This window comes from Triticum dicoccoides, chromosome 4A (assembly GCF_002162155.2).
Source record: "Triticum dicoccoides isolate Atlit2015 ecotype Zavitan chromosome 4A, WEW_v2.0, whole genome shotgun sequence".
Lineage (NCBI taxonomy): Eukaryota > Viridiplantae > Streptophyta > Magnoliopsida > Poales > Poaceae > Triticum > Triticum dicoccoides.
Window position 1 is genome coordinate 135,141,326 of NC_041386.1, and position 72,089 is coordinate 135,213,414.

Below are 72,089 nucleotides of genomic sequence, written 5' to 3' on the forward strand. Positions count from 1 at the left end.
CTAATAGTATTGGAATCTCAAGGATTGGATGTGATATTAGGCATGGATTGGTTATCAAAGTATGAAGGGAATATTGAGTGTGCTAGTAAGTCAATTTTGCTTACCACACCAGAAGGGAGAAGGATCAAGTATGTATCCCGGCATGCGCCAAACAGGACACAAGTAAATTCCTTATCGGGAGTTGTGCAGGAGGAAGTACCAGTGGTAAAGGATTTTCCGGATGTATTTCCCGAAGAGTTGCCCGGCATGCCACCGGATAGAGACATTGAGTTTTTGATTGAGCTTTTGCCAGGCACTGGGCCAATATCAAAGAGACCATATAGGATGCCAGCAAAAGATTTGGTGGAAATTAAGAAACAGGTTAAGGAGTTACTGGATAAGGGATATATTCGCCCAAGTTCTTCGCCTTGGGGATCACCAGTACTTCTAGTAGAGAAGAAGGATGGATCGTTAAGGATGGTTGTTGACTATCAAGGATTGAATGAAGTAACAATCAAGAATAAGTACCCGCTACCAATGATCAATGACCTGTTTGATCGATTGCAAGGAGCAAAAGTGTTTTCCAAGATCGATTTACGGTCAGGGTACCATCAGTTGAAGATTCGAGAGCAGGATATTCCAAAGACAGCTTTCACCACAAGATATGGACTGTATGAGTATACCGTTATGTCATTTGGACTGACTAACGCGCCTGCCTATTTTATGAACATGATGAACAAGGTGTTTATGGAGTTTTTGGATAAGTTCGTCGTAGTATTCATTGATGATATCCTGGTGTATTCAAAGAATGAAGAGGAGCATAAGGAGCATTTGGGTTTGGCACCTAGAAAGCTCGGAGAACACCACTTATATGCCAAGTTCAGTAAATGTGAATTTTGGTTGAAGGAAGTGGGATTCCTCGGACACGTTATATCTGGAGAAGGTATAGCAGTAGATCCTGCTAAAGTTGAAACCATGACCAAGTGGGAAGCCCCAACTACCGTTGGAGAGATCCGGAGTTTTCTTGGACTCGCAGGATACTACCGGAGATTTATTGAGAACTTCTCAAAGATTGCAAAACCTATGACGGAGTTGTTGAATAAGGATACTAAGTTCAAATGGACTGAGGAGTGTGAGGCAAGTTTCCAGGAGTTGAAGAAACGTTTGGTTACCTCACCAGTGTTGATTTTGCCAGATCAAACCAAGGATTATGAGGTGTATTGCGATGCTTCACGTCGAGGACTTGGAGCAGTGCTTATGCAGGAAGGGAGAGTTGTTTCGTATGCTTCACGACAACTGAAGCCCCACGAATTGAATTATGCTACGCATGATTTGGAGTTAGCAGCCGTAGTGCATGCGTTGAAGACATCGAGACATTTCCTCATTGGAAATCATTGTGAGGTGTACACGGATCATAAGAGTTTGAAGTACATTTTCACGCAGAAGGAGTTGAATCTCAGACAAAGGAGATGGTTGGAGCTCATCAAGGATTATGATATGAAATTGCATTACCATCCCGGAAAAGCTAATGTAGTAGCAGATGCATTGAGCCGTAAGAGTCATGTCAATACACTAATGACGGGAGAAATACCCAAGGAGTTAGCAGGAAATCTTCATGAACTATGTTTAGAAATAGTTCCGAGAGGCTATGTAGCAGCATTGGAAATTCAGTCAACTTTGATGGATAGAATCAGAGAAGCTCAGAAAACTGACAAAGAGATTGCCGCTATAAAGGAGAAATTGAGCAAAGGAAAAGCTAAAGGATTTCGCGAGGATGAGCATGACACCCTATGGTTTGAAGACCGTGTTTACGTGCCCAATAACCCAGAGATCAGGAAGTTGATTCTGCAAGAGGCCCATGATTCACCGTATTCGATTCACCCAGGAAATACCAAGATGTATTTGGATTTGAAGGATATTTTCTGGTGGACCGGAATGAAAAAGGATATTGCGGAGTATGTAGCAGTTTGTGATGTATGTCGGAGAGTAAAGGCAGAGCATCAGAAGCCAGCAGGATTGTTGCAACCATTGCCAATACCCGAATGGAAGTGGGATAAGTTAGGCATGGATTTTATCACGGGATTACCAAGGACTCGTTCAGGCTATGACTCGATTTGGGTTGTAGTTGATCGATTGACGAAGGCAGCTCATTTCATCCCAGTAAAGACCACTTACACCAGTGCTAAGTTGGCAAAGATATACATGACCAGAATCGTATGTTTGCATGGAGTTCCGAGGAGCATTGTATGAGATAGAGGAACCCAGTTTACCTCAAAGTTCTGGAAGCAGTTGCATGAGACTTTGGGTACCAGGTTAGAATTTAGTACAGCTTTTCACCCACAGACAGATGGACAGACTGAGAGAGTCAATCAGATTTTGGAAGATATGCTGAGAGCTTGTGCGCTAGATTATGGATCTAGTTGGGACGATAATTTGCCATATGCGGAGTTTTCTTACAATAACAGCTATCAGACCAGTTTGAAGATGGCACCTTTCGAAGTTTTGTACGGAAGGAGGTGCAGGACACCGTTGTCATGGGACGAAGTTGGAGACCGTCAGTTGTTTGGACCAGATTTGATTAAAGAGTCTGAACAGAAGGTGAAGTTGATTCGCGATAGGCTCAAGGTAGCCCAGTCCAGACAGAAGAGTTATACATATTCTAAACGCAAGGAGACAACTTACGAAGTCGGAGATAGAGCTTATCTTCGAGTATCCGCACTTCGAGGGATTAAGCGTTTTGGAGTTAAGGGGAAGTTAGTGCCACGATTTGTAGGACCATATCGAGTTTTGGAGCGTATGGGAGAAGTGGCCTACAAGTTGGAATTGCCAGAAGGATTGACAGGAGTTCATGATGTGTTTCACGTTTCTCAGTTGAAGAAGTGTCACGCGGAGATGGCTGACATACCTTTGAGAGACACAGTACCATTGGAAGCAATTCAGTTGGATAACAATTTGACCTATGAGGAGAAACCAGTCAAGATTCTCGAGTTTGCCAACCGAGTTACTCGCAGCAAGGTTATCAAGTTTTGTAAAGTTCAGTGGAGCCACCACACAGAGGATGAAGCCACCTGGGAGCGAGAGGAAGATTTGCTCAAAGACCACCCTCACCTATTTTCTAGCCAACCCGAATCTCGAGGGCGAAATTCATCTTAAGGGGGGTAGGTTTGTAACATCCCAAATTTTCAATTTGGAATGTTATACATTAGGTCATCATGCATATCATATTTTATTTTGCTTTTGGTTTTGATCCTAGAAAATCCTAAGCAACTCAAGGACCCACGGAGAGAGTTGGGGATTTCGTTATTTACATATTTGAGTTTTCTCAAATTATGTAAACAGGATCATTCGATTTTATTTATTTTATCATCAATTATCTCTATTACAAAAATATGAGAGAGGGAATAAAATGACTTTCCCAAAATATATAAATATTGAGGATTTAATAAAAAAATCAAATAAGATTTATTTCGGAGTTTTTCGGTATTTTTATTTGAATTTAGGAAAAAATGCGCGTTTCTTAAAGTTGTAGTTTGGGCTCAGATAAATGTTCACTTTATCGGGCTTGATTTAGGAACCCGGGAAAATTTATTTTGTGATTTTTGGAGTCCGTTTAGTATTTCTTTTTATTTTTCTTCTGAGCGGAATTATTTTAAAAAAACGCGAACCGACTACGGGCCGTATTTGGCCTGGACTCCGCCGGCCTAGGCTATATAAGCCGTCACCCCGGGGCCCGAAGAGCCCAACAGCCGCCGCCAGCAAACCCTAACCCTAGCCCCGCCGCCTCTGCCGCCGCCGCCGCCGCCGCCGTCGCCGGAGCGCGCGCCTTTCGAGGTTCGCCGCCGCCTCGTATTCCGTGCAGTTTTTTTTAGAATAAAAAATTCTGTTCGTCGTTTTTCTTTTTCGTTGGATTTTCCGCGATTATTTTCTGATCACAATTTCTGATCCGATTTTCGTTTTAGTATAACTTTTCGCTCGTTTATCGGAATCAGGCGATTCAAGCGCCTGGAGTTTCTCTCGAAACCCTCTTTCCGAATAATCAACTTAAACAAGTTTTTGCTACTGTAAAATTTGCCCTAGATCCAGATTACTAGAACGAAGTTGTTTTTTTCGCCGTTTGATTTCTTTTGATTCGTTCGATTTGATCTTTTTGCCAACCGGAGTTCTTAAGTTGAACCTTCTGGTTAGATCTTCTATTTGAGTTTTACCTGTGCATTAGATGAGTACTTATTGTATGTTTGTTGTTTGTCTGCGATAGAATACCCGGAGTGCGCCGCCTGTTACTTCGAATCTCTAGGTTACGCGGATCATCAAGTAACATTTTGATCATACCTTTTCTACAACCCAGTTTTATTGCATTAGATCAATCCTCACACATTGCATGATTAGGATCTAATTAAATTGTGGGATGGGAAGTAGATGAGGTTGTACCTATTACCTGTTTATTACCAAACCTTTGGGAGTTACTTCTACATTTGCTTATTATGCCATGCTATGCTAGTAGACGTGGATTGGGTGAGTGATATCCATGACAGATGTGAGATTTTATAATTAAAGGTTTATCTAAGGTGGCAACCTAACACACATCTGGCTGGATTGAGGCACCTGGGGTTACCAGGACTTGCCTGTTTTCTTGGACCGCCACCCAGGCCCAAAGGGATCATGAGATTATTCATACTAGAAACTTCCGTGTGCAGCCACAAGCCATTATGGGCTCTGGCATAGTTGATTAAGTTGTGCAAACTCTTACAGTGGTAGACTAGCAGATGTAGGGGATGTAGGTGGTACGGTCTACCCGATCGTAAGGTGCTAGCGCTTCTGAAAGACTATGTCTCGGTCATCCGTTTCTCAAACACCCTGTAGTGCGAGAAACCAAACGGAGGCGATCGAGTCTTGTGGGGAAAAGTGCGCAAACCTCTGTAGAGTGTAACAAACTAATCATGGTTAGCCGTGTCCCCGGTTATGGACATCTTGAGTATCTAGTACCTGGATTATCATGTGAATCTCAACATGTTACCCTAAATAAATTTTGTGGGATTTTAATGATGTTACTTAATTGGGATTGAGGATGCTGTCAACCATTCTCAATGTTTAACAACCACCATGATAGTAATTAAATTTATTCCTTTGAAGTAGGGAAAATTTGGCTTTACGCAAAAACTGTAACCATAGAGCTTTCCACCAGCCAAATATGCATATAGTATAGCTGTTGCATTCCATTACTCTCTATGTGTTATCTTGCCAGCATATTCCATGTGCTGACCCGTTTCGGGCTGCAACGTTAATGTTGCAGACTTTTCAAATGACGATTGAGGAGTTTTAGGTCGTGGTTCTATACTCAGTGATGCCGTTGGAGTTGATGGACTCACTTATTCTTCCAAGCCTTCCGCTGTTATTGTTATTAGATGGCCTTAAGCCATATTTATTGTATTAAGTTCTCTTTTGAGACACTCGATGTAATAAGTGTGTGATTGCTACTCTGCTATAAATCCTCCGAGTACTGTGTGGTGTCAGCATTACTGATCCAGGGATGACACTGGAGCATAGAGATCAGACTGTTTGAGGTCTGGTCGCTACAAATATATCAATATTTACGTCTCGAACATTTCGAGACTCCTCATCATGTCCATGATCACATCCGGGACTCCGAACTACCTTTGGTACATCAAAAACCATAAACTCATAATATAACCGTCATCGAACTTTAAGCGTGCGGACCCTACGGGTTCGGGAACTATGTAGACATGACCGAGACACGTCTCCGATCAATAACCAATAGCGGAACCTGGATGCTCATATTGGCTCCTACATATTCTACGAAGATCTTCATCGGTCAAAACGCATAACAACATACGTTGTTCCTTTTGTCATCGGTATGTTACTTGCCCGAGATTCGGTTGTCGGTATCTCAATACCTAGTTCAATCTCGTTATCGGCAAGTCCCTTTACTCGTTCCATAACACATCATCCTACAACTAACTCATTAGTTGCAATGCTTGCAAGGCTTAAGTGATGTGTATTACCGAGTGGGCCTAGAGATACCTCTCTGACAATCGGAGTGACAAATCCTAATCTCGAAATACGCCAACCCAACAAATACCTTTGGAGACACCTGTAGAGCACCTTTATAATCACCCAGTTACATTGTGACATTTGGTAGCACACAAAGTGTTCCTCCGGTAAATGGGAGTTGCATAATCTCATAGTCATAGGAAGATGTATAAGTCATGAAGAAAGCAATAGCAACAAACTAAAGATCAAGTGCTAAGCTAACGGAATGGGTCAAGTCAATCACATCATTCTCCTAATGATGTGATCCCGTTAATCAAATGACAACTCTTTGTCTATGGCTAGGAAACATAACCATCTTTGATCAACGAGCTAGTCAAGTAGAGGCATACTAGTGACACTCTGTTTGTCTATGTATTCACACATGTATCATGTTTCCGGTTGATACAATTCTAGCATGAATAATAAACATTTATCATGATATAAGGAAATAAATAATAACTTTATTATTGCCTCTAGGGCATATTTCCTTCAGTCTCCCACTTGCACTAGAGTCAATAATCTAGATTACACAGTAATGATTCTAACACCCATGGAGCATTGGTGTTGATCATGTTTTGCTCGTGGAAGAGGCTTAGTCAATGGGTCTGCAACATTCAGATCCGTATGTATCTTGCAAATCTCTATGTCTCCCACCTGGACTTGATCCTGGATGGAGTTGAAGCGTCTCTTGATGTGCTTGGTTCTCTTGTGAAATCTAGATTCCTTTGCCAAAGCAAATGCACCAGTATTGTCACAAAAGATTTTCATTGGACCCGATGCACTAGGTATGACATCTAGATCGGATATGAACTCCTTCATTTGTTGCTTCCGAAGCAGCTATGTACTCCGCTTCACATGTAGATCCCGCTACAACGCTTTGTTTAGAAATGCACCAACTGACAGCTCCACCGTTTAATAAAAACACGTATCCGGTTTGCGATTTAGAATCGTCCGGATCAGTGTCAAAGCTTGCATCGACGTAACCATTTACGACGAGCTCTTTGTCACCTCCATAAGCGAGAAACATATCCTTCGTCCTTTTCAGGTATTTCAAGATGTTCTTGGCCGTTGTCCAGTGATCCACTCCTGGATTACTTTGGTACCTCCCTGCTAAACTAATAGCAAGGCACACATCAGGTCTGGTACACAGAATTGCATACATGATAGAGCCTATGGCTGAAGCATAGGGAACATCTTTCATTTTCTCTCTATCTTCTGCAGTGGTCGGGCATTGAGTCTTACTCAACTTCACACCTTGTAACACAGACAAGAACCCTTTCTTTGCTTGATCCATTTTGAACTTCTTCAAAACTTTGTCAAGGTATGTGCTTTCTGAAAGTCCAATTAAGCATCTCGATCTATCTCTATAGATCTTGATGCCCAATATATAAGCAGCTTCACCGAGGTCTTTCATTGAAAAACTCTTATTCAAATATCCTTTTATGCTATCCAGAAATTCTATATCATTTCCAATCAACAATATGTCATCCACATATAATATCAGAAATGCTACAGAGCTCCCACTCACTTTCTTGTAAATACAGGCTTCTCCAAAAGTCTGTATAATACCATATGCTTTGATCACACTATCAAAACGTTTATTCCAACTCCGAGAGGCTTGCACCAGTCCATAAATGGATCGCTGGAGCTTGCACACTTTGTTAGCTCCCTTTGGATCGACAAAACCTTCCGGTTGCATCATATACAACTCTTCTTCCAGAAATCCATTCAGGAATGCAGTTTTGAAATCCATTTGGCAAATTTCATAATCATAAAATGTGGCAATTGCTAACATGATTCGGACAGACTTAAGCATCGCTACGGGTGAGAAGGTCTCATCGTAGTCAATCCCTTGAACTTGTCGAAAACCTTTTGCAACAAGTCGAGCTTTATAGACAGTAATATTACCATCAGCGACAGTCTTCTTCTTGAAGATCCACTTATTCTCGATGGCTTGCCGATCAACGGGCAAGTCAACCAAAGTCCACACTTTGTTCTCATACATGGATCCCATCTCAGATTTCATGACTTCAAGCCATTTTGCGAAATTTGGGCTCACCATTGCTTCTTCATAGTTCGTAGGTTTGTCATGGTCTAGCAACATAACCTCCAGAACAGGATTACCGTACCACTCTGGTGCGGATCTTACTCTGGTTGATCTACGAGGTTCGGTAGTAACTTGATCTGAAGTTTCATGATCATTATCATTAGCTTCCTCACTAATTGGTATAGGTGTCACAGAAACCGGTTTCTGTGATGTACTACTTTCCAATAAGGGAGCAAGCACAGTTACCTCATAAAGTTCTACTTTCCTCCCACTCACTTCTTTCGAGAGAAACTCCTTCTCTAGAAAGGATCCATTCTTAGCAACGAAGGTCCTGCCCTCAGATCTGTGATAGAAGGTGTACCCAACAGTTTCCTTTGGGTATCCTATGAAGACACATTTCTCCGATTTGGGTTCGAGCTTATCAGGTTGAAGCTTTTTCACATAACCATCGCAGCCCAAACTTTAAGAAATGGCAACTTTGGTTTCTTGCCAAACCATAGTTCATAAGGTGTCGTCTCAACGGATTTTGATGGTGCCCTATTTAACATGAATGCGGCCGTCTCTAAAGCATAACCCCCAAATGATAGCGGTAAATTAGTAAGAGACATCATAGATCGCACCATATCTAGTAAAGTACGATTACGACGTTCGGACACACCATTACGATGTGGTGTTCTAGGTGGCGTGAGTTGCGAAACTTTTCCGCATTGTTTCAAATGTAGACCAAACTCGTAACTCAAATATTCTCCTCCACGATCAGACCGTAGAAACTTTATTTTCTTGTTACGATGATTTTCAAATTCACTCTAAAATTCTTTGAACTTTTCAAATGTATTAGACTTATGTTTCATTAAGTAGATATACCCATATCTGCTTAAATCATCTGTGAAGGTGAGAAAATAACGATACCCGCCGCGAGCCTCAACATTCACTGGACCACATACATCAGTATGTATGATCTCCAACAAATCAGTTGCTCACTCTATAGTTCCAGAGAACGGCGTTTTAGTCATCTTGCCCATGAGGCATGGTTAGCAAGTACCAAGTGATTCATAATCAAGTGATTCCAAAAGTCCATCAGTATGGAGTTTCTTCATGCGCTTTATACCAATATGACCCAAACGGCAGTGCCACAAATAAGTTGCACTATCATTATCAGCTCTGCATCTTTTGGCTTCAACATTATGAATATGTGTATCACTACTATCGAGATTCATTAAAAATAGACCACTCTTCAAGGGTGCATGACCATAAAAGATATTACTCATATAAATATAACAACCATTATTCTCAAATTTAAATGAATAACCATCTCGCATTAAACAAGATCCAGATATGATGTTCATGCTCAACGCTGGCACCAAATAACAATTATTTAGGTCTAAAACTAATCTTGAAGGTAGATGTAGAGGTAGCGTGCCGAAGGCGATCACATCAACTTTGGAACCATTTCCCACGCGCATCGTCACCTCGTCCTTAGCCAGTGTTCGCTTAATCCGTAGTCCCTATTTCGAGTTACAAATATTAGCAACAGAAGCAGTATCAAATACCCAAGTGCTACTGCGAGCTCTGGTAAGGTACACATCAATAACATGTATATCACATATACCTTTGTTCGCCTTGCCATCCTTCTTATCCGCCAAATACTTGGGGCAGTTCCGCTTCCAGTGACCAGTCTGTTTGCAGTAGAAGCACTCTGTCTCAGGCTTAGGTCCAGACTTAGGTTTATTCTCCTGAGCAGCAACTTGTTTGCTATTCTTCTTGAAGTTCCCCTTCTTCTTCCCTTTGCCCTTTTTCTTGAAACTGGCGGTGAAAGGATCGATATGGTTGACTAGAGGGGGGTGAATAGGCAACTAACAATTTTTAGCTTTTCTTTAGCAATTTAAACTTTGCATCAAAGTAGGTTGTCTAGATATGCAACTAGGTGAGCAACCTATATGATGCAACAAGGATAGGAACACAAGCAAGCAAGATATATGAAACAAATAAGCTTCCACAAGTAAAGGCACGAGATAACCAAGAGTGGAGATGGTGGAGACGAGGATGTGTTGCCGAAGTTCCTTCCCTTTGAGAGGAAGTACGTATCTGTTGGAGCGGTGTGGAGGCACGATGCTCCCCAAGAAGCCACTAAGGCCATCGTAATCTCCTCACGCTCTCACACAATGCGAGATGCCATGATTTCACTATTGGTGCCCTTGGAGGCGGCGACCGAACCTTTACAAACTAGGTTGGGGCAATCTCCACAACTCAATTGGAGGCTCCCAACGACACCACGAAGCTTCACCACAATGGACTATGGCTTCGCGATGACCTCAACCGTCTAGGATGCTCAAACACCCAAGAGTAACAAGATCCGCAAGGGATTAGTGGGGGGAATCAAATATCTCTTGGTGGAAGTGTAGATCGGGGCCTTCTCAACCACTCCCGAGCAAATCAACAAGTTTGGTCGGCCAGGGAGTGAGATCGGGTGAAAATGGAGCTTGGAGCAATAATGGAGCTTAGGGGTGGAAGAGGTAAGTCAATGGGGAAGAAGGAGACCCCTTATATAGTGTGGGAAAAGGATCCAACCGTTACCCACCAACCAGCCCGCGGCCAGCGGTACTACCGTGCCTGGCCAGCGGTACTACCGCAAGGCCGCGCGGTACTACTGCTTGCAACCAAGCGGTACTACCGCACGGCTGTGCGGTACTACCATACCGACCCACGGTACTGCTGCAACCCCAGCAACAGAAAAGATAAATAGACGCGCAGGAGCTGGGGGCGGTACTTCCGCACACGCGGTACTACCGCGAGGCAAAAATCCTACCAGGGGGGAAGGGAAACTTCCGTGCCTACTTCCGCAAGGAAACGGAAGTAGCAAAAACCCGACACAGTAGTACTGCCGAGGGGCGGTACTACTGCCTAACTGCACAGCGCGGTACTACCGCTCGGCGAAAGCGGTACTACCGTGGGAACCCGCGGTACTACCGCGCCGCCATGCGGTACTACCGTAGTCCTGGGAGCAGTACTACCGCAACCAACAACAGCAGCCAGGTAGGGGAGGCAAGAAGACGGAGGAAGCTCCAAGGAAAAAGGAGGGGACAAGAAGGAGACGAGTACGTGATGATTCCACCCAAACCTTTCCAACGCGGACCCCCTCTTAATAGTACGGCTTTCCTACGACTCAAATCCACCAAAAAGAAACGTAGAAAAGACGCCGTCTTCATCAGTCTTCGAGGGGCACCAAATCGTCTTGTGCCTAGCAATGAAGTGTCTGGAATACTCATGGCACACGATTAGTCCGCAAATACCTTATCATCAATCACCAAAACACTTAGGGATAAATATGCCCTTACAATCTCCCCCTTTTTGGTGGATTGATGATAATACGGGATTTGCACAAAGAAAATAATATTAAGTAAATGCAAACCCCTCCTCTCTATAATATAGACGAGCTCCCCCTAGATGTGTGCCACCTAGATGAGTGCTTTGGACTGCACGGCACACGAATACTAGGATCAAAGCTCCCCCTATATTATAGAGACAAGGCATATCTATCACTAGACAAGATATATCATACATAAGTTAACTACAATAGATAAAGTGCATATGTCTTACACCATATGAAGGAAAGGTCTCGAAAGCACAAACCAAACAAGAGCAACCAAGCACAAACGAGGTCCAAAAGACAAAGCAAATAAACGCACCAAGCACGACACAACGCAAATCCCTACACTCTCTCCCCCTTTGGCATCGAGACGCCAAAAAGGCAGAGAGGACACCTACACACACGGGGTGGCTCAGGCAGAGAAGTCGCCCCACTGCTCCTCGTGCTCCTCGTCAGACTCAACGGCGGGGATAGTCTCCTCGAGGTCATCCTCTGAACTGGTCCACTTGTATCCCTGCTTTGACACCAGGCAACCTCAAGTGTGATGACGTCCTCAGACCCGCCAGACACATCCTCTCCAAAGAGCCTCATAACCTTCTTGTCACGGCGGCGACTCTCCTTGTCTGCCATGTGAGCCCTGTACTGTCCCTTCGCCTGCATGCAGAAGAGAGTCTTCATCTTGTCCTTTAGCTTCTTGGCCCATGATAGCTCAGAGGAAGGAGTGGTGGACCTAGCAGCACGGGCCTCAGCAACATTCTCAGCAGCAGCAGCTGCCGCCTCCTCACCAGCAGCCCTCCTAGCAGAAGAGGCCTCAGCACTGGTAGTGGTGTTGGCCCGGTTGGGCTTGACGCGGAGGCTAATGGACTCATGGAGAATCCAGTCTAGAGCAAGGAACTCATCACCCGGGTACATCTTCTCCCAAGTGGTGGAGAGCAGCAGAAACAGGTACGGTCCATAGATAGGTACCTTGTGAGTGAACACCGCAAACCGAAGCTCACACCACATGATGTGTGAGACATCAAGTGGCTGAGTCTGAGAAGAACATGCCTCTGCACACAGGACCAACATGTCCACTAGATATGCATGGACCTTGTCCTTGTCGCCAATGCGTGGGAACAGAGTGTTGCGGAAGATGCGATGCATGATGTCCAGAAAGGAGTTTAACACCCAAGTTGACTTGCCATTGGGGAGCACCTTCTCAACAAGGAAAGGCTGAAGCGGGTTCTTGTTGGCAGACTCAGAGTTGGCATGGGGGCGAACACCAACGGGGGTGTGAAGCCCATCATCAGGAATGTGCAGCAGATCCATGAACTATTTCCATGTAGCAGACAGCTGACGGCCATTGGTCATCCAAGTCATCCTCCGCTCCACTCCGGGATGAAAGTACACTGAGGCAAAGAACTGACAGATGAGCTCAGGGTCATAGTCATGGTGAAAGGAGATCACCGGCTCAATAGCAAACTGTTCCACCAAGTCCAGAGCCTCTCCAAAATAGTCACGAAACTTGTCCTTCCGCATGTGATGCATGTCTATCCACTTGACCTCCACGAAGGTATTCTGCTTGCTCTTGATCACATCCAAATAGATGAAAACCTGTTACTTGTTCCAGAACATCTCAGTGCCTATGAGCACAGCCCGAGGAGTCACATAGGGATTGACCCTCTGGCGTTCGACATACTCAGAGACAGAAATCTCGTCCATGCCCTTAGCAGGTTCCTTTTTCTTGCTGGCAGTGGTCTTGACATTGCGCTTGGGGGCATTGGAGCCCTCTGGGGCTTCATCTTGGGGGTTGCACAGACGCTTGAAGCCAGTGTCACGACTGGGATTGGAACGGCGAGAGCCACCACCTGAGACACAAAACGCAAAACACCCACAACAGCCAAGAGGGATTAATGCAAAGACCACAACAAAGCAAATGAAACAAGCAGAAAGCACACATGATAAATGCCTAGAGAGAGATTTGATCCCTACGGTAGTACTGCCAAGTGCTGCGAAGCTAAGATAGTAGTATGGCTCTTAGGCGCGGTAGTACCGTGCAAGGTCGCGGTAGTACCGGGTCTAGGAGCGGTAGTACGATCTTAGCGCCTCGGCTGGCGCGGTAGTACCGCGTCTGTAGAGCGGTAGTACCGCACAAGCTAGCACGGTAGTACCGCACCTGACGGGCGGTAGTACCGCAAGAGCGGTAGTACCGCACATCAGACACGATAGTACCGCACCGCGTCAGATCTGAACAGGTTGAAATCTGAAAAAGCCCGTGAAACCACGGCGGTACTACGGTTGGACAAAGCTACCACAAGACAGCATATCAAGTATGATTCCTACGCATCACGACTCTCCTACATCCTACTCTTGCATAGATTTGGCCTAAAATCTCAAGAACAACAAGTTTCTCCCCAAAAACCTAGAAGCAAGAGAACAGCCAAGAAAAAGAGGGATTTGGGGAAAAACCTTGGTCCGTGGCAAGAGGAAGTGGTGGGGAACGATCCCACCAGCCGGAATCCGAGGAGAGTGGCCGGAGATGGAGATCCGACGAGGGCCTCCGGCGCCGTTCTTGAGCAAGAGAGACGTGGGGAGAGAGACAAATGAATGGGTATGGGGAGTTGGAACTCCCCTGCTCGAGTCATAACCCCCACGCTCCCTCGACGGCGCGGTAGTACCGTGCCCCGACGCGGTAGTACCGCCCGGCGCGGTACTTCCGAAGTACCGTTCCTGAGCGATAGTACCGTGCTGTGGCGCATTAGTACCGGGCCTCCCAAAGCGGTAGTACCGCGGCCAGATGCGGTAGTACCGTGAGCTCAAGAAGATGCACGTTTCGAGCACACGAAAAACTGGATCTTTGCACAAACACTCCGAGCCAACACGACACCACAAGACCACGCAACACACAAAGCCAGAAAGGCACAGGACAAACGAAACAACCACGAGACACCACCTCTCCAAAGAGAGGGCGGTGATCATAGCCACCTATGTTTGAGTCAATTGGTATGGCACCGCGAAGAATTATCCTTGGGTCCATGACCAAAACTCATCTTTGAAGCACAAGTACCATCAAACATGGCTAATGTGAAAGACTTGATCGATTTATGCATAATGGGGGGAGGGAGAGTTCATTGAGAGAACATCACTCCCTCTATGTCCATGCCTACATCTAAATAGGACAACACGTTGAGTATGGTGGGGTGTGCAAGGGTTCAAGCAACATTGCTCGAATCAATGATATTTAGCTCATGCCTTAACTCGCGAAATCTTGCTTCATCCAAGGGCTTCGTGAAGATATCTGCAAGGTTATCATGAGTGTTGACATAGATGAGCTCGATCTCTCCTCGCCTAATGTGATCCCGGATGAAGTGATACCGAATCTCAATATGCTTCGTCTTGAAGTGTTGCACCGGGTTGAGAGAAATCTTGATGGCACTTTCATTGTCACACCAAAGAGGCACTTTGTCACAAATGACACCGTAATCCTTTAAAGTTTGCCTCATCCATAAGAGTTGTGCACAATAACTACCGGCCGCCACATACTCCGCTTCGGTGGACGAGAGAGACACACAACTTTGCTTTTTGGAAGACCAACTTACCAAAGAGAAACCAAGAAATTGGCACCCTCCAGAAGTGGACTTCCTATCCACTTTGTCTCCCGCCCAATCGGAATCCGAATACCCTACAAGCTTGAAGTTTGCTCCTCTTGGGTACCATAGGCCAAAGTTTGGGGTATGAGCCAAATATCGAAAGATTCGTTTGACCACCACATAGTGACTTTCCTTAGGTGCGGCTTGAAAACGTGCACAAATTCCCACACTCAACATGATATCCGGTCTAGATGCACAAAGGTAAAGCAAGGAACCTATCATGGAGCGATATACCTTTTGATCCACCGCTTTACCATTGGGATCTATGTCAAGTTGGCACTTGGTGGGCATGGGAGTGGAAGTCGGCTTGACATCACTTAGCTTGAATCTTTTGAGCATGTCTTGAGTATATTTGGCTTGATTGATGAAGGTTCCTTCTCTTCTTTGCTTCACTTCGAACCCTAGAAAGAACTTGAACTCTCCCAGGGAAGACATCTCGAACTTTGAGGTCATGAGAGCGGCAAATTCCTCATTGAAAGCTTTGTTAGGGGAACCAAAGATAATATCATCAACATATAATTGGCACACAAACAACTCCCCTTTGACCTTCTTAGTAAAAAGAGTGGGGTCGATTAGCCCAACTTCGAAACCACGGTCTTGTAGCAACTCGGCAAGGTGGTCATACCACGCACGTGGGGCTTGTTTAAGGCCTATAGAGTGCCTTATCGAGTTGATACACATGATCAGGAAAGTAGGGATCCTCGAACCCGGGGGGGGGGTTGCTTGACATACACCAATTCATTAATGGGACCATTAAGAAAAGCACTCTTCACATCCATTTGTTGTAACTTAAAGTTATGATGAGAAGCATAGGCAATCAACATGCGAATAGATTCAAGACGAGCAACGGGAGCAAAGGTTTCACCGTAGTCGATACCCTCGACTTGGGAGTAGCCTTGTGCTACCAAACGAGCCTTGTTGCGAATGATAATCCCATGGGCATCTTGCTTGTTTTTAAATATCCACTTGGTTCCGATGACATTGTGGTTCCCCGTCGGTCTTGGCACCAATCTCCACACTTTGTTGCGCTCGAAGTTGTTGAGTTCTTCATGCATGGCATTGAGCCAATCCGGATCTTCTAGCGCCTCATAGACCTTGTGGGGTTCCACACAAGAGATAAACGTGTGATGCTCACAATAATTTGCTAATTGTCTACGAGTGCTTACCCCCTTTCGTAAGCTTCCAAGCACATTTGTCATGAGATGATCCTTGGTGGAGAGCTTGGAAGCCACCTTGGTGGCACGACGCTCTAATTCCTCCTCGGGGGTGAGACGAGGAGTGGTCACTTGATCATCTTGAGCGTCGTCTTGAGCTTGTTCTTGTTCTTGAACTTGCTCGGAGGAGAGAACTTGACCTTGGGCATCACTAGATGTGTCAACACCGTCTTGAGCGTGATCTTTCCCTTGGTCATGTTCTTGAGGATGAGGGCCTTCATGTTGTTCTTCAGAAGCGTGTGGGCCTTGGGTTGGTGATGGCTCCGCTTGAGTGGAGCTTTGTCCTTCTCCTTCGGCCACAAGGGGTTCCTCAATGGGTAGGATAAAGCCAACACCCATTCTTCTTATGGCTTGGGGAGGAATTTCATCACCTACATCACAAGTGCCACTTTGATCCACTTGGGAGCCGTTATTCTCATCAAACTCCACGTTACACATCTCCTCAATAAGTCCCGTGGATTTATTGACGACACGGTAAGCATGAGAGTTTGTAGCATAACCAACAAATATGCCCTCATATGCTCTAGCCTCAAATTTAGACAACTAAACACCCTTCTTGAGAATGAAACACTTACACCCGAACACCCGGAAGTACTTGAGGTTGGGCTTGTTACCGGTGAGTATCTCATATGGAGTCTTGTTCAAGCCATTGCGGAGGTAGAGCCGATTGGATGCATGACACGCGGTGTTGATGGCTTCGGCCCAAAAGTTGTACGGAGACTTGAACTCCGCCATCATGGTCCTTGTCGCATCCATCAACGTCCGGTTCTTCCTCTCTGCAACACCGTTTTGTTGAGGGGTGTAAGGTGCAGAATATTGATGCTTGATCCCCTCATCACTAAGAAACTCATCCAAGGTATAGTTCTTGAACTCGGTGCCGTTGTCACTTCTTATTGTCAAGATCTTTGCATTGTATTGACGTTGTGCTTCATTTGCAAAGTCAATGACGGTTTGTTGGGTCTCGCTCTTCCTCTTGAAGAAATACACCCACGTGTACCTTGAGTAATCATCCACAATCACCAAGCAATACTTCCTACCTCCAAGACTATTGAAGGATGGAGGCCCAAAGAGATCCATGTGAAGGAGCTCCAAAGGCCTCTTTGAATAAATGATAGTCGTGGGAGGGTGAGCCTTCTCATGTAGCTTTCCTTCGATACAAGCACTGCAAGCACGATGTTTAGCAAAACTAACATTCGGTAGTCCACCGACATGGTCCCCCTTGAGGAGACTTTGCAAAGATCTCATATTGACGTGGGCTAAATGGCGATGCCAAAGCCATCCCACATCAACTTTAGCCATTAGGCACGTCGCGGTCTTAGTGGGTCACTCCGAAAAGTTAATCACATATAGACCGTTCTCGACATGCCCAACAAAGGCTACTTTAAGAGTCTTGCTCCACAAGAGGGCCACGGTATCGATATCAAAGAAAGTGGCAAAGCCCATGATTGCAAGTTGATGAACGGAAAGTAAATTGTATGCAAGGGACTCAACAAGCATGACCTTCTCGATCGTGAGATCATGAGAGATGACCACCTTGCCAAGTCCCAATACCTTAGAAGATGAGGCGTCACCCCACTCGACATTGGTGGGCATAGATGGGACCTTGTGCACGTCCACCACCAAGTCCTTGCTTCCGGTCATATGATTTGTAGCTCCGCTATCGAGCAACCATGATCCCCCACCGGAAGCAAACACCTACAAGAGATCAATGCTTGGTTTTAGGTACCCATTTTGTAATGGGTCCTTTGATGTTAGTAACAAGGGTCTTTGGAACCCAAATAGATCATTCAATGTACTCATGAAGAGAACCAACAAATGTGGCATAAACATGCCCATCACTAGCACGGCATAACACATAAGAAGGATTAAAATCGCCGGCTTTGTTGGGAGGGGTGGCATTGCCCTTCTTGACATTGCCGCCCTTCGCAATGTTCTTCTTCTTCTCCTCGGAGGCACTCTCTCCCTCCTTCACAAATGTTTGCATGAGAGGAGGAGGTCTTTTGGTCTTGTCATTCTTCTTCTTGTTCTTGGAGTCGGGCACGTACCCAACCCCTTCCTTGGCCACAACTCCCTTTTGGTTGATCAAGAGATCGTTGAGGTTCTTCTTGCCTTGTATGCAAGTCGCAAGACCTCTCTCAAGTTGCCCCTTTAGCTTAGCGTTCTCCTCAACGAGATGCACATGCTCACAACACGGGTTAGTAGCATTTGCATTATCAATTAACATCATACGAGGAAAAGTGGCATTTTCCTTGGTTAGCTTTACTTGAAGTTGATCATGCGAATCTTTGAGGCTAGCATGAGCACCCTTCAAGACCTTGTGAGCCTTGTCAAGTAGATCAAACTCCTCTTTGAGTCTAGCAAAATCAACCTCAAGTTCGGCCTTCTCGGAGTTTAGCACATGAGAAGCAATGAGGACATGATCATAATCTTTCTTTAACTTAGCATGATCAACGTTGTGTGACTCCTCAAGAGCCAAACGAAGACCACGCTCTTCCTCAAGAGCATTGAAAAGATCCGAAATCTCATCGGCATAGTCACGACTATGCCCTTCCATCTTAGTGATGGTGTTTTCGTGAGCCTCGATCATGTCATTGGCTTCACCAAGTTGTTCCAAGAGAGCAACAAAGTGCTTCTTGGATTTTCCCTTGAGTTTGCCCATAAAGGCCTCAAACTCATTAGCCTCCACATTATCTTCCTCCATTAATGCTATCCATCGGAGAAGGATGATTAATGATGGTAGTTTTGATGTTGGGGGTTACCTTGTTGGTGGCTTTAGCCATGAGGCACTTGGCGGTGATGCTCTCATTGGGTGAGTCAAAGAGAGACACCCGTGGAGTCGTCGCAATGGCAACGGAGGCCATGACAACTGACTCATCACTTTCATCATCGTCATCATCCTCATTGTACTCTTCTTGTACCACCAATGCCTTGGGAGGAGTCTTCTTGGTGAAGTTGCTCTTGTTGGGGAACGACTTGGCCTTGTCCTTTCGGATGAGCTTGCCACCATTGTCTTCCCTCTTCTCATACGGGCATTCCGCAACAAAATGACTCACGTTGCCACAATTATAGCAAGTCCTAACACGTTGCTTGCTCTTCGTGCCACTTGAGTTGTTTTTGCTAAAGTTTGGCCTCGAGTTTTTCTTGCTCCAAAATTGCCTTGAAGCAAGTGCCATGTGTTCATGATACGCATACTTCGTATCTTCGGGGTTGCTCTCCTCTTCTTCCTCTTCTTCTTCTTCAATGGTGAGCTTGGCCTTCAATGCAAGGTTAGGCTTCTTTTCCCTTTGAGAACGAAGCACCGCTTTGTCGGCGGTCTTGTCCAAAATGTTCATGGCCACAAACTCATCCAACACATCGCTTGAGGACAAAGTGTGGAAGTCCGGTCTTTGACGAATGACGGAGGACATGGCCTTGTGATAGGGCATCATTGCCTTGAGGAATTTGCGCTTGATCCAATTGTCATCCGTGTCCTTGCTCCCGTGATCTCGTAGTGAGACTGCGAGTTTGGTTACTCTCCGATAAAGCTCATGAGGTTCTTCATCTTCTTTCATTGCAAACTCATCGGCCTCATCTTGCACCACTTCATAGTTGGAGCGTTGAATGCTTGCACTTCCCCGGTAGAGAGAGACAACACAATGCCATGCATCTTTGGCCAAGGCGAAGGGACGAAGATGAGGTAGGTCTTCGGGTGGAATTGCATCTTGAATGATGAAGAGAGCATTCTCATTGAATTGATTGTCCGCGGCTTCTCGAGGAGTGAAGTTGCTTGGATCATGTGGATAGAAACCTTCTTCAATGATTCAAAGGTTAGTGTTCACATGATTTAAATGACATTTAAAGTGGTAAACCCAACAATAAAAGTCCTCATTTTTCACAATCTTAGGGGGAGGACCGGCATGATTCAAATGAGTGGAAGGAACCGGTCCACCATAAACAAGCGGTGGTTCCACATGGGCAAAGATGTCGGTGCCATTCTTACCACTAGAAGAAGGAGCCTTTTCACTACTAGCTTCCCCCTTGTCGGGGATAGCATCCGTCACCTTGTTGGCGGGGTCACCCACTTTCAACGGTGCGGTGGATAGTTTAAGCCCCTCAAGAAATTTAGTAAACATGCTTTCAACTTCGGTCATCATGGAGGTTTTCAATGTCTCCAAGGCCACATTGAACTCCTCACGAGAGACCGAGGTTCGCCGATCGCCCGTAGACAAGATCGGATTCACACCAGAGTGTTCCTCCACACCGTCTATGGTATCAACCATACTCTTTGGACGGTAAAGTCCTTAATAAAGAGGCGAGGCTCTGATACCAATTGAAAGGATCGGTATGGTTGACTAGAGGGGGGGAGAATAGGCAACTAACAATTTTTAGCTTTTCTTTAGCAATTTAAACTTTGCATCAAAGTAGGTTGTCTAGATATGCAACTAGGTGAGCAACCTATATGATGCAACAAGGATAGGAACACAAGCAAGCAAGATATATGAAACAAATAAGCTTGCACAAGTAAAGGCACGAGATAACCAAGAGTGGAGACGATGGAGACGAGGATGTGTTGCCGAAGTTCCTTCCCTTTGAGAGGAAGTACGTCTCCGTTGGAGGGGTGTGGAGGCACGATGCTCCCCAAGAAGCCACTAAGGCCACCGTAATCTCCTCACGCCCTCACACAATGCGAGATGCCGTGATTTCACTATTGGTTCCCTTGGAGGCGGCGACCGAACCTTTACAAACTAGGTTGGGGCAATCTCCATAACTCAATTGGAGGCTCCCAACGACACCACGAAGCTTCACCACAATGGACTATGGCTTCACGGTGACCTCAACCGTCTAGGATGCTCAAACACCCAAGAGTAACAAGATCCGCAAGGGATTAGTGGGGGAATCAAATATCTCTTGGTGGAAGTGTAGATCGGGGCCTTCTCAACCACTCTCGAGCAAATCAACAAGTTTGGTCGGCTAGGGAGTGAGATCGGGCAAAAATGGAGCTTGGAGCAATAATGGAGCTTAGAGGTGGAAGAGGTAAGTCAACAGGGAAGAAGGAGACCCCTTATATAATGTGGGAAAAGGATCCAACCGTTACCCACCAACCAGCCCGTGGCCAGCGGTACTACTGCTTGCAACCAAGCGGTACTACCGCACGGCTGTGCGGTACTACCGTACCGACCCACGGTACTGCCGCAACCCCAGCAACAGAAAAGATAAACAGACGCGCAGGAGCTGGGGCGGTACTTCCGCACGCGCGGTACTACCGCGCCCCCCATGCGGTACTACCGCGAGGCAAAAATCCCAGCCAGGGGGGAATGGAAACTTCTGTGCCTACTTCCGCAAAGAAACGGAAGTAGAAAAAACCCGACACAGTAGTACTGCTGAGGGGCAGTACTACTGCCTGACTGCACAGCGCGGTACTACCGCTCGGCAAAAGCGGTACTACCGTGGGAACCCGCGGTACTACCGCGTCGCCGCGCGGTACTACCGTAGTCCTGGGAGCAGTACTACCGCAACCAACAACAGCAGCCAGGTAGGGGAGGCAAGAAGACGGAGGAAGCTCCAAGGAAAAAGGAGGGGACAAGAAGGAGACAAGTACGTGATGATTCCACCCAAACCTTTCCAACGCGGACCCCCTCTTAATAGTAGGGCTTTCCTACGACTCAAATCCACCAAAAAGAAACGTAGAAAAGCCGCTGTCTTCATCAGTCTTCGAGGGGCACTCAATCGTCTTGTGCCTAGCAATGAAGCCGCAAATACGTTGTCATCAATCACCAAAACACTTAGGGATAAATATGCCCTTACAGGCGGTCTTATTGACCATCAACACTTGATGCTCCTTTTTGATTTCTACCTCCGCAGCCTTTAGCATTGCGAAGAGCTCGGGAATTGTCTTATGCATCCCTTGCATATTATAGTTCATCACGAAGCTTTTGTAGCTTGGTGGCAGTGATTGAAGAACTCTGTCAATGACACTATCAACAGGAAGATTAACTCCCAGTTGAGTCAAGTGATTATGATACCGAGACATTTTGAGTATATGCTCACTGACAGAACTATTCTCCTCCATCTTGCAACTATAGAACTTATTGGAGACTTCATATCTCTCAATCCGGGCATTTGCTTGAAATATTAACTTCAACTCCTGGAACATCTCATATGCTCCATGACGTTCAAAACGTCGTTGAAGTCCCGGTTCTAAGCCGTAAAGCATGGCACACTGAACTATCGAGTAGTCATCAGCTTTGCTCTGCCAGGTGTTCATAACATCTGGTGTTGCTCCTACAGCAGGTTTGGCACTCAGCGGTGCTTCCAGGACGTAATTCTTCTGTGCATCAATGAGGATAATCCTCAAGTTAGGGACCCAGTCCGTGTAATTGCTACCATCATCTTTCAACTTTGCTTTCTCAAGGAACGCATTAAAATTCAACGGAACAACAACACGAGCCATCTATCTACAACAAATATAGACATGCAAAATACTATCAGGTACTAAGTTCATGATAAATTTAAGTTCAGTTAATCATATTACTTAAGAACTCCCACTTAGATAGACATCTCTCTAATCATCTAAGTGATCACGTGATCCAAATCAACTAAACCATAAGCAATCATCACGTGAAATGGAGTAGTTTTCAATGGTGAACATCATTGTGTTGATCATATCTACTATATGACTCACGCTCGACCTTTCGGTCTCAGTGCTCCGAGGCCATATCTGCATATGCTAGGCTTGTCAAGTTTAACCTGAGTATTCTGCGTGTGCAAAACTGGCTTGCGCCCGTTGTAGATGGACGTAGAGCTTATCACACTCGATCATCACGTGGTGTCTGGGCACGACGAACTTTGGCAACGGTGCATACTTAGGGAGAACACTTTTATCTTGAAATTTAGTGAGCGATCATCTTATAATTCTACCGTCAATCAAAGCAAAATAAGATGCATAAAAGATAAACATCACATGCAATCAATATAAGTGATATGATATGGCCATCATCATCTTGTGCTTGTTATCTCCATCTCCGAAGCACCGTTATGATCACCATCGTCACCGACGCGACACCTTGATCTCCATCGTAGCATCGTTGTCGTCTCACCAACTATTGCTTCTACGACTATCGCTACCGCTTAGTGATAAATTAAAGCAATTACAGGGCGATTGCATTGGATACAATAAAGTGACAATCGTTCTTACCTACACATCAAAACCACAATGATAGTTCCTCAAGTTAGTGCTGTTTTAACCTTCTCAAGGACCGGGCGTAGCCACACTCGGTTCAACTAAAGTTGGAGAAACTGACACCCGCCAACCACGCGTGTGCAAAGCACGTCGGTAGAACCAATCTCGCGTAAGCGTACGCGTAATGTCGGTCTAGGCCGCTTCATCCAACAATACCGCCGAACCAAAGTATGACATGCTGGTAAGTAGTATGACTTGTATCGCCCACAACTCACTTGTGTTCTACTCGTGCATATAACATCAACGCATAAAACCTGGCTCGGATGCCACTGTTGGGTAACGTAGTAATTTCAAAAAAAAATCCTACGCACACGCAAGATCATGGTGATGCATAGCAACGAGAGGGGAGAGTGTGTCCATGTACCCTCGTAGACCGAAAGCGGAAGCGTTAGCACAACGCGGTTGATGTAGTCGTACGTCTTCACGATCCGACCGATCAAGTACCGAACGCACGGCACCTCCGAGTTCTGCACACGTTCAACTCGATGACGTCCCTCAAACTCTGACCCAGCCAAGCTTTGAGGGAGAGTTTCGTCAGCACGACGGCGTGGTGACGATGTTGATGTTCTACCGTCGCAGGGCTTCGCCTAAGCACCGCTATGATATTATCGAGGTGGACTATGGTGGAGAGGGGCACCGCACACGGCTAAAAGATCCAAGGGATCAATTGTTGTGTCTATGGGGTGCCCCTCTCCTCCGTATATAAAGGAGGGGAGGAGAGGGCCGGCCAAGGGGAGGAGGTGCGCCCAAGGGGGGAGTCCTACTCCCACCAGTAGGACTCCTCCTTTTCCTATTTGGAGAGGGAGAGGGAAGGAAGAGGAAGGAGGGAGGAAGGAAAGGGGGGGGGGCCCTCCCAATTCGGATTGGGCTTGGGGGGGTCCTCCCTTGCTCCTTTCCCCTCCTTTCCACTAAGGCCCATTAAGGCCCATATACCTCCCGGGGGGTTCCGATAACCTCCCGGTGCTCCGGTATTATCCCGATCTCACCCGGAACCATTACGGTATCCAAATATAGTCGTCCAATATATCAATTTTTACGTCTCAAACATTTCGAGACTCCTCGTCATGTCCATGATCACATCCGAGACTCCTAACTACCTTCGGTACATCAAAAACCATAAACTCATAATATAACCGTTATCGAACTTTAAGCGTGCGGACCCTACGGGTTCGAGAACTATGTAGACATGACCGAGACACGTCTCCGGTGAATAACCAATAGCGGAACATGGATGCTCATATTGGCTCCTACATATTCTACGAAGATCTTTATCGGTCAAACCGCATAACAACATATGTTGTTCCTTTTGTCAACGGTATGTTACTTGCCCGAGATTCGATCGTCGGTATCTCAATACCTAGTTCAATCTCGTTACCGGGAAGTCTCTTTACTCGTTCCGTAACACATCATCCCGCAACTAACTCATTAGTTGTAATGCTTGCAAGGCTTAAGTGATGTGTATTACCGAGTGGGCCCAGAGATACCTCTCCGACAATCGGAGTGACAAATCCTAATCTCGAAATATGCCAACCCAACAAATACCTTCGGAGACACCTGTAGAGCACCTTTATAATCACCTAGTTACATTGTGACGTTTGTTAGCACACAAAGTGTTCCTCCGGTAAACGGGAGTTGCATAATCTCATAGTCATAGGAACATGTATAAGTCATGAAGAAAGCAATAGCAACAAACTAAATGATCAAGTGCTAAGCTAACGGAATGGGTCAAGTCAATCACATCATTCTCCTAATGATGTGATCCCGTTAATCAAATGACAACTCTTTGTCTATGGCTAGGAAACATAACCATCTTTGATCAACGAGTTAGTCAAGTAGAGGCATACTAGTGACACTCTATTTGTCTATGTATTCACACATGTATCATGTTTACGGTTGATATAATTATAGCATGAATAATAAACATTTATCATGATATAAGGAAATAAATAATAACTTTATTATTGCCTCTAGGGCATATTTCCTTCACTATCACCCCAAATTGGAGTAAAATCGTTTAGTAGAGCTATTCACCCCCCCCCTCTCTAGTCCTTATACGTCGATCCCAACACACACATGCGCGTGCAGAGAGAGATAAGGAGAGAGGAATCCACCTAGGAAAATGATATGATGAGGTTGCTATTGAAGCTTCGAGGGTGCTCATAGCTGACAGGTGCAGCGGCGCGAGAAAATACCAGATCTGCAAACACCCTCTATTGTAAAAAAGGTGAAGTAACCATTGACATGCGGTTGTTGAACACGCATCAGTGATGACCATTCCTTCCCAGCTAAGCTGGAGTACAGCCAATCTTTGAGGGGGAAAGGTACTCCCCTATCAGTGAAGATGTATCATCTAGGTCATCAACTTGTGATCAATAACACCATTGGCCAAAACAACTCCCACCAGTGGTGATGATATCAGCTTTGACAAGGTGTGGGTGGTACTCGTCGGCGGTGTAACAAAAAAGGGCATTCGGTCATGTAGAATTGATGTGTGACATCACCCATCAGGAGAGAATCCCTTAGTTGTCCTCGAGTCATTTCTATTGATGGGTAGTTGTGCGTCGGCGATGAGGCACATCATTGATGAGAGCAAAGCTCATCTGTTTGTGGAGGCCCGTGAACAAAGGGTATTATTTTCCAGCAATGTGTTCTAGCCTCAAGTGCATATGATGCATGTTATCTAGTCCAAATAGGCACAAAAAGACTAGATGGGATCTATTTTTACACAAGATTTTTATGTTTGTATTGTCTATCCTTCATAATATGATTTGTCTTTTTGTTTCTTGAGTTGTGGATCGAATCAAAAATTGATAGTTTATGACATCATATCTTCGTCATCTACTCGAAGTTGGTTTGAAAACAATGATTTTAGGGACTATTCTGGTCTCGTGTGCATAAGATGATACCCCATGCGCTTGCAGCGGAAATTGGATGTCGCTATTTCTATGAGATTTTGTGGTATGAGCCTTTAGTATTCTAATTAGCAATATGGGCATTGAAATTAAATTACATATAATATATTATATTTGATTATTATATAGTTGTAACACATTTACTTAATATAAATAACATGGATGATGTATGTTAGGTCGGTCTTCACATGCATAGTGGCATGGTGAGTTGCCAAAGTTTCATGGCTAGAGAATTAAATCTAGTGATGCATGCATAATAACATGGTGAATTGCCATAGTTGCATGTCAAGATAATTGAGTTAGTGAGGATGAACTATTTAGGTATAAGGATTCTCATCTTGTCCATGAAACTGTTTCCTGAACCATTTCCACTTCTAACCCTAGCGAAGGAGATCTTGGGCGCGTCGCGCCGCCACACTGCCACTTCTCCTCCATTGGTAGGTTGCTGCCCCCTCCTGCCTTACTGGCCCTGCCGGTGTGGGCGTATGTGGAGGCCCCAATTTATGACATGTGATGTAGTTCCCTATTTTGTGAATTTAGATTTGCCTTCATCATCCATCTCTTCGATCCTTTCGGCGGTGATGTACAATAAAATCGTCTTCAGTGGCAGTGAAACATGCTCGGAGAATTATTCTTCCTTGGACCTTTACATCTCGACGATGTTGTTTGTGGTAGCGTCAATGGTTTGTGGGTGTAAATTCCTATCGTCCACTCCGGAGGTGAGACTATAGTTTTCAGGGTTTACCGGCATGGCGGTGACTTCCTTCGCAGTTGGGTCCTCCGGCCGCATCTCCGCATGTCGGTGTGCCCTCGGTGAGAACTACGAGATTTAATGAAGGTCGGGCACTCGAATACGTGGTTCTTTTGGTTGTGACGCTACTTCTCTATGACGATGATCCCATAGGAGTGGGGATCAACAATGTTAGATAGACCCCGGCGTTTGAGCGGTTGGATGGTGCGGCATTGGCCGCTTTGAGAGGGAGACGACGGTTGACCCTGAGGACTTCAATACGGTTTTAGTTCATTTAGCCTATTTATACCACTGATTTGGTCAATAGATCTACATGCTTTGCGGTAAAATGAAAAGAATTGCAAACATATCCCACTTCAGCTAATTTTACACGATATTTCTGAAAATGTGGGTGGAAGAGAGGAGAACCGCTCGCTTGTCGCTACTAAACTAGCCGCCTAGAGAAACCCACGACGAATCGTCGGGAACAGACCCCCCGCAAAAGCAAATCATATAGCGACGGTTCGACGATTAGCCTCCGAGAGAACCAAAAAATCAGCCGAAATAGCGACGTTTCGACATTAGCCGCCCAGGGACGACAAATCGATCGAAGTAGCACGCTCGTCGTGCACTGCATAGCCGCCAGGCGAGCAACCCGGGCCGTGCAGGTGTGGCACACCTCTGAGGCTCTGTGAGGGCTCCACCGAATTACCGAATTGGTGTCTGACATGTGGGTCCAAGCATCCGCACCAACAGTTACGCCTCCGCAACAACACGCAGGTCCAGGTGGGGCCAGTTTCCTTTCTCACCATAGACCAAACCCTGACGGCTGACGTGTCCCGGGACAACTACGTGCCCTTCTTCATTCTTGTCCCGCCGGTTCCATATAACCAGCGCCGCTCCTTTTCGGATCCCCCGCAGAAAAGTGGGTGAAAAAGAGCAACGGAGGAACAATCCAAGACCCTCTTCTCCGCCGCGCCTGCCACCCGCTGAGGCCCGCCTATCGGCCCAAATGGCCTCACCCCCTTCCCTGCCCCCGCCCTCGCCGCCGCCGCGGGCCGACGAGCCACGCAGCGGCGGGGGCAGGGCGCCGATCCCGCCCTACGTCAAGGCGGCGGCGGGGTCGCTCGGCGGCGTGATGGAGGCGTGCTGCCTGCAGCCCATCGACGTGGTCAAGACGAGGCTGCAGCTGGACCGCGCGGGGGCCTACCGCGGCATCGCGCACTGCGGCACCACCGTCGCGCGCGCCGAGGGCGTGCCGGCGCTCTGGAAGGGCCTCACGCCCTTCGCCACCCACCTCACGCTCAAGTACGCGCTCCGCCTCGGCTCCAATGCCATGCTGCAGTCCGCCTTCAAGGACCCCGTCACCGGCAAGGTCTCCGCGCAGGGCCGCCTCGCCTCCGGCTTCGGTGCCGGCGTCCTCGAGGCCCTCGTCATCGTTACCCCATTCGAGGTCAGATTGCACATCTCTCTTCCTCTTACTTCTTACTTCTTGTATATATGTATTCAAAAATAGGAGTATTTCTACGAGTTCCCAGATCGTTCGTGCTTGCTTTCCGTGAGTACGATGTGTTCGCATTTTGTATTCGCATATAATTTGGACAGCTCTAGACGATTCCTTGCTGGGATCTTAAAGTGTACTTTATTATCCATGTAAAAGTTGCATCGTTGGTGTATAAAAAAAGAGCGAAGACATAAACCAGATCCCCGCAGCTATTTAATCTTGTGTGTGCATGATGTTGATGCCTTTCTGACAACCTGTCCTTTGGGATTAAAACATGAAAGCTCTGTGATTTGCGGTCCAATTGTGGTCTGCTGGTAACATGCGCAAGGAAGTGATGAGGCATTTGTCTACCTACCCTGCCCTATTCAAATGCTGTCAAATAATAAGTTTGACCCAGAAGCACCTGGACCTCGTGTTAATGATGTCCGTGTTAGCATCCGGCTCCCCACTAGAATGCTATCAAGTGCATTTGACCGAGAATGCGGTGTAGTTGTGGTATCTTTAGTCTCAGCTGTTATTTTCTGATAGATGGAGCCCACCGGCCTTGATTTCATTCTGAAATCAGAGAAGGCTGTTCTTTTCTGATAGATGGAGCCCACCGGCCTTGATTTCATTCAGAAATCAGAGAAGTATCACATTCACACACACTCCACCCAGAACCAGCGCTGGATACAAACCACCCAGACCCTGCAAAGCTGAAAAACTACACCTACAAGCTAACTCAAAACAGCATTCAGGATTTCAGGTAGAAACAAAAGACAAAACGAGTTGTTGTTTACATCAAAAGCTAGACAGAAGATCCACAACAGGCACCAATGGACTCGAGGAAGTAAAGGGGACAACAACTACATTGTTAGTCTCATGCTGATAATATTCCAGCCATGGCAACGTCCATACAACTCCTGCACCACCATTGCCAGTCTATGGGATCCCTGCCACAACACCTTCGAAGAGCACCTTTCTGCAGGGGCGCCCAGCATGTTAAGAAATGACAAACATATAAAACTATATTGGTGGAATCTCCCGGCTCACACATTGAAAACATGATTTTATTCCTAGTTTTCCATAAGGCCCAGAAGATAGCAGCCACACCAATCATAAGAAATTTTCTGTCTCTTCCTGCAGAAACATTAAACCAACCGGAAAAAAGATCATTCAAATTCACAAGCTTATGTTTCACTCCCAGCACCACGCTAGCTACAATCCAAACATATTTAGTCTCAGTTGTAGCATTGTATTATCAGCAAGGACTAGAAAACTAGAATGATAAGGTGCTAGGATCAGAATTCAAACATTACCTAGTTTGGGACAAAAGGCGCAGCTTTTTTGGTATTGTAACAGGGAAGCGGAGCTTGATCTTATAACATGAGTGATGCATTGTGAATATTGGTTCTGAGGTTCCTCTCGTGTTTACGTGTAGAGTGCCTGCCTAATTATACTGCATGGAAGTATTAAGAAAATACTCTTAATTAGTACTCCCTCCGTCCCATAATATAAGAGCGTTTTTGACACTACACTAGTGTCAAAAATGCTCTTATATTATGGGACGGAGGGAGAGTGTAAAAAACGCTCTTATATTATGGGACGGAGGGAGTACTACAGTAGATGTTGCTTGAAGTTACAAAACTATGTGAAAATAGACTCCAACACTGTAACTGCATTGAAATGGATACTTAAACCGAAAACCACCATTGTATATTTTTTCAAATCACTTTTTTCATCTTTGACTGGAAGTACAGTGTTCTATAGTTGAATCATCAGTGCAATGAGGAAAACTGTGTTACACCAAGACAACCAAGCATTGCTTAACCTCCGTCCCAAAATATAAGACCTTTTTTCAGTTCAGTTTGAACAGAAAAAACGTCTTATATTCTGAAAGGTCTTATACTCCATAGTGGAATCTCTAAAAGGTCTTATATTTAGGAACGGAGGGAGTATTAATTTTGACTTCTGTTGCTGTACCTTCTCATATTCACAGGGAAAACTGAAATGTACATTCTGTCACTGTGATTATGTTTTTCAAGCTTATTTTGTTGAGGGAATTGCTGTAATGTTTCTATATGATGGATGCAGGTGGTAAAGATTAGATTGCAGCAACAAAAAGGACTAAGCACGGACCTGCTGAAATATAAAGGGCCCATACACTGTGCAAAGACAATTGTTCGTGAGGAAGGCATTTTTGGTCTGTGGTCTGGAGCATCACCAACTGTCATGCGCAACGGCACAAACCAAGCTGCGATGTTCACAGCCAAGAACACGATAGACATCCTTCTCTGGAAGAAGCATGAAGGGGACGGGAAGGTTCTCCAGCCATGGCAGTCCATGGTCTCCGGGTTCCTTGCAGGAACCGCAGGGCCGATCTGCACCGGGCCTTTCGACGTGGTGAAGACCAGGCTGATGGCCCAAGGGAGGACCGGCGACATCAAGTACAAGGGCATGTTCCACGCGATACGGACGATACACGCGGAAGAGGGCCTCCGGGCCCTGTGGAAGGGCCTGCTTCCCAGGCTGATGAGGATTCCACCTGGCCAGGCCATAATGTGGACAGTGGCTGATCAGGTGATGGGCCTCTATGAGCGAACATATCTGCAGTCGTCTCAGGTGTAACCCGCCGCCTGCTTTCGAAGCTGCTGCGCCGAATTGATTGGTTAGTCGGCGCCATTTTGGGTTGCCTGGAATCCTGGATATTCATTTGTTCATTGCTTGAGAGACTGGTATTGGTCGGAGCAATGAGCCCATGTACTTTAGTAGTCCACAAAATAATGATTAAACCCCCTTCCAATTTTGATAAGAATGATCGGATGATGACTGACTGTTATGGATAAGAATGCTCTGATGACTGACTGTTATGGATGTGAGCTTGAATACTAGCACCGATCTGCTTACTGGGCTGATGATGTTAATATCCAGGCCATGGGCCAGTTGTGAGATGCGATGATAAAGCCCATGACGGACGATGAGCAAACCTGGACTCTCCCTCCAGCGCATTATTTCGGCCCGATGGCTGTCGCTCTCTGCAGCCTGCATCTCCAACCCCTAAAAAAATGTAGTCTGCATCTCCATGATTGGCGATTGGCTTTTGGGAGCCATAACGCAGGCCACTGGCTTCAACTTTCACTCAATAGGCAGCTGGCTGTACAGTAGATTCAGCAACCTCAATCCAACTGTAGTTACCGCCGCATGGAGATGGAGTTTCCTTGGGACAGGGGGGGTCCCTGAGTGACCTCCAAATCCGAGGCAGAGAGATGCTGCCGCTGACGCAACGATCACCGGGCTTTTAGCATCGGGCTGTGCCCATCAGCTTGCGCACTAGCTGACCTGACCTGACCTGAGCTCAGGAGGCATCCAATTCCGGGGCCGTGACGCCCTTGCGATCCTTTTTTCACTCGCATTCTCTTGTGAAGGGATCCGGTTCTCCTTCTGTTGCTGCAGATCAAAGTCCCTGAGCCATTCAAGCCTGTCCTCGCCAGAAACCCTCGCTTGAAAAAAGCCCTGGTGCCTCTGCCGCGGATCGCCCCAAGTTGCTGCACGCTTTCTGCACCCGGTTGCTATCTCCCGGCAGCTCTGTTTTCATCCATGTATGCGCTGTGCCGTGCACGTTCTTATCTGTCTGCCCAACCATTACAAGGCCGCGTGTGTGTCTGGAGACTGTGTGCCCTCGAGACACCCAGCTGCAAGCAAATCGTCTCTGGCCAAGCGAGATCAGTGGTAGATGCATGAATCAGTCAGTGTGATATCTTTTCTCGATGGCCACACATGTTTCTTTCCCCTTATGTTTCTTATACTATTAAATTAAAGGGAATCTGCGGCGCCAGATTGGCTCCGACGAACCCTCGCCAGAGTGCACCGCACACAACATATATGGCGTGGTCACTTGGAGGCCACACAGGACGGAATCGACGAGCACAGACCAAGAAACAGGGGTTGCATTTTCCTGCCTCCCTAGATAGATGCCCAGATCAAATGCCCTGGTTTGGTTTCGTCTCAAACATGCAGCCTCCCTACTTTCTGAAACCACGGTGGATCCACATGCCATGCCAAATTTGGAACTTTTTCGCTTGTGCTCTGCCGGCTGATGATGCACTCATCATGCATGCATGCCAGTGGTGCGAGTGATTCATCCCATACTACGCAAAGCAATCTCTATCCATTCTCATCTCTGTGTGTGTCTCTATGTAAACTCGAATAATTGTCCCAAGGATATATGCATGCATACATACACAATCACATGGACCAAGGCCCCTGCTTTGATCTCTCTTTCCTTGAGAAAATGTATACATCTTTCTTTCTTTATCGGAAAAAAAGGGATTGCATACTTGGATATGGACCAAGGGAGAGTTTGTGTGGCGGGATCAGCTGCTAGTAAATGGGAAAAAGAGCGCCATTCCAACAACAAAAATGAGAAAAGAACATCGAGGAAGTGATCAGCAGTGAATTGACTGCTCGTCAAGCAACTGTTTTTCTTTTTTGTCTCAAAGTTCTACCGGCACTCTGAAAGTGGAAAGGAAAAGACGACCACAAAGTTTGCTTCCGTGTATGTCGCTAGGCTCTACGCTCAAAGCAGGATCAAATTGCATTGCCAGTTCGTCACCGGAAAAGAGCGACAGCGATGCTGCCTGTGCTGACAGGATTGTCGCCCGAGTCGATACTATCTTCCTTTGATTTTGCATGAAGATTCGTACAAAAAAATTATTTTCAGTATTTTCTTCTTCTTACATACTAGTATATCACTTGAGTGAGATTTGGTTAAGTCTCAGTCAACTGAGACCTAGCCACTCCCTAAGTTTTTTAAGCCAACGATTAGGCTGAGTTGACTTGTGTATTTTGAGGATGCAATATTCATTCCAGCTATCTAATCTATCTGTATTATATCACTCCGCTCAACTCGGCTTGGACACAAGTTCGATCCGAAAATTCTTACTACCCAGCAGCCTGCATTATGGGAAGCGCCCATACTTGGTCGGCTCAAAGTTGACCGGAATAATCATCATGCCCAACTGGTAGATGATGCTGTGATCAGCTAAACAGCCCTCGTCAACACTCCAACTGGACGTGCCTTCTCTAGATCTAGAGAAAAAAAAATCCATCTTCATCTGTCGTAGAAGTAACTGAAGACTAGACTCCCAGTGGCTGCTCTGCTCTGTTTTCCAGGTGCCTCAGGCTCAGGTCATGTTCGTTTTTCCGTTACAGTGTTGCTATACACACGACACTGGGTAGCCGATCTACGCACGATCGCACTGATCCGGCCGTGCATGCGTTGGACAAAGTGGAGGCCAGCGGTTAGATCACGCATCGTCCAACGTTCGGCTGCTATGTATCGGCTGCATAGTAGTTTCGTTTCCGTTAACAAGTGCGTGGGAGAGCGTGAGCAACGGATTCCTCGATCTTCCTTTCCCCTTTCCTCTCCGGAATTCAGTTGGTCAACTTGGAGTAGTTGCTGAAAGCAATTGCAAGTTGGAGGAATATACCGGCACATAAAAGATGTGCGAATTATGGGGATAGATGTACCACTACTACCCCGTGTGATCAAACTGACATGGCTGGTTTTATCTCTTCATTCACAGCCGCCAACCGGATATCATCTGTGAGTCTGTGCAAAACTAAGCAACCCCGTTCTACTCGTCAACATAACAAAAAACAACGGCCAGTTTTCTGAAACTGCTTTTATATCTCCACACAAGTGTGATGTGACAGTGACATGGACGATCCGAAAGGGGCCGACCTTCCCCTTTAATTTCCTTTTATGGTTTGTGGTTTCTAGAGAAAAGATTAAAGATTGGGCGCGTCGTGGTACGTCGTATGCCATGCTGCTGGGTTATCCGTCCCGAGCTACAAAAAATCTGTGCTCTGCTGATAGGCGCAGTAGGAACCGGATCCTCTAACACAGATAAGGAAAGTCACGGTGCTATAGTGCTGGTCTAGTGTAAAAAGAAGAAGAAAAGTTAGAGAAGGTTAGTAGATAGTTAGCAGCTTGTTTACTGTTGGTATTTACTGTAGATATAAATAATTTAAAATTAATTTTATTTCATCATCAACTTATTTATGCGTAATTACTATAAATATATACAATAGATCATCATTTTGCAAATTAATTTCAGTCATTTTAGCCTTAATCATATGAATAGAAAGAAGGGAAGTTAGGGTACTGTAGCTTCTCTAACTTCCCTTCTCGATGTTAGAGGATCCAGTTCCGGCGCGGTACTAGTAGCCGAACCTAAGGCCAACTCCACCGCGCGACCCCAAACGGACGTCCGTTTTGTCCTGTTTTTGTCCCTTTGGGTAGGGATTTGGGGTCGTGTCCGGGCTTGTCCTGGGATGCGGTGGCCGTGCGCCCACCGCGCGGACGCATCCTTTTACCCCATCCTATCCGCGTCTATTTAAAAAAAAAGGGACGTTTCAAATGCCAAGCCCCAGTTCACGACCCCAGTTCATCACGCCGGCAACACAGCCAGCGGCCGGCAACATAGCCAGCCTCCAAAATGAATAGTTGTCCTCGCCGGCAACACAGCCAGCGGCCGGCAACACAGCCGGCCTCCAAAGTGAATGTTTTTTCGCCGGCACACTGCCAGCGGCCCAGCGAGCGGGCGGCACCCATGCCAGCCTCCAAAAAGAACGGCCACGCCGATCGGACGACCTAGTTCAGGCCTTCGGCGTCGAGCATCTCCTTCTGCTTGGCCTCGAACCAGGCCCTCGTCTTGTCGCTCATCTTCGACAAGTCCACGCTCATGATCGCAAGGATCACCTCCTTCGCTTCATGCCACGAATCACCATGGTCGTAGTCAGCACGGTCGTCGGCCTCCTCATCGGGCACGTACTGGGCGCGGCCATCCTGACTTTGGGTCTCCTCGAGGTCGTAGGCACGGCCATGCCCACCCTGGAAGATCACGTCCTCCATGTACTGGTTGTAGAAGGGGTCGTGCACCGTCGGCGTTGAGGTTGGCATTCCGTCAAACAACACGCGGGGGGCCGGCATGGTGCCCGCAACGGTGCACGCGCCTGCTTTCTTTGCATCTCGACGGACGGCCGCCCGCCGCTGCTGGACCCAGGCGTGACGTTGAGGTTGATGACGGCCGCGGGGCGTGGTGTGGACGGCGCGAACAAGCCCACGTCCGGCGACGCCGAGAAACGGGTCTGGCCGTCGTGCCTGGGCGGAGGAAAGCCGGGCGACATGGGCGCGGCGCGCGACGTCGGCGACTGGCAGTGCGTAGGCCGGGCGACCGACGAGCCTGTGCTCGCGGGGCCGAGGGCCGCTGCATGGAACCCCGCCGGACGGCCCATGCCAAGCATGAGGATGGCGTGCGCTTTGTTGACGAGGTCCTCCTTCTCGTCAGCAGCGGCCTTGCGTCGCGCGGCCTCCAGCTCCTCGCGCTGGGCGGCGAACTTGGCCGCGGCGGCATTGATCTTGACGGCCGCTCTCCGTTCCCTCCTCTTCGCCGATTCCGCGTCCAATTTAGCGATCTTCTCCGGCGTGCACTCCGACCACGGCTTCCTTGGCGCCTTCTTCTTCACCTTTGCGGTCGGGTCGACGGCCAGGCCGCCGGAACTCGGCGGGGCGTCGACCATGGACGGGGGAGAGAGGGGGCGGCGGGAGGGACGTGGGAGGGTTTGGGGAAAATGGCGTCAAATGGGCGTGGGGGAGGGGGTTGGTTTCTCCCACCGACAGGCGGGCCAGGGAAGGACAAGCGCGCGCGTCCCGCCCGTTCGCGTGCTGTCCGTTTCACCCCAAAACCGGCGTAACTTTGGGCCGGGAATGGATCGAAAGCGGACACAAAACGGACAAAAGTCCGTTTGTGCCCGCGCACTTGGCCGTCTCGTTTGTCCGTTTTACTCCAAACGAACGAGGGCGGACATGATAGGATCGTACAATGGAGTTGGCCTAATTGCAGCAATAAGTTGACGTGACCCGGGAAGGAAAATTTACGGAGGCAAGTAGTAAAAGAAACTGGTGGTGGGACTGGGACGGATGGATGATGCACGAAGGCAGGCGAGCGGGACAGCGGCTTTGCGGCTGGCCGGTGCCGTGCATCTCACCCTGCAGTGCACTCGCAACTGGCAAAACAGCTTCGGTTTTCCTGGTTGGCCTAGGTCATTTTGGATCGCAGCGCATGCGTCACAGGCCGTCCCCGCCGCCGTTTCTTCAGGCTTCACGGGCCGTGCCTGCGCGGAGTGGATGGATGGATGTGGCAACTCGCACGCGCCGTTTATAAGGGATTGGATTGGATTGGATGCTAGTTGTTGCCGGTATGCGAGAGCTGGCTGTGGTAATCCGGCACGAAACCCTGTCAGCTGTGTCTGACCCGGCAGGCCAAGGTGTAGTCTACGTGGGTAGACAGACCATGCCTCCTGCCTCCTGCCTCCTGCCTGCTGGTCTTGAGACTTGAATGATGAGGGTCAATAATCATGTTTACTTTCTGGATGGAGTAGCTAGTACTGCTAGCTCGGAAGCACGTCTCTTGAGCGAAATCTTGCCACATTGGACAAGTATCAGACACGCCGAGCTGTCAGACGTGTTCTCAAGTCATCACGAAAACAGCAGTGCTCCCTCCCGTCAGCGAGCAATAGCTGTCCGTGCTTGAACAGTTTTGGGACGGGGTTCCTTCTTTGGTTAAATTGGATGGATTGTCGTGTGGCCTTACCGGCGGCGAGCGGAAGCAATCAGCGAGTGACAAAAGGAGAAAAGGCCATCATCCCTCGGTCCGTCCAAGAGCCGGCCCGGCCGGTAAAGCAATCCACAAGCGTTTTTCACGTAACACTGACGGGGACAGGTCACGCATCGTTATCAGAACACGGCAAGAAACAGGGGGTCCGAGGCCCCAAACACGGCACGAGAGACCTTGCTTTCGCCGCGGTGCCGCTCACGTGACGCCAACATGGCAGCATACACGGAGCAAAATACGGTGGCCGCGTGACGCGCCGGCTCGCCACGGTCCACGAACGCTGCGTGCGCCGTTGCGGCCGCACATGCCGTATCGGCATCGGCATCGGCACCCTCGCCCGCACCGGCGTCAAAACTGGCACGAAAACGACCGGGCGGTGATCCAGGAGGACGGCGGGCAGGCGGTTGGGCGCCGGCACGATCGCGCGGCACCGCCCCGGCGATTCCTCACCCTGGTCCTGGGCTGTCGGCTCCGGCCGCGTTCCCCCAACCCCACGTTTCCCTGCCCCCGCCGGTGCCTGGCCGTCCAGAGACACCCCGCCGCGGCGCGCTGCGCCGCCGACTGATCGACCTCGCGCTCTGTCACGCCGACGCCGTGGCCGGACGCGCGCGGCGCAACGAGTGCGCCCCCACACGCTAACGTCTTCTGGGCCAGGGTGTGTTTCCTGCCGCGCCGGTCGGCCGAGGCTGATCGGTCGGCACCTACGTGCGCGGCGGCGGACGTCCCGTCTCCTATGCTCTCGCGTCGTGCCGACTTGTGGGAGGGAAAGGTTTTGGATTGACTGTTTCCGCCGGGCGGTCGGTCGGTCGTGGAAAGGACTGGTCGTGCATGGATGGATGCATGCACTAGTCCCATGTATGCACCGTAGCAGTAGTCCGTATCTTTGGCATGGGGTTGGGTTAGTGCTGAGAACCTGGCTTTTGCGTCGTCATGGGCTAAGTTGCACATTCACGCGGATTGTTTAATGAGGAACAGCTCCACCTTCCCTGGATTAGCCAGATTAATTAAGCACCTGCTAGCGGCTCTGGTTTGTCCTGGGCTGGGATGGAGGGGAGGCAGCTCCTCCGGAAAGCGATCGATTCCGAAAAGTAATTTGACCAGGAAAGATGTACCACTACTGTATGACTTTGTGAGAGCCATCCTTCCCAATTTCCAGTTATCAGGTTGACAGTTGATTTGATTAACTGGTGATGGCATCTGGCTGTTGTCAGAATAGGTAGCGTACAAGCACAACACAAGGGGTCGAAGGAGGCGAAAAATGGAGCAGTGATATCTAATCTTCCTACGTTACAAGTTGTGCGGGCTGATTGAATCATGGCATTCATGTCTGATGCTTTTGCTGGGCGTCCTCACCACGCAGAAAAAAAGGAAGAAAGAATCATAGCAGCAGATCTTATCCTACGCGCGCATACGGGAGGCGAGTACGGGGAATTCAAGTTGATGGCATCAAGCACTAAACCCGCGGCACATATAAAAGTCAAGATGAGGAGCGAATGAATGCCTAGCATCTTAGAGCATCTCCACTTCGCCAAACAGCCCCCCACCCCCATCCCCAACCCTCCAAGGTGTTTATTTACTGTCGGCATCTAAAAACCGGTCCAGTCACGTTTCAGAAGCCCAATTTCATCGGTTAGAGCCAAATTTGACGCCCGCGGACACAGAACGAACCCGGCGCGCTGGCGGCACCCAGAGAAGCGCTTTTGGCGCGAAAGTCCGGCGGGCCCGCCAAGTCAGTGACCAGCCGCGTTTCGTCTTCCTCAGCGTCTCGTTTCCCACGGGGAATCAATGCCAAGGCTGCCGCCGGTCAGTTTTTCATTGATTCCCCACGGGCGGCGCAGTGAAGGCCCGGCGACGTGCCGTCCCCATCCCACCACGCGTACACACACGTCTACCGCCCCTCGGCGGCTATAAAAAGACACCCTCTCCTCGCCGGTGGACACACTCTCCTCCGCTCGTAGTCCCTCTATCGTCGCCGTCGCCCCATCCCGTCTCTCTCTCCCCCGACACCAGCCACCACGTCTACGTCCTTCGATGGGTGAGCGTTTCCCCGACGATGGTGCGGCGGCCAACGGCTTCGCCCGCCGCACCCTGCATGAGTAGGAGGCGCACCTCCAACGGGAGGCCAACTACCCGGCGCTGCCTGACATACGCACGCCAGGGCGTTGGAGGCTCAGCGCTGGAGGCATCTCAGACCCCCGCAGCCCGACGCCGACCACCCTGCCCACTTCCACGACGAGATCGAGCGCATCCGGGCCTCCCTGCCGGAGGAGGTGTGCGGCCGCCCGGAGTATGCCACCGACAACCACGCCAGCTGGGCGGCGTACTTCCAACGCCATCACAAGGAGCAACTCGCCTCCATCAACAACATGCCGGTGAGGGGGCGCCACAACGCCGACGGCCGCTGCCTGTGGTGGGGCGTCCCCGGGCGGACGCTGCACTTCGTCCACGAGGGCGGCAATCAACCGCCGCTCCAGTACCCGGCGGCCCCGACGCCTGTCCGCCGCCGGAGCGGCAGCGGCATTTGGCTGCCGCGGCGCATGGCGGGTGGGTCCTCCTCCTCCCACCCCCACTCGTCAAGATCGCCGGCGCTCACCAGCGTCAAGGCCGAGCCCGTGGAGATGCCGCTAGGGGGGCGCACCCCCGACGACACCCTCGTCATCAACGAGGTCGGTCGTGGCTCCTCTTCCTCCCGCCTCGTCAAGCCAAAGACGGAGCCGGGCTCGTCGCCGTGAAGAGCAAGCATGATGACTTGGCCGCCGCCGCCGACGAGGCCGCGCTCAAGTGGGCGCGAGAGGACTACGTCAAACTGAGGATGGAACGCTAGCGTCGTGCCCTTGAGGAGATCGCCGCTCGACGCCGCGGCCGCGAGGCGGGCGGCGTTATCATCCTTGAGGACAGTGACGACGACGCACCACCGCCGTCAACCAAACCTGTCCGCCAAGGCGACACAGGGCAGGGGTGCGGCAAGGATAGCGGTGGCGTGAAGAAGGAGGCCGACGACGGCGACGACTACATCGCCTTTAGCGCGTTCTTCGGCCTACAGGAGGGGCGGCGGAAGGCGGCGCAGTAGTTTTTAACTATGTTTTTAAATATTTATGTACAAATATTAATGAAATCGTCTCATATGTGTCGAATTTGACCGAATTTTGTCATGTTGGCCGATTTTGGCCGAGCTTATTTTTTTAGAAGACAATGACTGGATTGTGCCTAAAATATCGCCGGCGTGCTCTAGACGGCGGCGCGTGAGGGCTGAACGGCTGAAGATGCCCTTAGCCGCAGCGTCTGGATCCATGGATGGATAGATAGGTTGGATATATGTGCCCTGCCCCAGCCGTAATAACTAAGCTGTTATCTCGCCCGCACAGCCGGAAGAGATATGCACGGACTCGGGCCTCATGATCCGCACATGCCCTGGCCGGCCGGCGTCGTGCCAATGTGCACCCCCTCCACGTTGGAATAAACTTGATCGAAGCAGGGGTGTTGATTTCGTAGTATACTGTATAGTAACCTTGCGGTGTTTGCTTCTCAGATGGGGCGCATCAGTCGCGCATACAGATTATACAGAATCATTGTTCCCTTGGTATCATTGCTAATCACTCTACATCATTGGTCTGGAATCTCTCTCTGGGTTATGAGATGCCGCCTCCAAATGATTGCCAACTAGTCGTACGCAAACCACAATTACTAGTATTACTGTAGTATACTCGTGTCGAATTATGCAACGACGCAAGCCAGAATTAGCCCATGGCATCTACAGTAACCGTCAAGCTGCTGCCTGCCTCTTCGATATCGCACTGGTGGTGCTGCTAGTAGATGAGTGGGCGCGGGCCTCGCTTTGGGCGGGCTGTGTGGCTCGGCCGCGCGCGGCGCCAATGGAACGGACGGCGACCCGCCGGTTAGATGCCGCGACGCGACGCGATGGCCAGGAGCCACCGATCCCACACGAGTCGTATCCCAGCCCGAGGCCACAGCTTTTCGCCGGTGCGCTCTGCGTGTTTTCTTTATTTCTTTCCTCCGCGTAGCCATCCCTCCCCTCCCCTCCCCTCCTTGGCACCTCGGCCACTCGTGTCCTTCCATGTCACCACACCCTCGTGTGCTCCGGCGGCCATGTCAGCAGCGGAGATCGAGCTCCAGATGAGTGGGGTAGCGGGAGTGTGGCGTGCTCTGTTTTTGTGCTGCTCTCGTTTATCTATATCCATCCTCTCGCCAATGTATTTTTGGAGGCACGTCGGATATCACGGGAAATATTTTGGGGCCACACCCCGATTGGTCTCTTGGATGCGAGCGTCGTTACGTGTGGACGCCTGAGTCCGATACACCATATAGCGTGATGTGTATAGATAGACGTACTGTACCGGTGCTCAAGGACATGCAAGATTTTTCTTTTACAAGATCAAACACTACAGTAGCTTTTTTTGCGTGGATCGGCGTCACAATTGTTTGCTTCAAGTCGTGATAACTTAACAGGATGAAAAAAGGGAAACATATGGCAATGCGGTGCACCCTCGACTATTCCTGATTCGAAATCAAAGGTGCGTGCGTTAATGACACCCGTCCATCCATCCATCCATATATCCAAACGGAACCGTGATCCATCAAAGCGACCCAAATGGACGATCGCCCATGTGGCCTCAACGGGGCGGCACAGCCCCGAAGACGATAACAGCACAAGTTGCACACCGCTCGCTCTCCCACATCGTCGATCCATTTATTCCGTGATATTATATGCAACCCAGAAAGAAAGAAATATTCGGGCAGGGCAATTTAATATCCCATCCGCGCAACATGCGAATCGGGAGCAAATCGCTGCCAAAAGTAAACCCCCGATGCAGCGCCGGAAACCCCACACCTATATATACGCCACCCTCACGCTTGCCTTCTTCTTGCAACTCCTCACACCATCTCCCTTTATTCACTCCTCACCTCCGCACACACTCTGCTTCTCTCTGAGCTCCTCTACTCTGTTTCACTGCCCACTCGTCGTCTCCAGCGCGCGCATAAAAATGGAGGGGTGGACGCGCGGGAAATGCATCGGGAAGGGCGCGTTCGGCACCGTGCACTTGGCCGTCCACAGGGCCACCGGCCGCGCCTTCGCGGTCAAGTCGGTCCACGCCAAGGGCGCCGCGCCGGCTGCCGCGATGGCGTGCCTGGAGACCGAGATAAGGATCTTGAGGCGGCTGTCCTCGCCGTACGTCGTGGCGTACCTCGGTGACGACGCCACGGCTTCGTCTAGGAACCTGCACATGGAGCTCGTCTCGGGCGGGAGCGCGGCGGCGAGGGGCGCGGCCGGCCTTGGCGAGCGCGCGGCGCGGTGCGTCCTGCGGCGGGTCGCCGCCGCCCTGCACTACCTCCACGACGTCGCCGGGGTCGTGCACGGGGACGTGAAGGGGCGGAACGTGCTCGTCGGCGGCGACGGTGCCGAGTACGGCAGCTCCAAGCTCGCCGATTTCGGCGCGGCGAGGCTTGTTTCAGAGCCGGCGCCGCGAGGGCCCCGTGGCACGCCGGCGTGGATGGCGCCGGAGGTGGCCCGCGGCGGCGCGTCTACGCCGGCGTCCGACGTGTGGTCGCTCGGGTGCACGGCGGTGGAGCTGCTCACCGGGAAGCGGCCATGGTCGGAGATGGGCGGCGCCCTCGAGGTCGGCGAGCTGCTGCTCCACATCGGTTACGGCGTGAAGCGACCGGAGCTCCCCGCGTGCCTCTCCGACTCCTGCAGCGACTTCCTCGACAAGTGCCTCCGCCGCGACGCTGGCGAGCGGTGGAGCTGCGAGCAGCTGCTGCGCCACCCGTTCCTCTCCGCGGACCCCCACGACGCCGGCGAGCCGTCGCCGTCCCCGTCCCCGCGAGCGGTTCTTGACTGGGCGGCGTCGGACTCGGACTCCGACGCGTCGTCCGACTGCCATCCGGCGGCCGACATCGAGGACGAGGTGATCATGGCGAGCGCCAAGGGGAGGATTGCCGAATTGGCATCAGACAGGCCGCGCCCAGACTGGGTGCGCGAGCTGGAGGAAGGCCCCACCTGGGCGCCCGACACTTGGGCCCCACCGCCCAGTCTTGAGATGTCAACCGATGCAGTGCTACTGCCACTGGTACCATCGCCATCCGACGCTGCCACAGTCGCTGGCGCGGGAAATGGCGGCGCCGGTGGGCCCGCCGTCAGCCGTGACGGGGTCCTCGTGACCGGCGGGAGCGACGGCGGCTCCTGCCGTGTCCGCGGCCGTTGCTGGTGCGATGATCGCCGTGGGTACCATAAATGTGGGTCTGGGATTGATCGGCCTCCTTGTTGGCCGCCGTTGGCCGTTGCGTCCGTGCTGGTGTCATGTATTCTATCGCATTTGATTCAATCAATGATTTTGTTTCAGCAAGCAGACGGTGAATTGATACTATTTTTTGTTACAGTTTCTGGTTCTGTTTTTTTTACAGCGCAGTTTCTGGTTCTTGTTTCTTTGGTGGTTTTGACTTTTGACTTCTGATGTTGCTGCTAGTTGGGTGAGCGACTCGGCCAGACACTAGTTGGTCAGCAGCGTGTGTGGTGTGTTTGCTCCCTTTTTTTCGAAACGGAGGCGTAAGATTTGTCTCATCTATTAGGTTATTAGGTAAGGAAAGAATAGAGTTTAGAGTTTTATAAAACACCCCACGCAAGCGGCATGAAAATTACTAGCACAAAATTATAAGCCCAAGTTTCTTTGCGCCGGCAGTAACCCATAATTTTGCTTCTTCAAGAATAGATCTAAGGAGAACAGGCGGTGGAGAATTTTTTTCTTTTTGACGAAACACTCTAGCATTCCGCTCGTTTCAAATCGTCCATGTGATCAGCATGGTGAGGGAGGTCATGGCATGCCAGTTTGGGTTTCGGTTATCGGTTATCGGTTCGTTTGTCCCACCACTCTTTGACGGATTCATCAAGATGCCACTCAGAGGTGTTGACGTGAGGTAGCCCAAGCTTCTCGATGATAGATCTCCACAGCCTAAGCGTGTGCCGACACTTGAAGAAGAGATGAGGCCCTGTTTCTTATTCTCTCTTGCATAGTTGGCAAAGGCCACAGTTTGCCAAACCGCGCCTTTTCAACTTATCGGCGGTCCAAATACGGTCTTGTAAAGCTAACCAAACGAATAATTTAACCTTGGGGGAGGGGAGGGGGGACGGGGGGTGGTCATCCGCATGCTTCCAAATGATATCATCTTCGGCTTGCCCATCAAGATGGAAGTCATGTACAAGCATCCAAAGAGTGAAGAATTCGCGAATGTGGCCAACGGTGTTTGGATTGATTTTGAGAATCCAAGCATTTTCTTTGAGAGCCTCCCGCACCTTTCAATTTTTTTCTCCTTGAGGCCTCGAATATTAACAGTGCAATATCCTTGGACCTCCGCCCGAGAAGCCAAGGAGAGCTCCAGAACGGCGTCTTAGCGCTGTCACCAACAGTGATAGTTGTAGAGGCGTAGAAAAACTCAAAGTCGTCGTCAGTGTAAGGGTTACCAAGACTCACCCAAAGCTTGTTGGACGCCTTCCATTCGTACCATAGCCACCGAAGTCGTAAAGCACGAGTAAACTTGTCGGTGTTGAGTACCCAAGACCCCCATTGCCCCCCTTCTTCTTTGAAGATGCCATACTTTGCCTTGCCGCGGAGCCAGTCAGTCTGCGGGTGCAATGCGAACCCGTCGCTTGGCTTCAAATGTTGTCAAACTACTCCAAGTTGCCAAGCGCTCAACTACTCCAGACGGGAACCGGAGAACAGATATAACATTTCCTGCACACCAACAGGATTACGGGGTTCATAATTTGAGAGGATTCAGTAAGAAAACCAAGCATTCGGTAAGAAATTTCGATAGAGTAGCAGCATTCTATTGCTGTTGCAGAAACAGATGTGCATCGCGTCGCCGGCAACAAGTGTCACGCGGATCCCGCTGGACCTGTACTGAATGTGTAAGCGTCAGGATCCCGGGATGGGATTCGCACGTCCGTAGCCCACCCGCCACAAGCACGAGGCCGATTTACCAACACGACGGCCATCATCATTAGCAATTCACCATGCTCGGGAGCAGTACTCTACGACGTGCTAGTGGCAACGTACACGAGGATCCTGGCGGACAGCACGTCCCGGCAACCACAACCAGCACGCATGATACGCGAGTTAAAGAAGAAGGATCCCGCATCATGTTCCTGGTGCAAATCATGTACTAGTATGCTGCTCATAAATTCGCGCGCGGTGTGCCGATGGAACAATCAATGTGCAGACAGCCAGCCAGCGACAGATCCGTGTGTACAATCGTGGTACTCCTGCTGGTGTTGTGTTGCTGCCGCGTATCGCTCCTTGTAGTAGTAGTACGTGCGTGCTTCGCATCGCGTGTTACTGCGGCTGATCAAACAGAACAGTGGTGGTGCACGTACACCCCCGTCTGTGCGATGAGAAAGGCTTGGATGCACGATCGTTCGCTGTACCGCCGTTACGTACGGCAGCTAGTATTCAATGCTGCGGTTTATATAGGAACTACTGAGTTGCCATGCCCTGTGCACCAACCAACCATACTGTCATACTAATGCAGCGACTACCAGGTATACAGCTGTACCACGAGACTACGAGAGTATATATCATCTTAGAACAACTTTAGCGACCCAATGGCCACAGTAATCGCAAAGTATCAATTTTGAGCTAAAATGGCACTCGGTAGAGTTGTCATCTTGATCGCTGTAATTTATGAAATGGCCTTCATATTGAGCCCACCGAGCCTTCGTATTTGGAGGTTGAGAGCGTTAGTTTGGAAAGCGCTTCATCCACCAACAGCTCACGAGGCATGAAAGTACCATCTCCCTCCTCAGCCTCCCGCGCGGCTCATCTCCACTCTCTCTCCTAAAGCCATTGACGGCTAGACTGTCATGTCAACGGAAGTGTGACAATTAATTGCAACCGCCGCGTGCAACTGCCCGTAGCCTCTTCCACCATATTTTCTCGGCACCCGTAACGTCCCGTCGCCGGTGGCTATAAAAAGGTCATCGCCATGACCGAATAGCTCACAACCCCCACTTTCAACACCGCTACTTGTAGCCACTTTCTACCTCCTTGTTGCCATGTTGCTTCCCCTGCGGTCGGACTGGGTGCTGCTCTTGGAGAAGGATCGGGTGATGGATGAGGGAGCAAGCAGAGGAGGAGGCCTTCCTCAACGCTGAGGGGGAGGGGGGGTCGCCATTGTACGCTGGAAGTCGTACACGAGGATCCTACCCTCCATGAGTGCCCGGATTGGAATATCATAACACACTTCTTTTGTTTGAACGAAAAAAGAAGTGTTTCACCCTTCTCCCACTTAGGGAGAAGGCCAAGGAAGGAGAAGTAGGGGGGCTCTCACCCCCTCCCTTCCAGTGGCGCCAGAACACCGCCGGAGGAACCGTCATTATTTTCAATGACTTCACCAACGTCTCCACCATCATCTTCATTCTTAGTACAAGGGCTTCTCCATCCATAAATGGTAAATATTGATGTGTTGTGCCATGAATTATTTCCCCATGATTTATCGCATATTTTATGTCTTTGTTTGAGTAGTGATTTGTTCCATGGCATTGATGAAATAGTATAATGATTGGTTGAATATTGGTTTCTATGCCATTTTATTTGTCTTGTATACGAGTGGCTGTGCATACATGCTAAGAAAACAACTAAAAGTGTATGTAGGCTCATCGTAGCAACATGCCGACTTAGGCTCCTCCTTAGAACACAACACTTGTTGAGGGATTATTCCCAAGATAAGCAACCATGAATACATAAACTAGCCAATTTGCCAGGAACACTTGTTCGCATAATCCCATTGAATCCTGCTACATTCATCATAACCACCACGCACTCAAAACTCTTTCGTCCTTGTGATTTTTTATTGCCGGACACTAACATTTTATTTTTATTTTGTAAAGTACTATAGTCACCTCTTTGGAAATCCTTCTTGCTAAGTACCTTAATTAGTTTCCACACCTCAGTCCTATCCTAGTTGTAGAGAGTCTAGGCATATTAGATGTGAAGTGCATAGATAGTTGCGTAAGTGGCATACGGGACATGAGAGATTAGGAAACCTACCTTTAGCTCTCTTTGGTTCAGACACCCCATATACTTCCAGATCCTCCTTGGAAAGTGCTACAATAACACCCTGCACTTGGAGACTATCAAGTTCTTTTTTGGAGTCGTTGCCGGGAGCATAGCGCTAGGTTGAATTTTCTGGTTTGCACTTGTTTGCTTTGCTACCAAGTAATATTACCCTATGATTATATATAAAAAACGAAAAAATGTATTTCCGTGATGACTTTCTCTCTAGCTTTGTGAATGATACTTCTGATGTTTCTGCTGCTGCTACTAATGCTTTTGATGAAGGAAGTACCTCTCTTGAATGTTAAAGAGCAATGACATCATAGGAGGGAGAATGGATTAGCTACCCATGCATATCTCCAAATGAATATGATAATAACTCTCTTGAACTTACTACTGCTAATAATAGTGATGAAACACAAAGTTTATTGGATGAAATTTCTTTTTTGAGAACTACGATGAACATTGGAATGAATGTCATGTGCGCCTATGGATGAATTACTTGAAGATGATTATGCTACTGTTATGGATGATGGAATTATAAATAATTGTTTTGCTCTCACTTATGGAAGCCCTATGATTGTTTTGAAAACTCTTAACTATATTTTAGGGGAGAAATTTTAGTGTATTAAATACTATGTTCATGGCTTGAAATTTGCGTGTGTGCTCATGATGATGCTAATGAAACCTATACAATTAAGTTTGTTGCTGCTTCTTGCAGTAATTATAATAGAGGAAGAAATAAGTGCCCTCTCAATGTCTTCCAGAAACTAAAATTGCAAGAAACTGCTTTTATCATGCATTGCCATTTGCTCTTTGTGAATGACTTGTTTTTTGTATGCAGTGCCAATGCATAGGAAAAGAGTTAGACTTCGTTTTCATATCCTCCATCATATTTTGTAATATCCGCTTATATTGAATAAACTAAAAAGAAAGTGAAGAATGGAATAAAATAAACTTTTTTTAAAAAAAGAAGTGATTGAGAAACGGTGATCATTGATAAAATGGGGTCGACCTTGAACTTTTGTTCATGCCCATGAAAACAATGTGAATATTTTGTCATGGAAGCTTCTTAATAAAAATAATTACCCCCAGTATCACCACTCTATTATAAAAATAAAGTGCCAAGAATTAGAATATCACAAGAAGGTTGCTTGTTGATTGTTAAGTTTATTGTATTCAACGGTGTCGGCGTTCTAGGAACGGGGGTCCCCAGACTTGCCTGCCCGCGGCCCACGGCATGGCTAAGCCATCAGGTCGTACGACCCATCTTCATCAACAAGGCATCCAAGACCCTCGTGAGAATTCAAGCCTCGCGAGGCAAACGATGCAAGACCTCCTCTAGAGTAGCCTAGCCAGGCAGGCTCACGAGTAGCGGAGATATCAAGGCGGGGCAAACCTCACAAGGCCCTCGTGACGTGAGCCATGACGCACGATACCAGGCGGGTGCCAGGCGGGCGTCAGCGCGCGAAGTGTCATTGTTTCCTCTTTGGTGTTAAGGAGGCCAACGCAGGCGAAGAGTACTGAGGCATCAAGCAAATGTTGCTATATCAGTGCAACGAGACCAAGACCAGGAGGACGACAAGATGGAGGTCATCGTGGAGCCCAAGACGACATCACCACCAGAGCTTTTCGCAGGCGAAGACCACTTTTGTCAGGATAGCTTGTACTAGCTGTCCCCCTTCAAATTGGTCCGCCGTTGTTGGCTCCCTTCCTGCTCGATATTTGCGAAGAGGATCAGGGCCTATATAAGTAGAGCTAGCCAACACAGTAGGCAGGAGGAGGACGAGGAGAGAAAATAGAGCCTCAGGCATCTAATCTTAGCTTGATCCAACCCGATCGAGAGCCTACTCACAAGAACACCTCAACCTCAGGAGGTTGTTCTTCCCTCGTATTTTCATCATCAGCCCTAGAGGCAATCCACCACCACCACACTGGAGTAGGGTATTACACCACAACGGTGGCCCGAACCAGTATAAACCTCGTGTCTTTCCGTGTTGCGAGTTCATCGAGTTCGTCCGCGAGATCTTAGTGAGCTAGGGCGTAGATCAGTAGGAAGGAAAGACTTCGCGCGCACCCTAGTGTTCGAACCTTAAGGGTTTGCCAGAACCCCACATCCGACATTTGGCGCACCAGGTAGGGGTGCGCCGTAGCTTCCCTTCCATCAGTTGGTCGCTCTGTCGCTCCGTCGTCTCCATCGCGGACGCTCGCCATGCTCGAGCTGAGCGTCGGGCTGCCCTCACCGCCTGCGTCGCTCAGACGGCTCCCGTCAGCGGGCCACATCGCCGTTCTACGTCTCCTGCCGCCAACGCTGCCACCGGCCCGGCGGGGAACGAGCAGCAGGCGTCCTTGCTGCATCCTTCGGTATGGCAGGACGGCCGCACCGCCACTTCATCGCTGATCCCTGCTGGTTCTTCGTCTCACGCGCACCGCACTCCCATGGAGGCACGGGCCGCGCTCCTCGCGGCAAACGAGCTCCTGCACTACCGCCCCATTGACGACCTCTATGAGGAGTGGCTCGACCGCGTCGTCGAGCTCATTCGCGCCGCAGGGGGCTCTCCGGCGCCGTCCCACTCTCTGCCCCCCCTCGACCAGCCGCGGGTGACGGGGCTCATGGCGTGCCTCCGCCAGCTTAGCCCCAAGACGGCGCCTTGGCACCAAGGCACGCGGCTCCGCGACATGATCCGCCGCGCCCGGCGCCCGCGCGCGAAGAGAGAAGCTGCCAAGAAATTCCGCGGCTGCGAGAAGCTGCACCTGCGCTCCCCACACCACCTCATCAAGACCGTGCACCTCCCGCAACGGTGCAGCGCAGACTTCATCAAGACCAAGCTCCACCTCCGAAGCGGGCCCCGGCAACCACGGCTGGCTGTCGCGCCTTCACCCCCGAGCTGCGTAGCGTCGCCTGGCCGGGCAAGTTCAAGCCGGATCTGCCTCCTCGCTACGACGGTACCGCTGACCCCGCGGAGTTCGTGTAGCTCTATGAGCTGAGCATCGAAACGGCCAACGACGACAAAAAGGTCATGGCAAACTGGTTTCCCATGGCTCTTAAGGATGGAGCTCGCTCCTGGCTCCTGAACCTGCAGCACGGCTCGATCTCCTCCTGGGACGAGATGCGCGACCGCTTCGTCGCCAACTTCCAGGGCACTCGCGACCGCCCACCAGCGTGGGTGATCTACTCCGCATCAGGCAGCAACCAGGAGAGACCCTCCAGAAGTACATCCAGCGCTTCAACAACACCCGCCTCAAGATCCCCAAGGTCACGGACGAGGCCATCATCTCCGCGTTCTCCGACGGCGTCCGTGACGTCAATATGAAGTAAGAGCTCGCCGTCCACGAGGAGCTCTGCACATCTCAGGAGTTGTTCAATCTGGCGACCAAGTGCGCAAGAGTTGAGGAGGGGCGCCTCTCCCTCCTTGAGCTGCCAGCCGTGGGCGCGGAGGAGAAGAAGGCCAAGGCCAAGGACGTGAAGCGCAAGGAGGCAACTGTGCTCGCAGCGGAGCCCGACATCAAGCAGGGCAGAGATCAGCCTGAGTCATCCAAGAAGGACCGACCGTTCTGTGCCTTCCACAACCTGAACACCCACAACACCAGCGACTGTCAAGAATTCAGAGCCATACGGGAAGGACGCTACGGTCGATGCCCCGAGCGCAACGACTGGGGCTACGGTCGCGGAGGAGGACGTGGAAGCGGACGCTGGGATGACCGTGGCATGCGTCAGGAGTGGCACGACTGGCCTCGTGAGGACCGCTGGCAGGACCAATCTCACAAGGGCGCCTGGAGGGACCCGCCGCGTGAAGATCGCCCCCAGGGCAACGCCGGTCTTCCCCCGCTGTCGCCACCAAGAAGGAACGATGACCACCACCAGGACGAGGGGGCTGGGGGCTTCCAGGAGCCGCGTGGGATCGCCTGCATCTTGGGCGACGCCCAGGCCCCATCCTCTCAGCGCGCCTTCAAACAGTTCACTCGCGAGGTGAACACGGCGCTCCCCAAACTCGAGGCCACGCGCCCGCTCAGGTGGTCCCAATGCGCCATCACTTTCAACTCGGCGGATAAGCTCAAGTGCGCAGCCACCGTTGGCGCCCTCCCTATGCTATGTTCCCAAGTCATCAGCAATGTGCAGGTCACCAAGACCCTCATCGACGGCGGCGCAGGGCTCAATGTCCTGTCCATCGACCCGTTCGACAACCTCCAAGTGCCTTATGAACAGCTCCAGCCCACCAAGCCTTTCTCCAGAGTGACCGACGGCTCCACCACACCGATAGGGCAGGTCCTCCTGCTTGTCACATTTGGGGAGCGCAAGAACTACCGCACCAAGCTCATCGACTTCGACGTCGCGCACATCCGCCTGTCATACAATGCCATCCTCGGGTATCCAGCCCTGACCAAGTTCATGGCAGTCACTCATCACGGCTACAACATTATCAAGATGCTAGGAAGCGGAGGAATCATCACGATCCCATGTGAAGAAAGGGATGCGGTGTGCTCCCTCGAGCGCGCCTTTCAAGCCTCAGCAATCAACGACCCCGGCAGCAGAAATGAAGGCCCTCTGGAGGCCATCCCCAAGAAGAAGAAGCCGCACCGTGCAGGACCTCAGGAGGATGGCGTCGCGGCAAGAGCCTCGTCAGGACCAGCGCCCGCTCCAGGAGCGCCTCCCTGTTGGAAATATGCCCTAGAGGCAATACTAAAATGGTTATTATTGTATTTCCTTGTTCATGATAATTGTCTATTGTTCATGCTATAATTGTATTAACCGGAAACCGTAATACATGTGTGAATACATAGACCACAACATATCCCTAGTAAGCCTCTAGTTGACTAGCTCGTTGATCAATAGATGGTCATGGTTTCCTGACCATGGACATTGGATGTCATTGATAACGGGATCACATCATTAGGAGAATGATGTGATGGACAAGACCCAATCCTAAGTCTAGCACAAGATTGTATAGTTCGTCTGCTAAAGCTTTTCTAATGTCAAGTATCATTTCCTTAGACCATGAGATTGTGCAACTCCCGGATACCGTAGGAATGCTTTGGGTGTACCAAACGCCACAACGTAACTGGTTGGCTATAAAGGTGCACTACGGGTATCTCCGAAAGTGTCTGTTGGGTTGGCACGAATCGAGACTGGGATTTGTCACTCTGTGTAAACGGAGAGGTATCTCTAGACCCACTCGGTAGGACATCATCATAATGTGCACAATGTGACCATGGAGTTGATCACGGGATGATGTGTTACGGAACAAGTAAAGAGACTTGCTGGTAACAAGATTGAACAAGGTATCGGGATACCGACGATCGAATCTCGGGCAAGTACTATACCGGTAGACAAAGGGAATTGTATACGGGATTGACTGAATCCTTGACATCGTGGTTCATCCGATGAGATCATCATGGAACATGTGGGAGCCAACATGGGTATCCAGATCCCGCTGTTGGTTATTGACCAGAGAGATGTCTCGGTCATGTCTGCATTATTCCTGAGCCCGGAGGGTCTACACACTTAAGGTTCGATGACGCTAGGGTTATAGGGAAAGTATGTACACGGTTACCGAATGTTGTTCGGAGTCCCGGATGAGATCACGGACGTCATGAGGAGTTCCGGAATGGTCCGGAGGTGAAGATTGATATATTGGACGAAGGGTTTTGGAGTCTGGAAGTGTTCCAGAGGTACCGGGTGATGACCAGCATGACCGAAAGGTGTTTCGGGAGCCCCGGCAAGTGTTGGGGGGCTTCATGGGCCAAGGGAAGGGGGCAAGCCAGCCCACTAAGGGGCTGTGCGCCTCCCTCACCTATTCCCACGTGACGAGGGGGTTTGGGGCACCCCATCTAGGGTTCCCACCTCCTGGCTTGGGGGCCAAGTCACCCAAGGGGGAGTTCCCATCTGCCCTGGCCGCCACCCTCCTAGGGGAAACCCTAGGGCGCCTCCCCTTTCCCTTGCCCCTATATATAGTGGAGGTTTTGGGGCTGCAGAACACACGAGTCTCTCTCTCCCAAGGCGCAGCCCTACCTCTCTCCCTCCTCATCTCTCGTAGTGCTTGGCGAAGCCCTGCTCGAGTACCGCGCTCCTCCACCACCACCACGCCATCGTGCTGGTGCTGGACGGAGTCTTCCCCAACCTGTCCCTCTCTCCTTGCTGGATCAAGGCATGGGAGACGTCACCGGGCTGCACGTGTGTTGAACGCGGAGGCGCCGTTGTTCGGCGCTTAGATCGGAATCGACCGCGATCTGAATCGCTACGAGTACGACTACCTCATCCGCGTTCTAGCAACCCTTACGCTTAGCGATCTACAAGGGTATGTAGATGCACTCCCCTTCCCCTGGTTGCTAGATTACTCCATAGATTGATCTTGGTGATGCGTAGAAAATTTTAAATTTCTGCTACGATCCCCAACAGTGGCATCATGAGCTAGGTCTATGCGTAGATTCTATGCACGAGTAGAACACAAAGTAGTTGTGGGCGATGATTTGTTCATTTTGCTTGTCGTTACTAGTCTTATCTTGATTCGGCGGCATTGTGGGATGAAGCGGCCCGGACCGACCTTACATGTACAGTTACGTGAGACAGGTTCCACCGACTGACATGCACTTGATGCATAAGGTGGCTGGCGGGTGTCTGTCTCTCCCACTTTAGTCGGATCGGATTCGATGAAAAGGGTCCTTATGAAGGGTAAATAGCAATTGGCATATCACCTTGTGGTTTTGCGTAGGTAAGAAACGTTCTTGCTAGAAACCCATAGCAGCCACGTAAAACATGCAACAACAATTAGAGGGCGTCTAACTTGTTTTTGCAGGGTATGCTATGTGATGTGATATGGCCAAAAGGATGTGATGAATGATATATGTGATGTATGAGATTGATCATGTTCTTGTAATAGGAATCACGACTTGCATGTCGATGAGTATGACAACCGGCAGGAGCCATAGGAGTTGTCTTAATTTATTTATGACATGCGTGTCAATGAAAATGCCATGTAATTACTTTACTTTATTGCTAACCGTTAGCCATAGTAGTAGAAGTAATAGTTGGCGAGGCAACTTCATGAAGACACGATGATGGAGATCATGGTGTCATGCCGGTGACGATGGTGTTCATGCCGCGCCTCGAAGATGGAGATCAAAGGCGCAAGATGATATTGGCCATATCATGTCACTTTATGATTTGCATGTGATGTTTGTCATGTTTACATCTTATTTGCTTAGAATGACGGTAGCATAGATAAGATGATCCCTAGCAATAATTTCAAGAAAGTGTTCCCCCTAACTATGCACCGTTGCTAAGGTCCGTTGTTCCGAAGCACCACGTGATGATCGGGTGTGATAGGTTCTAACGTTCGCATACAACGGGTGTAAGACAGATTTACACACGCAATACACTTAGGTTAAATTGACGAGCCTAGCATGTACAGACTATGGTGGAACGTAGTAATTTCAAAAAAAATTCCTACGCACACGCAAGATCATGGTGATGCATAGCAACGAGAGGGGAGAGTGTTGTCTATGTACCCTCGTAGACCAGTAACGGAAGTGTTGACACAACGTACAGGAAGTAGTCGTACGTCTTCCCGATCCGACTGATCCAAGTACCGAACGTACGGCACCTCCGAGTTCTGCACACGTTCAACTCGGTGACGTCACTCGAGTTTCGATCCAGCAAAATGTTGAGGGGGAGTTTCGTCAGCACGAGGCGTGATGACGGTGATGATGTTCTACCGGCGCAGGGTTTCGCCTAAGCACCGCTACGATATGACCGAGGTGGAATATGGTGGAAGGGGGCACCGCACACGGCTAAGGAACGATCACGAGGATCAACTTGTGTGTCATGGGGTGCCCCTTGCCTCATTATATAAAGGAGGGAGAGGGGGAGGTGCGGCAGGCCCTATGGGTGCGCCTGGAGGAGTCCTACTCCAACCGGGAGTAGGACTCCCCCCTCTTGCCTTGTTGGAAAAGGAAGGAGGAAGGGAGAAAGAGGAAAGGGGGGCGCCGACCCCCCCCCTTCCTTGTCCTATTTGGACTAGGGGGGAGGGGGCGCGCGGCCTGCCCTAGACGGCCCTCCTCTTCTCCCTTATGGCCGATGTAGGCGCAATAACCCCTGGGGGGTTCCGGTAACCCCCCGGTACTCCGGTAAAATCCCGATTTCACCCGAACGTTTCCGATATCCAAATATAGGCTTCCAATATATCAATCTTTATGTCTTGACCATTTCGAGACTCCTCGTCATGTCCGTGATCACATCCGGGACTCCGAACAACCTTCGGTACATCAAAACACAAAAACCCTAATTACGATCGTCACCGAACTTTAAGCGTGCGAACCCTACGGGTTCGAGAACTATGTAGACATGACCGAGACATGTCTCCGGTCAATAACCAATAGCGGAACCTGGATGCTCATATTGGCTCCTACATATTCTACGAAGATCTTTATCGGTCAGACCGCATAACAACATACGTTGTTCCCTTTGTCATCGGTATGTTACTTGCCCGAGATTCGATCGTCGGTATCTCAATACCTAGTTCAATCTCGTTACCGGCAAGTCTCTTTACTCGTTCCGTAATACATCATCCTGCAACTAACTTATTAGTTGCAATGCTTGCAAGGCTTGAGTGATGTCATTACCGAGAGGGCCTAGAGATACCTCTCCGACAATCGAAGTGACAAATCCTAATCTCGAAATACGCCAACCCAACAAGTACCTTCGGAGACATTGTAGATCACCTTTATAATCACCCAGTTACGTTATGACGTTTGGTAGCACACAAAGTGTTCCTCCGGTAAACGGGAGTTGCATAATCTCATAGTCATAGGAACATGTATAAGTTATGAAGAAAGCAATAGCAACAAACTAAACGATCAAGTGCTAAGCTAACGGAATGGGTCAAGTCAATCACATCATTCTCCTAATGATGTGATCCCGTTAATCAAATGACAACTCATGTCTATGGTTAGGAAACATAACCATCTTTGATTAACGAGCTAGTCAAGTAGAGGCATACTCGTGACTCTCTGTTTTTGTCTATGTATTCACACATGTATTATGTTTCCGTTAATACAATTCTAGCATGAATAATAAACATTTATCATGATATAAGGAAATAAATAATAACTTTATTATTGCCTCTAGGGCATATTTCCTTCAGTCTCCCACTTGCACTAGAGTCAATAATCTAGATTACACAGTAATGATTCTAACACCCATGGAGCCTTGGTGCTGATCATGTTTTGCTCGTGGAAGAGGCTTAGTCAGCGGGTCTGCAACATTCAGATCCGTATGTATCTTGCAAATTTCTATGTCTCCCACTTGGACTAAATCCCGAATGGAATTGAAGCGTCTCTTTATGTGTTTGGTTCTCTTGTGAAATCTGGATTCCTTCGCCAAGGCAATTGCACCAGTATTGTCACAAAAGATTTTCATTGGACCCGATGCACTAGGTATGACACCTAGATCGGATATGAACTCCTTCATCCAGACTCCTTCATTTGCTGCTTCCGAAGCAGCTATGTACTCCGCTTCACATGTAGATCCCGCCACGACGCTTTGTTTAGAACTGCACCAACTGACAGCTCCACCATTCAGTAAAAACACGTATCCGGTTTGTGATTTAGAATCGTCCGGATCAGTGTCAAAGCTTGCATCAACGTAACCATTTACGATGAGCTCTTTGTCACCTCCATATACGAGAAACATATCCTTAGTCCTTTTCAGGTATTTCAGGATGTTCTTGACCATTGTCCAGTGATCCACTCCTGGATTACTTTGGTACCTCCCTGCTAGACTTATAGCAAGGCACACATCAGGTCTGGTACACAACATTGCATACATGATAGAGCCTATGGCTGAAGCATAGGGAACATCTTTCATTTTCTCTCTATCTTCTGCGGTGGTCAGACATTGAGTCTTACTCAACTTCACACCTTGTAACACAGGCAAGAACCCTTTCTTTGCTTGATCCATTTTGAACTTCTTCAAAACCTTGTCAAGGTATGTGCTTTGTGAAAGTCCAATTAAGCGTCTTGATCTATTTCTATAGATCTTAATGCCCAATATGTAAGCAGCTTCACCGAGGTCTTTCATTGAAAAACTCTTATTCAAGTATCCCTTTATGCTATCCAAAAATTCTATATCATTTCCAATCAATAATATGTCATCCACATATAATATCAGAAATGCTACAAAGCTCCCACTCACTTTCTTGTAAATGTAGGCTTCTCCAAAAGTCTGTACAAAACCAAATGCTTTGATCACACTATCAAAGCGTTTATTCCAACTCCGAGAGGCTTGCACCAGTCCATAAATGGATCGCTGGAGCTTGCACACTTTGTTAGCTCCCTTTGGATCGACAAAACCTTCTGGTTGCATCATATACAACTCTTCTTCCAGAAATCCATTCAGGAATGCAGTTTTGACATCCATTTGCCAAATTTCATAATCATAAAATGCGGCAATTGCTAACATGATTCGGACAGACTTAAGCATCGCTACGGGTGAGAAGGTCTCATCGTAGTCAATCCCTTGAACTTGTCGAAAACCTTTTGCAACAAGGCGAGCTTTGTAGACAGTAACATTACCGTCAGCGTTAGTCTTCTTCTTGAAGATCCATTTATTCTCAATTGCTTGCCGATCAACGGGCAAGTCAACCAAAGTCCACACTTTGTTCTCATACATGGATCCCATCTCAGATTTCATGGCTTCTAGCCATTTTGCGGAATCTGGGCTCACCATCGCTTCTTCATAGTTCATAGGTTCATCATGATCTAGTAGCATGACTTCCAGAACAGGATTACCGTACCACTCTGGTGCGGATCTTACTCTGGTTGATCTACGAGGTTCGGTAGTAACTTGATCTGAAGTTTCATGATCATTATCATTAGCTTCATCACTAATTGGTGTAGGTGTAACAAAAACCGGTTTCTGTGATGTACTACTTTCCAATAAGGGAGCAGGTACAGTTACCTCATCAAGTTCTACTTTTCTCCCACTCACTTCTTTCAAGAGAAACTCCTTTTCTAGAAAAACTCCGAATTTAGCAACAAAAGTTTTGCCTTCGGATCTGTGATAGAAGGTGTACCCAACAGTCTCCTTTGGGTATCCTATGAAGACACATTTCTCCGATTTGGGTTCGAGCTTATCAGGTTGAAGCTTTTTCACATAAGCATCGCAACCCCAAACTTTCAGAAATGACAACTTTGGTTTCTTACCAAACCACAGTTCATAAGGCGTCGTCTCAACGGATTTCGATGGTGTCCTATTTAATGTGAATGTAGCCGTCTCTAAAGCATAACCCCAAAACGATAACGGTAAATCAGTAAGAGACATCATAGATCGCACCATATCTAATAAAGTACGATTACAACGTTCGGACACACCATTACGCTGTGGTGTTCTGGGTGGCGTGAGTTGCGAAACTATTCCGCATTGTTTCAAATGTAGACCAAACTCGTAACTCAAATATTCCCCTCCACGATCAGATCGTAGAAACTTTATTTTCTTGTTATGATGATTTTCAACTTCACTCTGAAATTCTTTGAACTTTTCAAATGTTTCGGACTTATGTTTCATTAAGTAGATATACCCATATCTGCTTAAATCATCTGTGAAGGTGAGAAAATAATGATATCCGCCACGAGCCTCAACATTCATTGGACCACATACATCTGTATGTATGATTTCCAAAAAATCCGTTGCTCTCTCCATAGTACCGAAGAACGGCGTTTTAGTCATCTTACCCATGAGGCACAGTTCGCAAGTACCAAGTGATTCATAATCAAGTAGTTCCAAAAGTCCATCAGTATGGAGTTTCTTCATGCGCTTTACACCGATATGACCTAAACGGCAGTGACACAAATAAGTTGCATTATCATTATCAACTCTGCATCTTTTGATTTCAACATTATGAATATGTGTATCACTACTATCGAGATTCATCAAAAATAGACCACTCTTCAAGGGTGCATGACCATAAAAGATATTACTCATATAAATAGAACAACCATTATTCTCTGATTTAAATGAATAACCGTCTCGCATCAAACAAGATCCAGATATAATGTTCATGCTCAACGCTGGCACCAAATAACAATTATTTAGGTCTAATACTAATCCCGAAGGTAGATGTAGAGGTAGCGTGCCGACCGCGATCACATCGACTTTGGAACCATTTCCCACGCGCATCGTTACCTCGTCCTTAGCCAATCTTCGCTTAATCCGTAGCCCTTGTTTCGAGTTGCAAATGTTAGCAACAGAACCAGTATCAAATACCCAGGTGCTACTGCGAGCATTAGTAAGGTACACATCAATAACATGTATATCACATATACCTTTGTTCACTTTACCATCCTTCTTATCCGCCAAATACTTGGGGCAGTTCCGCTTCTAGTGACCAGTCTGCTTGCAGTAGAAGCACTCAGTCTCAGGCTTAGGTCCAGACGTGGGTTTCTTCTCCTGAGCAGCAACTTGTTTGTTGTTCTTCTTGAAGTTCCCTTTCTTCTTCCCTTTGCCCTTTTTCTTGAAACTGGTGGTCTTATTGACCATCAACACTTGATGCTCCTTCTTGATTTCTACCTCCGCGGCTTTTAGCATCGCGAAGAGCTCAGGAATAGTTTTATTCATCCCTTGCATATTATAGTTCATCACGAAGCTTTTTTAGCTTGGTGGCAGTGATTGAAGAACTCTGTCAATGACACTATCAACAGGAAGATTAACCCCCAGTTGAGTCAAGCGATTATGATACCCAGACATTTTGAGTATATGTTCACTGACAGAACTATTCTCCTCCATCTTGCAGCTATAGAACTTATTGGAGACTTCATATCTCTCAATCCGGGCATTTGCTTGAAATATTAACTTCAACTCCTGGAACATCTCATATGCTCCATGACGTTCAAAAACGTCGTTGAAGACCCGGTTCTAAGCCGTAAAGCATGGCACACTGAACTATCGAGTAGTCATCAGCTTTGCTCTGCCAGACGTTCATAACATCTGGTGTCGCTCCTGCAGCAGGCTTGACACTTAGCGGTGCTTCCAGAACGTAGTTCTTCTGTGCAGCAATGAGGATAATCCTCAAGTTATGGACCCAGTCCGTGTAATTGCTACCATCATCTTTCAACTTTGCTTTCTCAAGGAACGCATTAAAATTCAATGGAACAACATCACGAGCCATCTATCTACAATCAAACATAGACAAACAAGATACTATCAGGTACTAATTTCATGATAAATTTAAGTTCAATTAATCATATTACTTAAGAACTCCCACTTAGAAAGATATCCCTCTAATCCTCTAAGTGATCACGTGATCCAAATCAACTAAACCATGTCCGATCATCACGTGAGATGGAGTAGTATCAATGGTGAACATCAATATGTTGATCATATCTACTATATGATTCACGCTCGACCTTTCGGTCTCCGTGTTCCGAGGCCATATCTGTTATATGCTAGGCTCGTTAAGTTAAACCTGAGTATTCCGCGTGTGCAACTGTTTTGCACCCGTTGTATTTGAACGTAGAGCCTATCACACCCGATCATCACGTGGTGTCTCAGCACGAAGAACTTTCGCAACGGTGCATACTCAGGGAGAACACTTATACTTTGATAATTTAGTGGGGGATCATCTTATAATGCTACCGTCAATCAAAGCAAGATAATATGCATAAAAGATAAACATCACATGCAATCAATATAAGTGATATGATATGGCCATCATCATCTTGTGATCTCCATCTTCGAAGCACCTTCATGATCACCATCGTCACCGGCGCGACACCTTGATCACCATCGCAGCATCGTTGTCGTCTCGCCAATCTTATGCTTCCACGACTATCGCTACCGCTTAGTGATAAAGTAAAGCATTACAGCGCAATTGCATTGCATACAATAAAGCGACAATCATATGGCTCCTGCCAGTTGCCGATAACTTGGTTACAAAACATGATCATCTCATACAATAAAATTTAGCATCATGTCTTGACCATATCACATCACAACATGCGCTGCAAAAACAAGTTATACGTCCTCTACTTTGTTGTTGCAAGTTTTACGTGGCTGCTACGGGCTTAGCAAGAACCGTTCTTACCTACGCATCAAAACCAGAACGATAGTTTATCAAGTTGGTTCTGTTTTAACCTTTGCAAGGACCGGGCGTAGCCACACTTGGTTCAACTAAATTTGGAGAAACTGGCACTCGCCAGCCACCTGTGTGCAAAGCACGTCGGTAGAACTAGTCTCGCGTAAGCGTACGCGTAATGTCTGTCCGGGCCGCTTCATCCAACAATTCTGCCGAACCAAAGTCTGACATGCTGGTAAGCAGTATGACTTATATCACCCACAACTCACTTGTGTTCTACTTGTGCACAACATCAACGCATAAAACCTAGGCTCTGATACCACTGTTGTGGAACGTAGTAATTTCAAAAAAATTCGTACGCACACGCAAGATCATGGTGATGCATAGCAACGAGAGGGGAGAGTGTTGTCTATGTACCCTCGTAGACCGGCAATGGAAGTGTTGACACAACATAGAGGAAGTAGTCGTACGTCTTCCCGATCCGACCGATCCAAGTACCGAACGTACGGCACCTCCGAGTTCTGCACACGTTCAACTCGGTGACGTCCCTCGAGTTCCGATCCAGCAAAACATTGAGGGAGAGTTTCGTCAGCACGATGGTGTGATGACGGTGATGATGTTCTACCGACGCAGGGCTTCGCCTAAGCACCGCTCGATATGACCGAGGTGGAATATGGTGGAAGGGGGCACCGCACACGGCTAAGGAACGATCACGAGGATCAACTTGTGTGTCATGGGGTGCCCCTTGCCTCAGTATATAAAGGAGGGAGAGGGGGAGGTGCGGCCGGCCCTATGGGTGCGCCTGGAGGAGTCCTACTCCAACCGGGAGTAGGACTCCCCCCTCTTGCCTTGTTGGAAAAGGAAGGAGGAAGGGAGAAAGAGGAAAGGGGGGCGCCGCCCCCCTTCCTTGTCCTATTCGGACTAGGGGGGGAGGGGGCGCGCGGCCTGCCCTCCTCTTCTCCCTTATGGCCCATGTAGGCCCAATAACCCCCGGGGGGTTCCGGTAACCCCCCGGTACTCCGGTAAAATCCCGATTTCACCCGAAACGTTTCCGATATCCAAATATAGGCTTCCAATATATCAATCTTTATGTCTCGACCATTTCGAGACTCCTCATCATGTCCGTGATCACAGCTGGGACTCCTAACAACCTTCGGTACATCAAAACACAAAAACCCTAATTACGATCGTCACCGAACTTTAAGCGTGCGGACCCTACGGGTTCGAGAACTATGTAGACATGACCGACACACGTCTCCGGTCAATAACCAATAGTGGAACTTGGATGCTCATATTGGCTCCTACATATTCTACGAAGATCTTTATCGGTCAGACCGCATAACAACATACGTTGTTCCCTTTGTCATCGGTATGTTACTTGCCCGAGATTCGATCGTCGGTATCTCAATACCTAGTTCAATCTCGTTACCGGCAAGTCTCTTTACTCGTTCCGTAATACATCATCCTGCAACTAACTTATTAGTTGCAATGCTTGCAAGGCTTGAGTGATGTGCATTACCGAGAGGGACCAGAGATACCTCTCCAACAATCGGAGTGACAAATCCTAATATCGAAATACGCCAACCCAACAAGTACCTTCGGAGACACTTGTAGAGCACCTTTATAATCACCCAGTTACATTGTGATGTTTGGTAGCACACAAAGTGTTCCTCCGGAAAACGGGAGTTGCATAATCTCATAGTCATAGGAACATGTATAAGTTATGAAGAAAGCCATAGCAACAAACTAAACGATCAAGTGCTAAGCTAACGGAATGGGTCAAGTCAATCACATCATTCTCCTAATGATGTGATCCCGTTAATCAAATGACAACTCATGTCTATGGTTAGGAAACATAACCATCTTTGATTAACGAGCTAGTCAAGTAGAGGCATACTAGTGACTCTCTGTTTTTGTCTATGTATTCACACATGTATTATGTTTCCGGTTAATACAATTCTAGCATGAATAATAAACATTTATCATGATATAAGGAAATAAATAATAACTTTATTATTGCCTCTAGGGCATATTTCCTTCACAGACATGGCCTCGGAACACGGAAGACCGAAAGGTCGAACATGAGTCGTATAGTGGACACGATCAACATGAAGATGTTCACCGATGATGACTAGTACGTCTCACGTGATGATCGGACACGGCCTAGTTGACTCGGATCATGTATCACTTAGATGACTAGAGGGATGTCTATCTAAGTGGGAGTTCATTGAATAATTTGATTAGATGAACTTAATTATCATGAACATAGTCAAAAGGTCTTTGCAAATTATGTCGTAGCTCATGCTTTGGTTCTACTGTTTTAGATATGTTCCTAGAGAAAATTTAGTTGAGAGTTGAGAGTAGCAATTATGCGGACTGGGTCCGTGAACTAAGGATTGTCCTCATTGCTGCATAGAAGGGTTATGTCCTTAATGCACCGCTCAGTGTGTTGAACCTCGAGCATCGTCTGTAGATGTTGGGAAACATCTGACATACACGTTTTGATGACTACGTGATAGTTCAGTACGTAATACTAACGGTTTAGAATTGTGGCACCAAAGACGTTTTTGAAACGTCGCAGAACATATGAGATGTTCCAAAGACTGAAATTGGAATTTCAGACTAGTGCCCACGTCAAGAGGTATGAGACCACCGACAAGTTTCTTAAGCCTGCAAACTAAGGGAGAAAAACTCAATCGTTGAGCATGTGCTCGGATTGTCTGAGTACTGCAATCGCTTGAATCGAGTGGGAGTTAATCTTCCAGATGAGATAGTGATGGTTCTCCATAGTCACTGCCACCAAGCTATTGGAGCTTCGTGATGAACTATAACATATCAGGGATAGACATGATGATCCTTGAGCAACTCGCGATGTTTGACACCGCGAAAGTAGAAATCAAGTAGGAGCATCAATTGTTGTTGGTTAAACCACTAGTTTCAAGAAGGGCAAGGGAAAGAAGGGATACTTCATGAGACGGCAAATCAGTTGCTGCTCTAGTGAAGAAACCCAAGGTTGAACCAAACCCGAGACTAAGTGCTTCTATAATGAGGGGAACGGTCACTGAAGCAAAACTACCCTAGATACTTGGTAGATGAGAAGGCTGGCAAGGTCGACAGAAGTATTTTGGATATACGTCATATTCTTGTGTACTTTACTAGTACTCCTAGTAGCACTAGGGTAATAAATACCGGTTCGGTTGCTAAGCGTTAGTAACTCGAAATAAGAGGCTGCGGAGACTAGCTAAAGGTGAGATGACGATATGTGTTGGAAGTGTTTCCAAGGTTGATGTGATCAAACATCGCAGACTCCATCTACCATCGGGATTGGTGTTAAACCGAAATAATTGTTATTTGGTGTTTGCGTTGAGCATAGACATGATTGGATTATGTTTATCACCACACGGTTATTCATTTAAGGAGAATAATGGTTACTCTGTTTATTTGAATAATACCTTCAATGGTCTTGCACCTAAAATGAATGGTTTATTGAATCTCGATCGTAGTGATACACATGTTCATGCCAAAAGATATAAGATAGTAATGATAGTACCACGTACTTGTGGCACTGCCATTTGAGTCATGTTGGTATAAAACGCATGAAGAAGCTCCATGTTGATGGATCTTTGGACTCACTCGTTTTTGAAAATATTGAGACATGTGAACCATGTCCATTGGTAGATATGCATGAAGAAACTCCATGCAGATGGATCATTTGGACTCACTTGATTTTGAATCACTTGAGACATGCAAATCATACCACATGGGCAAGATGACTGAAAGGCCTCGTTTTCAGTAAGATGGAACAAGAAAGCAACTTGTTGGAAGTAATACATTTTGATGTGTGCAGTCCAATGAGTGCTGAGGCACGCAGTGGATATCGTTATGTTCTTACTTCACAGATGATTTGAGTAGATGCTGAGTATATTTACTTGATGAAACACAAGTCTGAATTATTGAAAGGTTTAAGTAATTTCAGAGTGAAGCTGAAGATCATCGTGACAAGATATAAAATGTCTATGATATGATCATAGAGATGAATATCTGAGTTATGAGTTTGGCACACAATTAAGACATTGTGGAAATTGTTTCACAACTAATACCGCCTAGACCACCATGGTGTGATGGTGTGTCCGAACATCACAACTGCACCCTATTGGATATGGTGCATACCATGATGTCTCTTATCGAATTACCACTATTGTTTATGGGTTAGGCATTAGAGACAACCGCACTCACTTTAAATAGGGCACCACACAATTCCGTTGAGACGACACCGTATGAACTATGGTTTAGAGAAACCTAAGCTGTCGTTTCTTAAAAGTTTGGGGCTGCGATGCTTATGTGAAAAAGTTTCAGGCTGATAAGCTCGAACCCAAAGCGGATAAATGCATCTTCATAGAATACCCAAAAATAGTTGGGTATACCTCCTATTTCAGATCCAGAAGCAAAAGTGATTGTTTCTAGAAACGGGTTCTTTCTCGAGGAAAAGTTTCTCTTGAAAGAATTGAGTGGGAGGATGGTGGAGACTTGATGAGGTTATTGAACCGTCACTTCAACTAGTGTGTAGCAGGGCACATGAAGTTGTTCCTTTGGCACCTACACCAATTGAAGTGGAAGCTTATGATAGTGACCATGAAACTTTGGATCAAGTCACTACCAAACCTCATAGGTCGACAAGGATGCATACTACTTCAGAGTGGTACGTAATCCTGTCTTGGAAGTCATGTTGCTAGACAACAATGAACCTACGAGCTATGGAGAAGTGATGGTGGGCCCAGATTCCGAAGAATGGCTCGAGGCCATAAAATCTGAGAGAGGATCCATGTATAAAAGAAAGTATAGACTTTGAAAGAACCACTTGATGGTCGTAAGGCTGTTGGGTGCAGATGGATTTTAAAAGGAAGACAGACAATGATGGTAAGTGTCACCATTAAGAAAGCTCGACTTGTCGTTAAGATGTTTCTCGACAAGTTCAAGGAGTTGACTATGATGAGACTTTCTCACTCATAGCGATGCTAAGAGTCTGTTGGAATTATGTTAGCAGTTACTGCATTATTTATGAAATCTTGTAGATAGGATGTAAAAAACATTGTTTCCTCAACATTTTTCTTGAGGAAAGGTTGTATGTGATACAACTAGAAGGTTTTGTCAATCCTGAAAGATGCTGACAAGTATGCAAAGCTCTAGCAATCCTTCTAAGGACTGGAGTAAGCATCTCGGAGTTGGAATGTACGCTTTGATGAGATGATCAAAGATTTTGGGTTTATATAAAGTTTATGAGAAACTAGTATTTCCAAAGAAGTGAGTGGGAGCACTATAGAATTTTTGATGAGTATATGTTGTTAACATATTGTTGATCAGAAATGATGTAGAATTTCTGGAAAGCATGCAGGGTTATTTGAAAAGTGTTTTTCAATGGAAAATCTAGATTAAGCTAGTTGAACATTGAGCATCAAGATCTATAAGGATAGATCAAAAACGCTTAATAGTAGTTTCGAATGAATACCATGACAAGATTTTGAAGGAGTTCAAAATAGATCAGCAAAGAAGGAGTTCTTAGCTGTGTTACAAGGTGTGAATATTGAGTAAGACTCAAGACCTGACCACGGCAGAATAGAGAGAAAGGACGAAGGTCATCCCATATTCTTTAGACGTAGGCTCTACAGTATGCTATGCTGTGTACCGCACCTGAAGTGTGCCTTGCCATGAGTCAGTCAAGGGGTACAAGAGTGATCCAGGAATGGATCACACGACAGTAGTCAAACTTATCCTTAGTAACTAGTGGACTAAGGAATTTTCTCGATTATGGAGGTGGTAAAAGAGTTCGTCATAAAGGGTTACGTCGATGCAAACTTTGACACTAATCCGGATGACTCTGAGTAGTAAACCGGATTCGTATAGTAGAACAGTTATTTGGAATAGCTCCAAGTAGCGCGTGGTAGCTGCATCTACAAGATGACATAGAGATTTGTAAAGCACACATGGATCTGAAAGGTTCAGATTCATTGACTAATAAACCTCTCTCACAAGCAATATATGAACAAACCCCATGGGTGTTGGATTCATTGCAATCACATAGTGATGTGAACTATATTATTGACTCTAGTGCAAGTGGGAGACTGTTGGAAATATGCCCTAGATGCAATACTAAAATGGTTATTATTGTATTTCCTTGTTCATGATAATTGTCTATTGTTCATGCTATAATTGTATTAACCGGAAACCGTAATACATGTGTGAATACATAGACCACAACATGTCCCTAGTAAGCCTCTAGTTGACTAGCTCGTTGATCAATAGATGGTCATGGTTTCCTGACCATGGACATTTGATGTCATTGATACTGGGATCACATCATTAGGAGAATGATGTGATGGACAAGACCCAATCCTAAGTCCAGCACAAGATCGTATAGTTCGTCTGCTAAAGCTTTTCTAATGTCAAGTATCATTTCCTTAGACCATGAGATTGTGCAACTCCCAGATACCGTAGGAATGCTTTGGGTGTACCAAACGCCACAACGTAACTGGGTGGCTATAAAGGTGCACTACGAGTATCTCCGAAAGTGTCTGTTGGGTTGGCATGAATCGAGACTGGGATCTGTCACTCTGTGTAAACGGAGAGGTATCTCTAGACCCACTCGGTAGGACATCATCATAATGTGCACAATGTGACCAAGGAGTTGATCACGGGATGATGTGTTACGGAACAAGTAAAGAGACTTGCCGGTAACGAGATTGAACAAGGTATCGGGATACCGACGATCGAATCTCAGGCAAGTACTATACCGGTAGACAAAGGTAATTGTATACGTGATTGACTGAATCCTTGACATCGTGGTTCATCCGATGAGATCATTGTGGAACATGTGGGAGCCAACATGGGTATCCATGTAAGTGCATCTAGTGCCACCCCTAGTTGGTTTTGGAGTATTGACGACAAACCTAGTTGAGAGACTAATGTGTTTGTGAGAATTGCAGGATAACACAGGTAGAAGTCCCTCATTGATTCGGTTTTCTTACCAGAGATGACCCCTAAAAATGTATGAAGACATTGATGTGAAAGGTGGTATATGAAGATATTCACATTGAAGACTATGACAAGAGAAGACATCGCATGAAGCCTGTGGAGCTCGAAGACTTAGATCTTTCGTAGCTCTTTTTCCTCTTCCTTGTTGAGTCATAGGAACCACCGTACTGTTAAGTCGGGTCCAAGAGAACCATTCAGAATGACTGAAGTGATGCTTAAACAAAACCTATGTCTTCGAGTGAAGACTATGAGAGCGAATCTTGTCCAGAATCGAACAAGTCAGCTTTGCTTGTAGCCCAAGTAAAGTTGCCGTGTGAGTTTGAAATCTGATTGTTGGAACACGTGTCAGTTCCTTAGTGACCCAGGGTCATTTCGGACAAATCAGGTCGGGTTGCCTAGTGGCTATAAATAGCCCACCCCCTACAACCATAAACGGTTGGCTACTCAGAGTTAGTGTACGGCTTTTGTCGTTTGAGAGCAACCCACCTCGAAGCCCTTGAGAGAGAATTCCTTGCGAGGATAAAGCCCTAACCACCCAGAGCCAAAGAGAATTATGCATCACTTAAGTCTTCGTGTCTGTGTGATCTGAAGACTTATTACACTTGAGGACTGTGCATCCTCCAGCCTGTTAGGCGTCGCGTTCTGAGCATCCAAGAACGAAGTCTGTGAAGGTTTTGGGAGTCTACCTTGAAGCTTACTAGAGTGATTGGGCGAGGTCTGTGTGACCTTAGCTCAAGGGGAATACGGTGAGGACTGGGTGTCCTGAGCTGCGTGTTCAGGACTGGGTGTCCGGGACTGGGTGTCCTCAGGTTTAAATACCTAGCCGCCCTAACCAGACGTACAGTTGTCACAGCAACTGGAATTGGTCCAACAAATCATTGTCTTCAACGAGTCACTGGTTTCATCCTTCCTGTCCCTCTACTTATGTTACTCCTTGTGAAGTCATTGTATGATTGCACTATCTTTTGTCTTCACTAAGTGACCGTGTGTTCTGTTTGGCTTCATAATATCTTCCTACCTGATCCTTACTGCATTGTTGCTATTAGTCATTGTGCTCTCAATTGAATACTTGACTATGGCTTGCCTAGTGTAGTCTACCTTCCGCTGCATGGTAATAGGTTTATTTCCATCGTTTGTCTTTGAAACTTCCATGTTTTGAAGACTTTCATAAAAATCGCCTATTCACCCCTCCTCTAGTCGATATAACGCACTTTCAATTGGTATCAGAGCTTGGCACTCCCTTGTTCTGTGTGATTCGGTTTAACCACCTGGAGTTTTAGCTATGTCGACTGCAGGGATAATCAAAGTCTCTGCTGCGTGCCCCGTCTTCGATGGAACTGAATATCCCTACTAGAAGAATAAGATGCGCATGCATCTTGAAGCCATTGACGTCGACCTATGGTATGTCGTCAAGAACGACGTTCCCAAGGCTGGAGAAGGTGTCACTGCTGCTGATGTCAAGAAGTTCGTTCAACTAGACTCTACCGCCAAGAATATCATCTGTGGTCATCTGACCAAAGGACAGTATGGCCGTGTGAGTGCTTTGGAAACATCTAAACTGGTCTGGGACTGGCTCTCCAAGGTCAACGAAGGCGTCTCAACCCACAGAGATCAGAGAATTAGTGTCCTTCGCAACCTCTTCAACCGCTTCAAGCGAAATGACAATGAGAATGTCCAGCTCACGTTTGATCGACTCACTGACATCACAAATGAGCTTCAAGCCCTCGGCGCTACTGAGATCACCAAGCATGAAGTCGTCAAGACACTACTGAGATCACTTGACAGTTCGTTTGACACCCTAGCCCCGATGATTCAAGAACGACCTGATTTCAAGACACTCGATCCGTCCGACATACTTGAGAGGCTCAACACACATGAGTTTCAGCTTTCTGAGAAAAGAGATATCTACGGTCCAAACTATGGGCGAACTCGTGCCTTGAAGGCAAAAGCTGTCTCCTCATCTAAAGAAGAATCTGACAGCAGTTCTGATGATCCTGAAGACATTGGAAAGGAACTTGCTATGCTTGTGAAGAAGTTCCAAAAATTCACAAAGAAGAAAGGCTTCAGAAAGTCTTCACGATCAAGCTCAAGGAATGATGAAGCTTCTGCTCATGACTACAAGAAGAAAACATGCCACAAGTGCAAGAAAACTGGCCACTTCATCTCTAAGTGTCCGCAGTGGGAGAATGAGAACAGAAAGAAGAAGAAGAGCAAGGAATATGAGTCTGACGACAAGAAGAAGAAGAAATACTCAAAGTCTTCTTCCAAGTCTTCCTCAAAGTCTTCATCACACAAGAAGAGCTCATCTGGCAAGGCACGTGCGTTTGTTGGCAAGGAAATGGATTCAGAGGAGGAGTCCGCTTCTGAGGAGGCGGAGGTGGAGTCTGAGGTGGAGTCTGATTCTGGCGTTGCAAGTCTGGCTACAGCATACGTTGCCAAGTCCATCTTCAACACTAAAGACAATGACATCACCACCGACACCGATGCAAATGACAAGGACTACTCTGCTCCTACCTACTGCTTCATGGCACGCGGTGCCAAGGTAAACTCACGCACTACTCACTATCAAACATCAAGTGACGATGACTCTGATTGTGGTTCAAAACCCAGATACAAAACACTTGCTAAAATTGCAACTGAACAACAGAAAGCCATGGAACATATTAAAAAACTGTTAGACAAAAGCGATGATCTGTTAGACGCTGAAATGACTCGATCTGAGTCCTTAATTGAAGACATAAAAAATCTTCACGTTAAGTATGAGGAACTTGAAAGTCGTCATGAAACGCTCTCAACAACTCATGAAAAGCTTTCCTATGATTATCTTCAAAGGAAGCAAGATCTTGAGAAATTGAGAGCGGCTCATGAAGATCTTCAAAAAGAAAATGAGTCACTTCGCGCCAAACAGATCAGTTCCACTCAGGAAGGATTTGAACCACCATGTCTTAAATGCATTGAGCGTGAAAATGCTACTTCTGTTGCTGAATGTTCTACTGCTGCTACTGTTGCAATATCTTCAACTGTTGATGTGGGAACCAACCCCTCTACTGAGGATACCACTACTATTGCTGATGAGAATGCTAGGTTGAAGACATTGCTTGAAATAGGGATGTACAAAAGTCTCAAAGGGCATCAGACACTATGTGATGTCCTCAAAAGACAGATCCTGAACCGAAACCCTAGGAAAGAGGTTGTTGGGTTCGTAAGGAAAATGAATGCTGATGGCTCTTACTGGAAACCTGAGCAGTACCCCAAAACCACATGGGTTGCTGCAAAGGAACCTTCAGCAGATCCATCCGATCTATCTGGATTCACTTGTGCTAACCCCGTTGTCATTGATGAATCCTTTGATGCAAACTATAAACTGTTTAAGAGTCAGAAAGGTGAAGTGTTTGCCAGGTACATTGGTACTAACTGTAGGAATGGACCGCCTATGAAGAAGATCTGGGTTAAAAAAGTGTCTGGAGAATCTTCCTGTGAATGTCATCATGACACCACACGTGAAGAAGACAAACCTCAGACCACAGGCTTCATACGGTCCAAAGGCTTCATACAGACAGAGGACTCACTTGAGTCGCACTAACGCAAATGTTTTGCAGGGAAACCATACTCAGGCCTATGAAT

At 47.8% G+C, this 72,089-nt stretch overlaps 2 protein-coding genes across 2 annotated transcripts; both read left to right on the forward strand.

The window, feature by feature from the left end:
* The first annotated feature begins 28,070 nt into the window (after positions 1-28,070).
* Positions 28,071-31,498, forward strand: LOC119285402 (mitochondrial succinate-fumarate transporter 1-like). The gene is made up of 2 exons (XM_037564672.1): positions 28,071-28,598; positions 30,723-31,498. Exons 1-2 carry the CDS (start codon positions 28,158-28,160, stop codon positions 31,254-31,256), a joined length of 975 nt encoding a protein of 324 aa, XP_037420569.1. The 5' UTR covers positions 28,071-28,157; the 3' UTR covers positions 31,257-31,498.
* Positions 31,499-42,132: 10,634 nt separating this feature from the next.
* Positions 42,133-43,776, forward strand: LOC119283454 (mitogen-activated protein kinase kinase kinase 18-like). Its single transcript, XM_037563002.1, has one exon. It carries the CDS (start codon positions 42,133-42,135, stop codon positions 43,774-43,776), a length of 1,644 nt encoding a protein of 547 aa, XP_037418899.1.
* Positions 43,777-72,089: the final 28,313 nt, after the last annotated feature.

Bases quoted from the DNA above. Each gene is read 5' to 3' on its own strand.
- LOC119285402 (XM_037564672.1), top strand. From the start codon at position 28,158: ATGGCCTCACCCCCTTCCCTGCCCCCGCCCTCGCCGCCGCCGCGGGCC. The intron at 28,599-30,722 runs GTCAGATTGCAC...TGATGGATGCAG, and splicing joins TCATCGTTACCCCATTCGAG to GTGGTAAAGATTAGATTGCA.
- LOC119283454 (XM_037563002.1), top strand. From the start codon at position 42,133: ATGCAGCGCCGGAAACCCCACACCTATATATACGCCACCCTCACGCTT.